Raw genomic sequence first — 57717 nt, 5'->3', positions numbered from 1 at the left:
TCGAAATTTAAAAAAAAACCGTTGGGCGATGCGCTCGGCGATCCGGACCCTGCAATGGCGCCGAGCGGATCGCCCAGCGCCCGTATATCACCTAGCGCTAGGCGATTTTTTTTTCGGAAAACCGCTAGGCGGTTGCAATGGTTCGCCTAGCGCCGGGGCTCGGCTAGGTGGTGCGCTAGGCGCCATTGTCGATGCTCTTAAGCTCACCTGACTCGAAAAGAGTCTGTTGGACTTGGGCCGACTGTATATATCCTAAATTGGGCTATCTCGGCCCAATAACATTTTTAGCCTAACCCATGGAAATAAATACAAACTCTACTTGTCATTAAATGCCCCATTAGGGAAATGATCATCACAAATTTTAAGAAATACGAATGTAAGTGAAAAAATTTAGTAGAATATGAATGTCATTTTTATATACTAATTTTATAAGAAATGTGAGTTAAGTGATGAAGTGGAATATACTCCTCCAAGTTCAGTGAAATACTAGCAAAATAATGGACGGATGAAGTATATAATTTGTTATTGATATAGTAGCACTGCTTGGAATTAACTTGTACTAGTATTGCTCGAGATTGAATTGGCTCGATAATTAGTGCATTATTTAAGATTAATTTGTCTCAATATTGCCTGGGATTGAATTGGCCAAGATTGATACTACTATTTATTTTTTTTCGTTTTTTTTATGAATAACATATTTCTCTTTTCTTTATTCAAAAGGACGGATCTTTGCAAACATGAAATCTAAGCGATTGATTTTGCCAAATGAAATACTCCAATACTGAAGTTGTACAGAACAATTGTCTGAAACAAAAATCTTGCGAAGGAGCATGGCGGCTTGTGCGAGAGCTCTGATTCCTCGCCTAACTCTGGTCAAACCGGGTAAAACTGCTCAAATCCCTCTCCCTTACCCAGATTTCAGCCACATAAATGACGTATATGATGCGGTTTCATTGTACCGTGAAATGATGAGCGTTAGTCCACACCCCTCCCATACTGTATTCAACAAATTGTTGTCTGTTACCGTCAAGATGAAACATTACTTGATTGCCCTCTCCATGTTCGATGAAACGCGTCAATCGAGCGTGGTGATAAATAACTACACGTTCAATATCGCAGTCAATTGCTATTGCCATCTCAAACGGGTTGATCTAGGTTTCGCTATGTTGGGCAGCTTATTGAAGCTAGGGCATGAGCCAAATGTGGCGACTTTTACCACTCTCTTGAAAGGGCTTTTTAGAGATGGTAATTCAGTTGAAGCAGAGATTTTGTTTAGAAAGGTGTTAGCTTGTGAACTTTGTGAGGTTAATGATGTTATGGTTGCGACTCTGATTAAAGGGCTTAGCGAAGGGGGGAACGCTGGTGCAGCGTGTTATCATCTTGAGGTGTTGGCGAAGACGGGCTACAAGGCTAGTGTCCATGCTTATAAAACTGTGCTTGATGCTTTGTGCAAGGGTGGGATGGTTGATGATGCGATGCAGCTATGGCCGAAAATGGTCGAGAGGGGCGTTTTACCCGATGCTGCCACGTATACTTCGATGATCTATAACTTGTGCGTTGCTGGGAGGTGGGAAGACATGAGGAAATTGATTTGCGATATGCGCGATGCTAAAATGCGTTTGAATGCGGCCGCTTTTAATATATTCATCAACATTCTTTGCAAGAAGGGGATGGTGAAGGAGGCGGAGGATATGGTGGGAATTATGTTGGAGCAGAGGGTTTCTCCGGATGCTTACACTTACACTACGTTGATAGATGGCTATTGTTCGCAAGGGGAAATGGATCGAGCGAAAGACTTGCTTGATTACCTAGCGGATAGAGGTATTGAGCCCAATATGATCGCGTATAGCAGCTTGATTGATGGATATTGCAAGAAACGAAGAGTAAATGAAGCTTGGGCCGTCTTTCTTGAAGTTTCCCGTAGAGGCTTACGCCACACAACTAGTACCTATAACGCCATGATACATGGATTGCTTAGTGTAGGCAAATGTGCCGATGCCTGGAGACTTTTCAATGATATGCAAGCTCAAAATGTGCATCCTGATGTGATTACGTGTAATATCTTGTTGGATGGCCTGCGCAAGGCTCGTCAAATGGATTATGCGTTGTCACTAGTGCACTCAATGGAAGAGCGAGGAGTTAATCCAGATATGATCACGTATAATATCCTTATCAGTGGATTGTGTAGAGAAGGAAAACTGGACCTCGCTAGAGATGTTTTCTACCTACTTCCTTCTAAAGGTTTAAGACCTGATGTTATGACATATACTGCTGTTATTGGCTTGCTATGTGGAAGAGGTCTGACGAGGGAGGCAATATGGTTGCTTAAAGAAATGGAGAGATGTGGCTGCCCGCCTGATGGCGTGACATATTATGTTGTGATCGAAGAGTTGCTGAAAAGAAATGATCTTCAGAAGGCAATTCCAGTCTTCGAGGAAATGAGCCGAAGGGGTTTCTCAGTCAATTCATCTATGGCTTCAAAGCTTCTTTGTGAAGTGCAAAAACAACGGAAATACAGTGTACTTGGGGAGATGATTAAGAGAGTTGTGCCGGAGAAAATGCGAACTTCATTTTATGTTAGCAGATAGGTATGGTCTTCGCTTTGCTTTGCTTTGAGAAATGGAGAAATGTGGCTGTGAACTCGATAGGGTGGTGAACAAAGGTTTGCTATAAGGCAATTCCAATCTTCTGGGAAAATGAGCCGAAGGGGTTTCTCAGTCTATCCATCGATGGTTTCTGTGCTACTTGATCAAGTGCAAGAACAAGAGAAAGATGATGTTGTGAAGGTGGTTGAGAATGTTTTAACAGATAAGGTGAGCTTCATTTTTAGATCATGTTTCTTTAGCCTGTATTGAAGTGGAAATATTTTTCTTGAATATAATGCTCCAATTCTTTTATTAGATCAATTTATTGTCAATTGAAGTTTTATAGATCTTATTTTCTTGTATTTGGAAGTGATATGTTTTAGAGTGAACATTGTCAATAGTTTCATTAATGATTTATGAATCTGATTAATGAGATGTTAGCCAACCACCCATTTTCAATGGATATATCTTTTGATGTAACCAACTCATAACTAGAGTTAGGTACATCAAAAGGCGTATTCAAAAGTTAGGTATATCAAAAGTTACCTAGCAGTTGGATAAATAAAAAATAGAGACTATTATTTTATCGATTTTTAACTCGACAAAATTTATATACAATATTTGCAAAGAAAATCTGACTTTTTTATAAAGCTAATTATAAGTTTTTAATTAATGGTAACTTTCATTTAATCCAACATAACTCAATAATTATTTTTCCTATATTATTATAATCATTACTCCCATTAGTAGATCAACCCAACATAACTTTATTTTCTTTTCAATGCTATACTTTTATTAATGAGCTATCCATAATCAAAAATTTATTTTATTTATACAATATATAAATATTATTAACTAATAAAGTTGTATAAAATATATATATTTTAAAACAATAATGATCGTAAGCTCATTAAAATATCTTTTTTATTACATCAAATTTTAACTCATACTTATTTTATTGCATATTGTGTATGTTAGTAAAGTGATTCATATCCAATAATTTTGATAAAGAAAAAATAAGTTTGAAACTCAAAACAGAAAGATTCAAAGCAAAGATAGGTTTTATAACAAGTTGACCCACTCTAATAAGAAACCACATGTTGGCCAACTACTCACTTGCATTTACGAACATAACTTGTACTAGTTAGATATATCAAAAATTATATTTAATAATTAAATATATTGTTGACTTTTGTTAATCCAACCTAAACTCTGTCCATGATTAGGAGTAACCATTTTTTACATGGACTTTACAAAATACTTCTAAAAGAAAATACAGAATTCAAAAAATTAGTGGAATTCAAAGTCTTGTATCTATGTGTACTATATAACGAATGAAATGCAACTGAAATAAGTAAGATAATAAAACTGCAAACAAAATGTTTGTGAAAACTAAAATTGCTAACCAACAATGGATGAATCATCATCTACCACTTTCCTCAGAAAATAAGTAGAGTAAAAATAAGTAACACACACAGACGTCGTCGTCGTCGCCGTCGTCGTCATCATCGTCTACAACTTACATAAGTGTACTACTGACTAAGTATGCAAACAAATGACAGTTACATATCAGATATATCAAATATGGTTCTATAAAATTTTGGAATGCAAAAAATGGGGAGATTGTTAAGAAGACAAAAAGCAAATGGCTCCTCCCACAGCTAGCTAAGAGATTATATGTTAGAGGAAGAAATTATCCAAGAACTTACACCTATATGATGCATGTCGGAATTTCATATACACGGGCTGATGACAAAAGGATAATCTCACCGAAGATTTTCTAATATCTAGAGTAGAGCGTGCAGCATTTGCTTCTCGGATATTTAGACGAATCCATCAAGCAGAGAGCAGCTGCATACTCGTATTTCTTTTACTATTTGTGCGCTGCAGGGATGTCAAAAACGCATCAAGGCACAAAACCAGCAGTAATCTCCAGGGCAGGAATCAGCAGCTACTACCTCCACAATCATCAGAAACGACCGCAAAAAGTATGTGAAGGAGTCTTCTACCCAGCATATATGTTTAATGCCTTGCCTGTATTGTCATATGTGTACCTACACAAGGAAATAGACTAAGCAACATAAAATTACAAGAGATATTTCCTAATAATAAATATTGCGTTAGATAAGGCAAAAGAATAAATCGAATGGCAGATAAGGCAAAAGAATAAATCGAATGGCAGATAATGCAAAAGAATAATTCTTTGTGGGAGATAAGATTGTTTTCTACATCTTTTTTACTCAAGACTAGATATAGCATGGCCTCTCCACAGTCTAGAATAAATGTGTGATAAAAATTTCTAACAATGGAAATTTTGATATCTTTGGTTATATGTCCTATGAGAATTAAAAGCAAATTATTTCACATTCTTGGTGGCTATGAAAGTCTATAACCCAAACTAGGATAAGCAAAGTATCCACCTTATATACTCCCTCCGTCCCATATTTGCATTTTACATTTTCGTCCGTCCCATTAAAATATGGGCATTTCCATTTATGGAAAGTTGTCCTCAACTCATTACTTATATAGTTCAATTTATTTATCATTTATACCAATGTGACCCACTATTACAACTCATTAAATACTAATAACAATGTGGGTCCCACTATCCACTAACACTACTTAACTATCATTCTTCTCCTCTCTCTTACTTTACCAATTGTACATTAATACCCTTGTCATTTCAAATGCTCATTTTTATGGGACGGAGTCGGTATTTTTTGACAAAATTAACCCATTCAATTCATTAAGTTCACTTGCCAGTATTCATTAAGAAATACATTAACGTTGTATAAGCATCATCTAAACCCTTTTACATGTAATCACGTAAAAGTTCATCAAGGGTATGTTGGAAAAATGAAACAAAACAAATGACATACATTTGTGTAAAGAGAGAACGTGACCACTATATAAGTTTCATGGGCTACTCTACTCATCACCAATTTTAAGATGAAATGTCATGAGCTACTATCATGATAGATAGAATGTCAGTAACTACTATCATGATATCAGTGCAGATATCAAAGCAAGTCGTCAACCATGGGTTCAAACTTTATACTCCCTTCGTCCCACCATAAGTGATCAACTTTACATTTTAGGTTGTCGCACTGTAGTCATTGATTTCCTTTTTTGGCAAAAGTAACACCCTTTCCATCTCTTACTTTATTCCCTCTCTCCTACTTTTTCTTCTCTCCTACTATATTCTCCTACTTTTTCTTCTCTCCTACTTTATTCTCTCCGCTTAATTCAATAAATATCATTTTCTTGAAAACTGTGCCCAAAAGAAACTCCTCATTTATAGTGGGACAGAGGGAGTATGACCCAACAATATACATGGACTAAAACAAAAAATGCTTGACACGACAATATATCTAGGCTTCGAATTTGTTCCAATTTGATGGAGGTCTGGTCCCACACAATTAGAAAAAAACCCAAACCCTACAAGATCACCACATTGGTCTGAAGAAAGAACTAGAACCGCTATATAAGTATATAAGTCTAATGGACTACTCCACTTATCACTAATAGATTTCAAGATGGAACCCATGAACTTCTATCGGCTTCATTAATGAGAATCTATATATTTGAATGAACAAAACTTTTCACAAAATTTGTTGTTTTCCATCGAAATGTCTTAAATTCTTAAAGATGTTGACGACTTGACACAAGCAAATCAAAAGAAAATATTTTCCCGTGGAAGGAAGCCAATACGAAGAAATTTTGGAAACTACAAAATAGGGTATTAGCATATTCCTAACAGCACTCTAGCACATTCTAAAGTCTAAACCTTAAAGATCCTCCATTTAATAAAATATGTAGAAGAGCATCATGTCTATATGGACTAACTCCATCTTATTAGCAGATTCTTCAATGGGGCTCCAGTCCCATATTGCCTCCAATAAATAGAAGTTGTTTGCTTAGTTCTCCAAGGTCAAATTTAATAAAGAAAATGGAAGGATTATTCATTGATTTGTTTTCTTGAAAGATATTTAGTCAACTTCTATGGAATGGTATTGTGGGAATCAAATAGATGTACGCTTGAGCAATAGCACTAAGATATTAGCCCAACCCAAGTTGACCACCATCCCATTTAGATTTTTGTGGAGCTTCTAGTAACACGGGAGTCAGAAGTAAGTCTTGTTGTGCTCTACTTATGTATTAAGCTCCAAAAGTTCTTATGTTTCATCTTTCTTTTCATTTTAGCTCGTCACAAAAACATTAATTTATTTAATTATCCCATCATAAATTCAGATACAATTACTAGACGTTTGATAATCAGACATTCAAACCTAGCCTTTATGATCATTGAACATATCATCCAAAGAACAGCATCACCGACTAGGCTACTACAAACAATCAAGTATAATTTTCTATTAACAATTCTAGCACAAGCATGTTGTTGTCAAGCAAAGAAGAGTAGAAGAGTCCAGAGCTACACTAGGTCCAAAGAAGTGATGAGTATGTCACGGTCACATATGGAAGCAAAAGCACAATAGAAAATAAACAATGTGTGTTTAAATATGAAAAAGGCACACACTGATCTTTTGTCCACATACAGAGATTTTTAACAACTTAAATTAACAACTCAAAGTCCGATAAATCAAAAGAAACTAATCGTTCAAAAAGATAGAAAGTAAAAGTTACCTTAGCAAAAGCTTCCTCCAGCATGTTTACCATCAATCCAACTTAACAAGAGAGGGATTAGTTGCAGATTGCAAGTTTTCCCATATTTGATTCATCAGCTACACCATAATCAAGAGACAGCTCTCTAAGGGGAGGTATATTCTCCATAGCAAATAGCATGACATGCGGGAAAGATAAGTTATTATGATCATACAATACAAACTGCACCATGACGTTCGAACTTGTACTATGGCTCAAATAGCATGCAATGTTCCTCATTCTAGAAACATCCATGGCAAAATCCAGAGGAGGGACTGATGGAGATTCTGGGCAAGCATAATCGGAGAATACTTCTGACAAATTTCCCCATTGTTTCCAGTTTCCGGTAAAACGGCTAGGGTAAACCAACCTATCACCATTCATTGTGAATATCTGTGCTTGCTCTCGAGTGAGAACAACTCCCGCAAACTCACAAATAAAAGAACCAGCCGGGATCAAGTCCAGTGACCTCACTCCCCAACCAGTCTCCTTCGACCTAAACACTTCAAATCTATTCCTAACCCCCTTCTGCGTCACACGATTACGACAAGTGGGAGGGCAACTACAATGTGGCCCACACTCAAATATCAAAGGCTTCCCCCTTACCAAAATCCCCTGCAAATCATACGCAAATTCACCCCCGTTTTTCATAGCACATAAGCAATCATCCAGACACCCCCCCGCACAATTACAACCATTACCCCTTCCAACATTATACACATATGGTGGAAAAACAGTAGTAACAAGATAGTCGCAATACATCGGACTATGATCCATATCAACATCATTGAAGAAAAAAACCGGAAAGTTCTCCTTCTTGTTCGACAAATCAAGCGAGATATAGCCTCTAGGCCGGGCACCCAACGGCTGCGTCCTCAAACTCACAGCAAACTTAAAGATACTACTCCCCATCTCCACCTGATTCTCTATCCTAATAAGCTTGAACTTGAAAACCCCAAACCCCGACTTCCCGACATCGAACCAAGTATCAACAATCTTATACAATCCATCATACACATAAACCTTACCATTAGCACTACCTTCATATTTAAAGCCGCGAATCACCCTCACCTCGACCCCATAATGCATGCTCCTCTCCAAAGCCAAATTCCCACATTCAAGCTTCTGGTGCATCACCTGCCTTCCATGGTTGTCCTGCCCTCCATGTCCAGTGTACACTATCACATCCCCTGAATCCTCATCATCTTCATATCCACCTGAAACAATAATGCTCGTCGCAATCGGCTCCCCATTCGAGCTCTGGCTGGACGGAACGTAATCAATCCCGGCCTGCGCCTGCCCGTGCAATCCAATCACACACAATTCCATCCTGAAAAAGAACGCATCCCCTACCAAAACCCCCGGCATACTCCCCACGATCCTCTTGTCACGGTTGATCCACAGCCCCCGCTCCCTCATTATCGCCGCCGCCTTCAAATCCCCCCTGGTGCGGCGGTTCGCGCCAAGAGTGTCCCGCCGCTTCTCGTCCTCCACGATTGCGAAGATGCGAAGCGACTCGAAGAGCATCCGCGTCTTCCTCACCGTGTCGCGGAAGTAGAGCTCGTCCTCCGCCTTGAGATCCGTGATCCGCACCATCTCGGCGGAGCGGTTCGGCAGCTTCCGCCCGCTTCCAGGTGGCGACAGAACGACGACGTCGGAGAGGTTCGGATTCGGGTCGGGTACGGGTACAAGCGCCAGTGAATCGGGGTGCGAATTCGGAAGAGCTGAAACGGCGCCGTTTGGCTGAATTCCCCCGGGAATTGTGGACTGGAATAAGCCGCAGAGACGATTGTATTCCGAGAAGAGGTCGAGAGCGGGTGGCGCCGCCGGCGGCAGCGGAGACGGTAGGGTTTCGTCTAGAGGCTCGAGCTTAGGTTCGATTTTGGGGACGATGAGAGGGGTGGGGGAGGTGGAGGAGGTGGAGGGAAGGTGGTTCAAATCCGGGAACGGGAGCAGCGAATTATAATCCATTTCTGGAGGAATTTGGTGGTCCGGCGGCGGAGGGAGTGGGGGAGGGTTTAGTGTGTGTGTTGTGTGTGTGAATTTGGGGGAGAAGTGGTTGAAGGAGGTGAGAAATGGAGGAAACAAGGAAGAAGAAAAAGGAGGTGAAAAAGTGGCTGTTTTAGTGCGTGTGTGTTTTTTGAGGAATCGTATTTAGTGTGAATGTATGATGGTAAGAAGAATATCAAGTTTAATTACGAAAGTTATTACTACATGTTTTACTTAATAAATAAGACGATTGTATTTATTTGATAATTAAGTGCTTTGATCGAAAATACTTTTACTATAACATACCAAAATATCGTTTAATATAAACTTTTCCTTTTATTTTATTGTTACTACATAGTTAACATGATTTGGAAAAAATATAATTTAACAAAATTTCAAAGCTATCATAATATCTAAAATTGCTTTAATGCTTTACTCTGAAATTATCATTATAAAACCTCACAATTAGAAATGGAAAAAATAATATTTATGCCGAAGCAAATAAACAAAATAAACAACAAAAAATAAGAAATTGAAACATAAAAAAATTACTCCCTCCGTCCCCTAATAGGAGTCGCTCTTTGACCGGGCACGAGTTTTAAGAAATGTAGAGAAAAGTTGGTTGAAAAAGTTAGTGGAATGTGGGACCCACATTTTTATATTGGTTTTATAATAAAATGTGAGTGGAGTGAGTTAGTAGAATGTGGGGCCAACTACCATTTATGGTAAAAATGAAGAGTGACTCTTAATGGGGGACGGCCCAAAATGGAAATTAGCGACTCTTATTCGGGGACGGAGGGAGTACTATATAATACAGTATAATTTAAAATCTTAAATGAACATAGCTTAGCTCATTAAAATTTCCCTGTTACCCATGCTATATCAAATTAAATCTTGTAAACATTTATATAAGAGGCATACTGTTATGTAGATATTGTTGTATTACTAAATTCAATAATTTTAAATAATTTGAAATTTGAAAATGAAAATGAAAATGAAAATAAAAGTGAAAGAGTCAAAAAGAAAAGCATACATTTTGAATCTTTTGAAATGGGCAGCTGTCATGGAGCCCACATGCTAGCTACCACCCACTTTTTATTGGCACGTCTTCCGATGCATCTAACTCGAATTAGAGTTAAATGCATTTAAAGACGTATTCAAAAGTCAAATATATCAAAAATGTCAAATACTAATTATATTAAATAGAAAAAGTTATTAATTTAAATTTAATTCAATATAACAAAAGAAAATTTTAAATCCAAATTTCTTAAAACTTATAACATTTTCTAATAAATTAATTATAGATTCAAATTAGTAATAACTATTAGCATAACTTTATAAATCATAAAGTAGACAAAGAAATTCAAAACAAGTGTGGGGCCTTTAACAGCGGTGTCCACAATCATAGAGACAAAGAAATCCACAATCATAGAGACACTCACTTCTCAATAAGCACATTTTTTGATATACCTAACTCAAAATTAAAGTTAAAAACATCAAAAGACGTACTTAAGAGTTGAATATATTAAAAGTCACATTTAATAATAAAATAGATCAAAAGATACTACCTTTCATTTAATTCAATATAACTCACTTAACATTTATATACAAAATTTTGAAAACTCATATTTTTCTACTATCTTCGTCTATAAAAAATAAAGTAGTTTTACAACTTTGGGTCGTCCTTCAAAATTAAACAAATTCTAAATCTGTAAAGTTTTAAACAACATACTTGATAAAGCTAATTTCATGCGTAGGTGTAGGGGGTAAATTCATACAATTATAAGGTTTAACACATGTTTTTAAGTCAGGTGTGTAGAAGAATTCACCAGGTCGAGGAACAAAGAAGGTGGATTCCAAGGACCATGCAATTATGGTGAATAAGTGAGCAAATTCGGAGGAAACAACTAGACGGAGGGATCGTGAAGCTGAAGGGCAGAATGGAGATTTCTGCGAAGGTTTCTAGAAGATCCTACCGCACCTATATAAGGAAGGAAGCATGCAATCTGGAGGGATCCTCTCGGTGGGGACCTCAGTAACAGATTTAGTTTGCAGCTCACTTCACTTCTACACACTTTTGGGTTTTGATGGGAAAATTGTAGGGTAGTTCTGGGTTACTGGTTACTAGTTAGTCGTCGGAGTAACACCGTCCTCGTGGAGGGCGAAGAAACAATTTAAATCGCTTTCATTTTAGTTTTCTGTCGTGAATTTCACCGAGCTTCGCCGTTCGGAGCTCGGCCCTATTTTCTGTCGAAATGCTTTAGTTTATGAAATTTCTGTTTTCCGCCATTAACGAGTTTCTGTTGATTTCGATTATGGGTGTTCATTATTTTGCGTTTGTTGTAGTTGCTGAGTTGGATGTTTGAGTTTTGTGTTGGTTGATGAATTTGGTGAAATTGCTGGAATCTGGTGTTGATCGAAGTAGATCTGGGTGAATCGGGAACTATGGAGTTGATTTTGGTTGCTGTTGGGTTCGGACTGCTTGGATCCGGAGTGGATTGAGTTTCCGACGTTGGATCTGAAGAGTGATTGAGATTTATGCCTAGCTTTCGTGTTTTCATTTCATTCCGCCTAGTATACGTAGATCTGTTTTATTTCCGGTTGTTTGCAAGTTTCCGACGTCCGAATTTTTACATTTTGTTTGAATCTCGGTATATGCTCTGTTTTCTCCATCTTCGTGTTTGATTTAGTTGATGTGATGCATGTCGTTGTCAGTTAGATGCTTTGTTAGTTAGTTGCAGCTTTAATTCCGTATTTGATATTTCTGGAAGTTGGTCCCCAATTTTTAGTTGTGTTCTGTTTAGCTATAGTTGGTAATCGTTTGCTCTATCTAGGAAGTAAGTTTAAAATTCCGTAGTTCTAAGGATGTTAAAGCACTGCATGTTGTTTACAGTTTACTAGGTCTAGTGTCTAATTTTGTGCCTAGGTCTAGAAGTAGAATACCTCAACCAAAGTTTGCGTGGCAGCAGCCGTTTTCTAACAAAAAATCTCTAGATGCTTTCTTGCGCGTCCATCTTCGTGGGATCGACCCATTGCTTCTCTATACTAGTCTATAGTATAACGTGTTGAGGGATCTTTGAAACACGAGAGTTTGTGTGTCCATAGCCAGAGTCTTCCGTGTCGCTTTGAGTTCCTAGACCTAGTGTTTAGTGGATTCAGTGGACTTGGTAGCTCGATCTAGGAATTTATTATACACACACTCACACGACAGACCACGTTTCAATACTCCTTCCGTCCCTAGAAAGTTTGAACATTTAGTTGAGCACGGATTTTAAGAGCATCCACAATGGGGCAGACGATAACGCGCCCGATGCATCGGGCGCCCTATCGTCCGCCACAGTGGGTGCGCGGACGACGGACGATGCGTCGTCCGCGCCCTAAGCTTAGTCCGCGGATCATCCGCCCACTGTGGGCGACGCGGACGATGCAACGCGTTTTAGTTTTTTTATAAAAAAATTCAAAATTTTTGTTTATATAAATACCCTATCCTCAGATTTCATTTGTAACTTTTCGATTCACTTTTCAACTCTCAAATTACGCTATAAAATGGATTCCGGTGGATACTCAAGTCCTGGTAGCCCGATATTTGGAGATGGCGCACGGTGGCCGGGTACACAACCTGGCGAATATCGGTCGTTCGACCACAACACGCAGTACGACCCCGACTTCAGTACGGATTCGTACGGTCTCTCTTACATGGAGCCATCTCAAACTCGCCCTGCCGCCCCTTCCCGTCGCGCCGCCGCCGCCCCCTCCGCCGACGAGCCCTCGGCCGCCGCCCCCGCCAGAAAGAAGCGGACCAAGCACCGCCCGTACAAGTTGCCACCTCTGGCAACGAATGAAGAGTACGCCCCCGGCCGTACAAACTACCAGCCGGATGAAACCCTCGTCTTGGCGAGGTGTTGGGTGGATATATTGGAGGACCCAATATTCACGAACAACCAAAAGCAGCTCGCGTACTGGGAGCGCATCGCAGAGCGCTACAATGAGGCGAAGTCGCCGAGCGCGTACAAGCGCCAAAGGGAGCAGCTCCGCAAGCACTGGGATCAGGTGAAGAAGCAAGTCAACCTGTTTGCGGCAGAGTACGAGAAGTGCTCGAGGGATCAGGGAAGCGGCGAGAGCTTGAGTGACGTGCGCGATAGAGCGCTGTTGTCGTAACAATCCATGTACGGCGACTTCAAGCATTTCAGCATCTGGCGCTCTTGAGGGACAAGCAGAAGTTCCAAGGCGGGATTCTGCACACCCGTGCGACAAAGAGGACGAAGACCACCGACACTGGTGGTTACACGACCAGCGAAAGCGGAACTCGTCCGGTGGACCTCAACCGGACGTGCACGGAGGAATAGAGTTCCGGCACACCGATGTCCTCCCGGCGGCGTCCTATAGGCGTCAAGGCTGCGAAGAACAAGGGGAAGACGAAGACGACATCCTCCACGGCCGTCGCCCCCCATCGCCGATCCCGACCCCGACCCCGGCAACAATTGCCTACATGGATTTGGCAACGGCCTCGATGGCGCGGACGTTGTTGGATACGCACAATGCTCTTATGAAGTGTACGGATCCGACCAGAGCCGAATTCCTCCAGGGGTTGATCGATGAGTTGCGCCGGAAGTTGGGGCTTTTGTAGAATAGTCAATTTTTTTTTATTTATAACCATTGTAACTTTTTTTAATCAATGTATTATTTGCCGTTTCTATTTAATCGTTGTGTTTTTTAATTAGTTTGCATTTATATATTTGAAAACATTTAAATTAATTAACAAAACAATAGTAAAACCTATAGGGCGCCCCACTGCAGGTGGAAGGGCAGGAGGATTAAATGCTGACGTAGCGGTGCATAGGGCGGGCTTTAGGGCGCCCCATTGTGGATGTCCTAATGCATAATTGGTAAAATAAAAGAGACGTGGAGAAAGAATTGTGGAAATAGTATTAGTGGAAAATGAGGTTCACATTATTAGCGGTGTATAGGGGTGTGCATTCGGGTTTCGGTTCGGTTTTTTGCCAAAACGAACCAAAACCGAAAAACCGAATTTAGTTCAAAATCCAAACCGAACCGAACCCAAAAAACTGAAAAACCGAAACCGAAAAACCAAAAACCGAACTTAAAAAACCGAAAAACCCGAACAAAACCGAAAAACTCGAAAAAAAAAACCGAAAAACCGAAAAACCTGAAAAAAATAAATATAAAATATAAATATATATTTATATATGTGGATTTTATTTTATTTTATATATACTAATAGAATATTTATATATAATATAAAATTAATAATACATATAATATATATTATATAGTAGAATATATTAAAAGAATATATATATTATATATAATATAATATATTAAATTAATAGAATATATATAATTCGGTTTTTCAGTTTTTTTCTTCGCCCGAACCGAACCGAAAAATTGAAAATTTTTAATTTTTAAAACCGAACCAAACCGAAAAACCGAAAAAACCGAACCGAATTTCAAAATTTCGATTTGGTTCGGTTCGGATATTCGGTTTCCGGTTTTTTTGCTCACCCCTATCGGTGTAGTAGGATTTCTAAAATTAAAAAGTTCATACTTTTCAGAGACGGACTAAAAAAAATAATTCGTAATCCTTTTCAGGGATGGGGGAATATTAACCACACATCATTTTATAATATGAACCTCACAATCCACTAATGCTATTTTAACATTATTTTTCCTCTTTCTCATACTTTACCATTTGCTTATTAAATTTTTTGTCATTTACAATTTTGTCTATTTTTTTTTGGACTGGAGTAGTTTTAAGTTAATTATATATTTGAATTAGTATTAGCTCTCATTTATTTCAACATACCTCAATAAACTAAGATTCAAACAAAAAGAAAAAAACAAAGAGTATGGATCTTTTAACCGATAAGACCACTATAATAAGCACATCTTTTGATATACATGACTCCTAGTCAGAGTTATATACATCAAAAGTCGTATTTAATGGTTAGATACATTGAAACTTTGTGAATTCATTTAATTTAATTATCTCAATAAACATTTATATACTAGTGTAACACTTCACACCTATTATTAATTTATTTTGAGGCTCCTTAGTTGTAGCAGATGGATTTGATATATGAAAGCCTTTGTCAACAATATGCAATAAAAATGACAAATTCTGAAAAGCGTGTGAATTTAATTCTAAATACTGAAGGACGTACGAATTTAATCTCAACTTTTAAAATCTTTCATTTTTTACATAATGAATGCAAAAACTTTTTTACATTAATATGTAACGGGTCTGATGGCAATTATAAATTATGCATTGAAATCAAAATGTAACGGTTAGAATGACAATTATGTTAATTTATTCAAAACTCGCCTTTTATATACTTATATCCTATAGATTTAAATTAGTTGTACTTCCATTCTACGTCAACCTTCCATGTAAATATAATAATTTATACCCCTCCCCCACCCCCCATATGTAGCCGCGCGTTGAGCACATAGCAAACTATTCTTTCGCCTTTTATTAAAAAAAATAATTTACCCCCATTACCATTAGTGAATCAACACAACATAACATGCATTTTATCTATGATACTCCCTCCGTCTCCAAAGAGTATGACGCGGGTTTTTTGCATTATTGGTAAAGTAAAAGAGATAGATAGAGAAAGTTTTTTTAAGTATTGCTAGTGGAGAATGAGTTTCATCTCATTAGAGAAAAGAGAGTTTCCAAAATTGAAATGTTCATGCTCTTTGGTGACATACGAAAAAGGAAATAGTGAATACTCTTCAGGGACAGAGAATATGTTTTTTAATTATTTTTTCATCCATAAATACTCATTCTATTTTGACTCAGCTTAAATTTTAAAAAGTGTAAAATATAGTGAATGGAAAAAGTTATTAAGAAATTTACTTTTATATTTAAATTTTATGATAAAATATGAGTGAAATGAGCTGGTTAAATATGTGATTCATGTAACAAAATTGTTAAATATAATTGGGACATATAACGGTGAAGGAAGCTAAGAAGAAAATTTAGAACATGTATTTGTGGACAAAGGAACTACATAAAATAAGAAAAATATATAAAGAGAAAAATATAATTGTTAAACACTGTATATTACCATTAGGTTTTCATTAGCATTAGTATTTTCTTACTATGATAAGTTTCTTTTGTTTAAGATGCATATGGTGCAAGTTAAATTCAACAAATTCAAACAAATTGAAAATAAAAGAAATGCAAAAGGTATGGATCTATTAAAAGGTGGATCCACACTCATGGTGAGAACATGTTGGCAACCATTAACATCTTATCTTACCCACCTTTTGATGTAACTAACTCATAATTTAAGTTAGTTATATCAAAATTCGTATTCACGAGTTAGATATATAAAAATATATATAGTACTATACCATTATAATTTTCATTTAATATATCTAATCTACTTTAATAAATATTTATGTACAATATTTAAAAAATATATAACTTTTTATAAATTTTAATTATATGTTTAAATTAGTGGTAACTTTCGTTCAATCCAACATTACTCAGTAGACTATTAATTTCTCTAACATGTGCATCAACCTTCAATGCGAATAATTTATACATCCATCATTGAATTAACCCAATAAATATTTTTTATATATATATTTTTATTTAATGTGTCTTGTCTATAATAAGTTTTATAGCATTTGAATGGTATAATTGGTAAAGTAAGTAAGATTGATAATGATAAAATTTGTAATAAAGATAAGATAGATATAGTATAGAGAAAGAAAAATATACTCTATGGTAGTATATTTTAAAATTATAAATGCACATAACTTGCTCATTAAAATTTACATGTTACTTCATCCGTTCAATAATAATAGAGTCATTTTGCTATTTTAGTACGTTTCATAGTCATTTCCTTTTTAATTAAAAAAAATAAAACATTTGTTGTCTCTTTATTTCTATGTCAATTGTTAAAAAAGTAAGAAATGAAAGTAAAGTGTGGATCTATTAAGCGTGACTTACTTTCTCTACGCACATGCCTTTTGATGGAGTACAAGTTAAGAGTTAGATACACTTAACACTATATGTATCAAAGGTTGGTGACTTTCGTTCTATTCATGCCTTTTGATGGAGTACAAGTTAAGAGTTAGATACACTTAACACTAATATGTATCAAAGGTTTGAGACTTTCGTTCTATTCAACTTAACTTAATAAAAGATTTAGATACATTATTTCAGAAAATTTGATTTTTCTGAGGCCACCCGCAACGTGTCCCGCGGGTGGCTCGTATCTCGTCCCGCCGAGGCGAGACGGCAGCGAGACGCGTTGCAGCGCCCCGTCTCGTCCCGGTCTCGCCGAGACACCCTTCCCACTGAGACGTCTCACGGGCTGGCTCGCCACGCGTGACGCCCACTCGCCGGCCCGCGAGTGGCTTCGTCACGCTGACGCAATAAATCATTTTTAAAAAAAAATCAAATTTAATATTAAAAAAAATTTAAAAAATGAAAACGGTAATATTACCGTTTTTTTTCGACCGTTTTTTTTATTTTTTATTTTTTACTCTATAAATACTCATATTTCATCCTCATTACACACAAACACACATCTATTATTCCCAAATCATCTTCATCTCCTCTCCAATTTTCATCTAACCTCTCCAATTTTCATCACAAAATGTCCGGCGACGGAAACGAGGGTTGCTCCGGCGGGTTTGACATCAACGCGTTTGGAGACTGGGGGCATGTACAATATCTTGGGTGATTCCGGCTCCGGTTTTGGTTCGTCGACGCTGGGCACCCAGGGCTCGTCGACGCCAGCGGGGTACCAACCACCCCATTTTGATGTTGATGCATACGCTCGTCCCTCCGCTCCGAGGTATTCGCATGGATTATCCCAAATTCAGGAGGATTATCCAGATGAACCCACTCCGGAAGGAGGACAAGGCGGTGGAAGCTCTAGGGCATTCGACGCCGTGGAGGAAGAGGTGGAGGCGGCCGAGGAGGAGGAGGATGTAGGCCGGCATCCGTACAGCCGCAAGGACACGATGGCTGTGTACAACGCCTGGATCAGCATCTCGTACGATCCCATCGTCGGGAATCAACAAACCCGAAAGTGCTTCTGGGAAAAGGTCACCGAAGCCTACAACGAGATTAAGCCGAAGGGGTTCCGCCGCCGCACATTGAAGATGCTCCGCGCTCACTTTGACCGAGTCGACAAAGAGGTCAAAAAATTCTGGAGCATCTACAAGACAGAAGCGGCTCATTACCAAAGCGGAGCTACGGGAGCCAACATTCTGAGATCGGCTTTGCGAGTCTATTTCGACGACACCGGCAAAGAATTCAGACATGTCAATGTTTGGGAGTCCGTCAAAGACGAGGCAAGGTGGGCCGGCGGTGTCCAGTCCAGCACGTGGCTCGACCTCGAAGCGCACGAAGCACACGGCGAGTGGCCAATAATCGTATAGTGGGGGCGGTTCAGGAAGCGCCACACAAGAGGTTGCCTCGCAGGAGGTTGAGGGCACGACGGATGATGCAGGGGGTCCTCCCGTGGGCGCCGTCGGCCGCAAGGGACCAAGGCAGCGAAGGCGGCTAGAGGGAGGAGGGGCCGAGGTGAATCAAGCCAGGCGGGCTCCCAAGGGGCCGCCCTCCTCCTTAATGTCCATGTACTTTACCGCCACGATGGCGAATACTTCCCGCATGACGCCTGCCCAATTTCAAGCCCATCATGCCGGCATTGTGTATTTGGCGGCACAACTTGGTATTCCGCCTCCAACGCCTCCCTCGGAAAATGATTCGCCGGCGGAGTAGTTTTTATAATTTCTATAAAATTGTATATTAAATTTTGTATTTTTTTATTTATTTTGCCACGAATTTAATTATGTATTTTTTTAGGATTTTAAGTTGTAATTTTATTTTATTTAATGAAGTGTGTTTTTATTAATTGAATTTGTTGGAAATAAAAAGAAAAAATGAAATTGAATGAATAGTTAAAGGATGAGATGGTTAAGAGACGGATAAGAGATGAAGGGTTGCAGGTTCTGTCTCTTAGTTAAGAGATGGAGTGAAAAGTATAGTGGGGCCCATGAATAGTTAAGAGATGAGACGGTTAAGAGATGGATAAGAGACAGCTAGGGATGTCAATGCAGCCCGCAACCCGTGGGCTGACCCGAATAACCCGTCAAATTTATAGGGTTAGGGTTGAAAAATTCTAGCCCGATAAAATTACAACCCGATTAGCCCGCACCCAATTAACCCGCAATCCGTTAGGGCCAGACCCGAAAACTCGATGGGCTGGCCCGAAAACCCGATAAAATTTCTATTGTTCTATTTGTTTGACTCCTAATTGGACAATTTCATTGATTATTTTTGTAATATAGATAACTAAAAAAATAACATTCAATTTTATATTAGATATATAAATTATATATTACACTTTTATTAATATAATAATAAATAAATAAATTAGAAACTTCTAATTCATTAATAAATATTTAAATTTGTAAAACATGTTTTAAAACATGCTTTAAAATATTTAAATTTATGTTTTATTTGACACAAATCTCAAATATTAGTATTTGATCATGTTTGTGTTTGAGTTTAAGTATATATCACAAATATATCATAATTAAATATTTATATTTTATAAATATAACTAATTTTCGTCATTATTTATTGGATTGATCGCATGTCAATTTTATCGGTAGCAACCCGATTAACCCGCTGGGCCAGCCCGAAACCCGAGCTTTTAGGGTTAGGGTTGAACTTTTATAACCTGAAAAAATCTCAACCCGATTAGCCCGCACCCGATTGACCCGTAACCCGAGTAGGGTTGGCCCGAAACCCGGTGGGCCAGCCCGATTGACATCCCTAGAGACAGCGTTGCGGATGGTCTGATGGATTTAGTTATAAGTTTAAACTAATGACTAGTTTAATTTAATTTAACTTAACTTTATAAACTACCCCATTTGTCCCAACTAAGTTGAGTCATATTCTTTTTTGGAATGTCCCACCTAAGTTGAGTCATTTCCTTTCTTGACTAAAAACAAAACATCTCATCACTCTTACTTTTTTCCATCACATATTTTACTCTCTCTTTATCTTTCCTACTTTATAAGTTACTCTATATGGTGAATCAACCAAACTTAAAAAGTGGGTCCATTGGTTTGGAGAACACGTGAAATAGTTGTGAATATCAAAAGTAGTATTCAAGAGTTAGTATATCTAAAGTTAGTTAGATGAGGTCATTATTATGAAGGCCACTGTATAAGTGATATTAGAGTGTCCACTATAAGGCGGACATCCCCAATAGCCTTGCCCCATTTTTTGTTCACAGCTCCAATTTTTTTGTCCGCGCCTAAAAAAAAAGTTTCCGCCACTATAGGCGGACACTTCCAATAGCCCCAAAATTTTATAACCAATTTTCATTTTAATTTTTTCCTTTAGTTTCAATCAATTATAGTTAAAATCATCGAAATTTAGATAATTAGAAAACGAGGTAATTGGGACCGAATATTCACTGTATTGGAAACGGTAAAATTATACAACGAACATTTAAAACAAAATACAAATAAAAATGCCGCCACCGCCTAATCGGTGGCGGAGTCGGATTCCTCCTCTTCTTCTCCGTCTCCCTCGCTGCCACTGGCCGCCCTTGCCCCAGGAGCCTCATCAGCCAAGCTTAGACGGCGCTGGATCCGACTTATGAGTTTCAAGTATATATCCTTGATGAACGGGTCGGTTGCGACCTCGTATTTGTTACAGACGTCCTGCAGTTGTTGCATCAACTGCACATCTAGGTTCTCCCTCAAGACCTCGCGGGAACCAGGGACCATGTGCGGCGGTGCTGGGGCGGGCTGCGTGGTGCGCGATCTAGACGCGGCCGACGATCGGCGGGAGAAAATTCCAGCCTCTCTAGCGCGTCGGATAGAGGCTTGCTGTCCCGGATGACGTGCGCGCCTAGAGTGTATAGCGGAGGGCTCTTCCGCTTGCTCGTCGTTCAGGTCGAATGATTGCGAGCCGCTGCCGCTGCTGTAGTCCCGGCTATGTTATGTCTAGTACGCTTCGGCCCAGGAGCTCCAGCCTACTCTTGAGCACAGATGGCCATGAATTTCAGACAAGGCTCGAGAACTTGATACTTCTCCCACATTGTGAACTTCGGCCAGCCCTCCGTGTTGTATTGGCCCATAGACAGTGCCTTCACGTCGGCTTCGCTCCGGCCACTCTCAGCATTGAGCAGGTTGTTCTGGTATATGCCCGCGAACCTCTTGGTGGCCGGCAGAATCCTAGATCACTTTTTGCAGAGCTGTTCTCCGTCACGCGGTCTGGCGTCTCGAGGTTTGAACTCGTTGTATGCCAACAGGATGCGCTTCCAAAAGCTCCCCTCGGTCTGATCGGTGCCCACTATGCGTCCGATGTGACGGCATCCCACGCCCTCGCCACAGCAATGGACTCCGCTTTGTGTAGTGCGTGCCCCGTTTGTGTCCGGCTTCCGGTGCCGCTGCCCGAGCCGCCACTGCGTCCGCCGCGTCTTCCGCCGCCGCCACCGCCACTGCTTCCACCCGCCCCTTTGGTCCCGTCGAGTCTCGTCAGAACGGGCGTATCCGGTACGCCAGAATTGAGCAGACCCATCATCGTATCCAGGGCGTCTTGATCTGCATCGTGAAATGAGATTGGTTGGATTGGAAAGAGGTCTCCGGACGAGAATAGTTAAGCGCGTCGAGGTTGGGTCTGTAATCTCCAAACGCCGAGCGACTCAGGTTCCGCTGAAAAGGTTGGGGCATGGGAGAAGACCTCCACGACTGAGATGGAGGAGGAGTTGGACTCGATGCCCACGGAGGGGGAGATTGACTCCAACTCCACGGCTGGGATGGAGAGCCGCCATATCCCGACGGCTGAGAAGGATATCTGCCATGTCCCGTCGGCTGGAAAGGATTGTCACCATATCCCGACGGTTGAGAAGTATAGCCGTCATATCCCGACGGCTGGGAAGGATTGCCGCCATATCTCGATTCGTCCGAGCTAGGTGAGTCGTCGTGTCCACCGTGCATTTTTAGAGAGTAAAAGTGTAGATAGTGAATGAGTGGAGAGTGTGTGAAATGGGTGTAAAATGGGGGGTGGAGGAGTGGTATTTATAGGTATAATTTTCGAATTTTTTTTGGAAGGGGGCGGCCGACGCGCTGATCGCATATGCACTATAGGCCGGCGCGTCCTCGCACATTTCTCGCCGAAGCCTCGTCCGCCCCAGAAATTTCGTCCACCTCGGGCGAACGTCCTCCACACTATAGCGAGGCGGGGCGGCGCCGAGAAGGGGCCGGCCGACGCGCCGCACCTATAGTGGACACTCTTATGGCAGCTATTCATTTACTTAATGACCGGAAATCGGATTTTAGTGCTTTATCGCCTGCTAGAAGTATAAAAGTTATCTTACAAAGAGAGTGGAATGTGAAGATTGCTCAAGTGTTTAGAGAAAACATTCAAGTTGTTGATTTATGGCAAATTTGGGTGTGAACAAGCAGTCTTGGTAGTGGTGTTTTGACAAGGCACCGAATGAGACAAAGAATTTATTATTTAATAACTAGCTGAGGATAACCCATGAGTCCGTGATTGTATATACCCAATGTAGGAGCAATGTGAAAACTATAAGGCGATACCCTCTTCTTGTAAAAAAAGGTTATGTGTAATATTTATATAGATGCAAACACAATGACTACCATTTTATCTAGTATTACTATAACTTAATAAACAAAATATGTGTAAAAATATTTTTTTATTAAGTTAATTATAAATTTACTTTAGTGGTAACTTTCATTCAATCCAATAAATTGTTAATTTCTCTATCACTCACGTCAACTTTCAATGTTATAATGACATTTATACTACCATTAGTAGATCAATCCAACATAAACATAATTTATATTTTCTTTTTTAATATTCCTTTCTATATCATCTTAAGTGGAGTATTTCTTTTATGCAATTTTATTTTGAAATTTGGATATAGTGAATAAAGTATATATAATAATGTCTCAATTTTAGAATATGTGTAAATTAGTAGATCAATCCAACATAATTTATATTTTCTTTTTAATATTCCTTTCTATATCATCTTTAAGTGGAGTATTTCTTTTATGCAATTTTATTTTGAAATTTGGATATAGTGAATAAAGTATATATAATAATGTCTCAATTTTAGAATGTGTAAAATTAGAGTGTGATATCCAAAAAAGAAAAATATGCTATCATTTTAGAGTGTAACGAACAAAGTATATGTTTAGTAATTTATTATTCATAATAATTTTATTGTATTTAAACGGTATATAAATATTATAAACAAATAAAATTATATATGAAATATATATAATAATGTAAAACAACATTGATCATAAGGCCATCTCCAAAGATACACTAAAACCTAAATGGGATTGATAATTAGCTTTAGTGGTACTAAAAAACCAATCTCATTTTTGGTTTTTGAGTAAAAAATATTTCCTCTATCCCGTTAAAAATGAAACGTTTTCCTTTTTTGGTTGTCCTATTAAAAATGCAACGTTTCCTACAATGGAAACAACATTATCTCTACTTTTTCCTCTCTCTTACTTTACTCTCTCCATTAACTCACAAAACAACTCTGCATAAAATCTCGTGCCGGAAACCAAATGTTTCATATTTATTGGGATGAAACTTATCTTTAGGTTTTACACTAAACCAAAATCAAAATCTTTTTCAAATTTTGTGAGTAAAAAAATAATGTTGAAAATATTATTTTAAGCTTGAGTTTAGTGTAAATGGTTGGAGTAAAATCATATTTGATGCGACATTTACACTAAAATAAGTTTGAGTTTAGTGTAATTGGTTGGAGATGCTCTAAGCTCATTAAAATTGTTTTATCATTATCTTCATTCTTTTTTGTTAATTGAGTCAATTCTTTTTGACATATAAATTAAAAAATATATACTAGTGTGTTAAGTGAAGGGAATAATAAAGTAGAAGAAATGAAGAAAGAATAAAGTAAAATATCATTACTTTTGCTAAATTTGGAAATAGATCCTATAATTTCAAAGTCAACGCAATTTTCTTTGCTTATAACGAAACACTACCGACTCCAACATGATTATATAGAATTTTTGGGAGTAACACTTCAATTGAATTCGAGTTCAATCTCTAACTTTTGGTACTTGCTATAAATTATTCTTGGATCATTTGTCACTTCCTTCGAGCTACCTACAAATTAGCATGAGCGAAAATCATTTGTTACCCTTGATCTATCAATTAAAATTGGATTTAGTAAAATAAGTTGGGTTCAAAATATTAATTTGATTGTATGTAAATTTTTATGACCAGATTTTAATTTGACCATTTTTTCATGTTATGTCAACATTATGATACCGAAAATTGAATCATGTACTAATAAATTTGATAAAAAGTTTAAAAATTAAATAAAATTAATACGGAGTACTATAAGATTTGAAAACATTGTAGTGAGTACTGTACAATTTACTTTTATTTTAAAATAATCAGATTATATATTTTATAAATAATGAGTAATAATTTCGAAAATAAGGACAAACTAGGGTTCAGTAGTTCAGCACCTGCGCGGCGGCGTCTTTATAAATTCCAAACCCTACATTTTTACTCTTATCTCCTCACGCCTCTGCCTCCGCCTCCGCCTCCGCCGACGCCGGTTTAGCAGGTAAGGTGTTCAAGTTTCTATAGTGGCTTCGTTTTACAGCATTTCCACCATTGATTTTGTTTCTTCGCTTCGTTGCTTATGCATCGGAACAATCGAAGATTTACCGGCATATTTGGGGATAAAGAAATTGATTGCGATTTATAACTCTATGTAGTACAAATTCAGCTGTGAGAGAGAGAGATGCTTGAAAGTTCTCAGACTTTATATGATTGATTTATATGTATAATTTATTATTCTGTCGAAGATTTTGATACTGCTTCTTGTGTTGATGTATTGCGGAATTAGCCAATTCATGTTGTATATTTTGCTGTTCATCGTTTTGTTTGTTTTAGTCTATTTTATGAATATATTTTTTTTGTGATTCATTTGTATTATTCAACATACTTAATCAAATTCAGCTTTTTTCATTATTCAGTTGGTTTGATACTTGATGGATTTAATCTTACTGAGCTGTATATTATCTGATACTTAATTTTTATTTTTAATCAGCTCAACTTGTAAAATGGTGAGAGTCAGTGTCTTGAATGATGCCTTGAAGAGCATGTATAATGCTGAGAAAAGGGGGAAACGGCAGGTCATGATCAGGCCTTCGTCGAAAGTGATTGTCAAGTTTCTTCTGGTTATGCAGAAGCACGGTTCGTTCATCCCCTTATTTAAATGCCAGTGTTTTTGTTTTCCCAATATTTCCCAACTGGTTTCTCATGTGGATTGATGTAAACAGGATACATTGGTGAGTTTGAATTTGTCGATGACCACAGATCTGGCAAAATCGTTGTTGAGCTGAATGGAAGGCTCAACAAGTGCGGTGTCATCAGTCCCCGTTTTGATGTTGGCGTCAAGGAAATTGAGCCCTGGACTGCTAGACTTCTTCCATCTAGACAGGTAGCCTAGCTTCCATTGAAAATGTTTGCCACATAATTGTAGATTATGATGTCTTGTGTATTAAAATCTTGGGAAATGTTGTTTGCAGTTTGGTTACATCGTGCTGACGACATCTGCTGGAATCATGGATCACGAAGAGGCCCGCAGGAAGAACGTTGGAGGAAAGGTTCTTGGGTTCTTTTACTAGAGATGTGATGCTTTTTGGTTCATTTTCATTTTAGTGGATGAGAATTTTCTGTTAAAGTTTCATCAGGCGTGACTGTTATCTTCTTCAAGTTGTTGATGTAATGACATGAAGATTATATTTGTTAGGAATGCTAGAGATGCATCTTTGTTATGGACAAATTCCTTTGTTTTGACAGAAGAAAGAGACCAAATTATGTCAAGCTTTTTTGTTTGACCATCTCTTTTACAAGACATGATAATATAATGTCTTCGAATTAGCCTTTGTTTGAGCTGTAATTCGTGGTGATGCACCAGTTTCAGCTCAGCAAGTATATGCAACATTTTAAATCGTCATTTTCATGATTCATTAATTTTGGGTGTATTTCTATAACCTGTTATTTCAAATTAAATGTAACAGTCAATAAGGGTGGTTGTGATGCAACTTCACACCCTAAATCTAAGTGCCTGCAAAGGAAATAATGTGATCATTCATGAAAATGATGTCAATCCTAACATCAAGGAAGGACACAGACCCTGTAGCAACAACACTCCAATTCAATCTAGTTAACATTGATTTGGGATAGTTCAGAGTTATTCAAAGCATATACAATTGGAATTAGCATATCATAATGTTTATCAATTGGTCAATGAAGTGGCATCATTTGCATATATCCCATAACTCTAAACAAGGTTTTCATAAGGTTGCAAAGGTGCATGCTTCAAACTTCAAAGTATGGATCATAATGGCCACAAAGCTACGAAATCACTTGAATCAAAAAAAGATTCATCTAAAATAGCAAATCATCTCAATTGACTTGAAAGTTTCACATTTGGTAGAAGAGTGCATTGTTTATACGCATGAAAATAATGCAGTGAGTAAAAGAAAAAGGCAGAAACACTATGAAATCACAAACACGCACGACCAAATTACAATAAATCTCATAAGAAACTAGGGTTCAAAAGATTATTAAGATTTAGCTCAAATATTCATCTATCATCATCGAGGTCGTTTTTCACCTTCATCTCCTTCTACGCCATCTTCTACCATATTCTTCGCTTATGCAATCACTCACCTCACGCCGCTGGTGAACCCGACGTCAAGATCGTGAAATGCAGGAGGTCATCACATAGCAACATTCTTTGGGTGGCGATGGAGAAGTTGGTGACCGATTAGGTAAATTAACATCGACAGCAACCTACCGCGTAATAAGAATTTAGAAAATAGAAATTTATTTTAGGAAAAAACAAAAAAAAAAAAGGTATCCTAATTTTCGGCATTTTCATTCCGATTGTACCTTCTTTGAGGAAAAACCCCATCTCTCAAAACCCACAAACATCAAACCCATGAGTTTCTTTGAACCCAAAGAAGGCCGGCAGCCGCCGTCGCCCCAGCTGCTCTTCCAGCAGGCCGTCACATCGCTACAGACTCAGTTCTCGACCTTCGTTAACAATATGCAGAACAATCCCCCTCACAGAAACCCTTTCTTTGCCAAAATTTCCGACGACAGCAACACGCTTCAGAGCAAATTCAATCCCACTAACAGTAGCAGTAACCTAACTCCTAAGAATTGCGCAATGTCACAGGAAGCCATCGAGGAGCGGCTCGCTGGAGTGCCAGTGTACGCCCTGAGCAACGGCTCTGAGGAATTTGTCTTGGTTTCGGGCGCTCAATCGCGCAAAGATCTCGGTTTGTTCTTTTTCACCGAAGCCGACGCCGAAGCTCTCCTTAAACACATGAAGTCTGTTGATTCCTCTATGAGTTCTGGCTCACAAGTTGTTCCTGTTGCTCTAAGCAAGGTATAAATCGCCCGCTCTTTCATTTATGTGACGAAATACTCGTTTAGGCATTTCATCGAGCATGTAGTAGGCTTAGAATAATGCATTGCAGATTTTAGTACCTTGTTTCATAGAGGTTCAAGTATGTAAAATTGGTGGCTTAGTTATACACGATTCATGCTTTTAACTGACTAATTCATTGTTAATGTACAATTTTGATACCTGCCACTATGTGAACTTCAACAATTTGCATTCATTATTTGTGTTTACAGTGAATAATAGAAAATGGTGGTTTCAGGTTTTTGATCTTAAAGTTAATGGGGTGGCTTTGAGATTGTTACCCGAGGCTTCTCAGATAAAGAATGCATTGCAGGTTAGTCTTGGCAGTATGGTTATATGATATTTTCGTTAGAGGATCACAAGTTATATACACTTAGCTTTGTACACCTTTTATATTAAGCTATTAGTAATTGTTTCGAATGTTGACTATTTGTATGGACGGAATGATTCAAAAGAAACTTGACAGTATTGCTTTGAATCTTGATTTTAAGCTGATTCTTTTTTCACATTTAGCTCTGCCATATCATCTTCAGCTTTTCCTCTGTCTGTGATTTTTGTTTAGTACATTGATCGAAGTTGCTGTTCGTTCTAATAAGATATTGCTTGCTCAAGATGGTGATATTTACAAATGGAAGATAGGATTTTCATGTTTATTTACTTTCCATGACTGAATCGATCTTTGCGCTCACTGTATGTAGGAGAGGAAAAGGGTTGGTGTGGATGAGGAATGCTTCCGTGGGGTCCCAGTTTTCCAGGTTCATTCAACTTCAAGCTTGTTTCTACTTTATGAAACTATTATAATCCTCATTTCTGCAATTATGTCCTGTTTACCGGGTCATTTTACTTGCCGAAAACTTCAAACTAAGATTTCGTTTTTATAATTTTGTAAGAATCAATAATGATCCCTATTTACATTAGAGAGCCTCTCGTACTAGACATGCCCAACCATCTAAGCACTACTCTGGTCATGTTCTCGACCCCTCATTTGGTAAATCATTTGGATTCTTCAATGTCTATGTACTGCATATGCTAATAATTTTTACATCTTGTATTTCTATCTTGTCTGTGCTTGCCCCAATCTTTCCTGTCTTTAACATGGTGTTAATTTGAATATCATTCTGTGCTCGTTGAGGTTTGCTCTTGACTGGAATATTGATCTAAGGTGCAGGGCAAGGCTGCAAGAGTGTGAACCCTTACAGTCCCTTCTTTATTAATACAGATTATATGTAAATTGCAGTCAGTTATATACCTTGCCTGCCCGATTTTCAGGCATTTCCTGTCAATGGATGTACTTTTTTTTATCTTGCTCTACACAATTATTTTGGAAATACTTTCTTGTATTTGTAATGGTTTCTTACCAGATTCATAACCAGCTAGAGTCTCATTACTCTTCACCTTGTGAAATTTTTTGCCATTTCTGTGCTGAAATTGCATTCGGAAGTTATTAAGCATTCTAACACCATATTGCTTAATCCCCTTGTTTATGAAGCTTTCACTAAATAACTATGCAAGTAAACATCTTAAGAGGCTTATCTGTTGCTAGGATGACAAGTAGTTTTGTTGCCCCGCCTCTTATGTCGCTTGATCTTGAGAAATATGTGAACTTATCCTGTTTAATGCTGTAAACTAGTCTAACTAGAATATTATTTTCATTCTGGAACTTGTCAATGGATTGAAGATAAGTTGTTCGCAATCAGCTAATGGGTACTTTGCTTTGCTTGAAATGAACTGCTGATCTTGAAACATATTTTGCTCGGTTAAGACAACCAGTACTATGTTGTGTATTGTGTTATTTGTTGGGTATTACTTGAAGGCTGCTGGGGGGGGGGGGGGTTCTTGTTCTGTTTTCCTTGCATCTCTAATGTCAAACTTTCCAAATGTGATGGATCATTTTAATCTTATGAGCTTATATCTCTCCGTCTGCTGTCATCTGATCCACACTTATATTATCTATTGCAGTCGAAGAGCTTGATTTTGAGGAGCGAAAATAAGACATATCGTCCTGTCTTCTTCAGGAAGGTTGAAATTGAAAACGACTCAGCCACTCATCTGTCTCTTTACATTTTGATTACATTTATCATTCTTCTGTTTTATGAAATGTTCAGGAGGATCTAGAAAAGTCACTTTCGAGAGCTTCACGTGATCAGAAGCAGGTGAATCCCAGCTTGAGGCGAGGGGACATACAGGTTTCAGTATCCAAATTACGTTTTCTCTGAATACCTGCATTATCAAAACTTTTAGCCAGTAGTAGCTTGTTCTCATTCGTTGGTTTATGCCATAGGTTGCTGTTCTTGAGGATATAATTCATGGAATGAAGGTGAGGAGTTCACCCCGTACCTTATCTCATATCCTTCTCATCATTATTCAATGTTATGGTCGATTATGGATGCCTCTTATAATCAAAGTGAATTTCTTTTCAGGCTACCACAGTGTCCTCATGGGACGATGTTGTTTTCATTCCTCCAGGTTTCGAGGTTTCAAGTACTCCATCTCGACAAAATTGATCGTCAGTTCATATGCAAAATACCATCTGTCTAGAGCTTTTATGTTGGGTGGTTGCCAAATTTGCTAGGTACTTTGTTACTGGAAGTGGTAAGTTTTATTTGCTAGTTCGAAATGCATGTTTTAGGAGGATGATCTTTTTGCCATTTTAGGGCTTTTGAGTTCATTTCATTGTTAAATGCATCCGATTCTAAGAAAATGGCGTTTTAAATCGGACTAGGCTCGCCCGTAAAATGTGTTTCTCACGTCGTAGCATCATTTTTTCGATATCCCAATTTCGATAAACATGTTTATGTGTGTGATCATAGTCAAATTTTTGGTGCTAGAACAAGTCTATAACCAAACAATTTTTAAGTTCATTATCGTTTTAAAATACATTAAAGAAAGGTTACAGATCTATAACTACCCCTAATATTATTAGGTTTAGCCCACAAATGCATGAACTTGCATATATTTGACATAATTAACCAACCCCTAATATTACTAGGTGATTTATGTTGGTTGCCCGGAACTTGTCATGGCATGCTTCACCGAATTAATACACAAAGTCAAATGTTGTTTGAAAGTAAAATCGAAATGATAAATGTTGTATTAATTGACTCGAACGTATACAAAATATCCTGACGAAATGGTTTTAATAGTTAATTATTAGCTGAACAAGATTATGGTTAGGATATTAATCCTTGTCGAAAGAAGAAAATAATTAACAAATTCATCACTGTGAGAGTGTTTGGCTAAAGCCTAAAGTTGAAATGTATTTTCTGTTCAATTGAGTTCAAATAGATTGATTTTATTTTGTTTGACAAATATGACCGACGATTGAGGAGTACAATAATATTTGATCATGTCTATCCTTTAGAGACAAGGATAAGTATGAAGCTAAATATTTTAATATGAAAAATAGCGATTTTTTAAATACAGCTAGTCATTTTAGGGGAATAAAGATCACATGGTGCTAGTTTTTGTTGGAAGCTTCTACACTCTAATGTGTGAATGGAACTTCTAATTCGAACCTTCTGTTTTCATATAGAGCTAACTTCTATTACCAACTTTTTATTCTAAAACTGAAACATTTCATTTTAAAAAGACTACATTATAGATTTGGAATATAAGGCCATAATTTAGAATGTAAAATTATATAATCTTTGCATTAAATCCAATGATGCTAATCTACTCTAAAATTAAAATAATGAAAGCCCACCTCAAAAATATTATGCATTGTTATGTTAATACCGATCCAAAATGTGAAGTTAAAAAAAATTAAATTAATGATTTGTTCCTCTTATTATCGATTAATTTTGGAATTATACCTCTTATTTTATTATTTAAAAATGAACAAACACGTACTTTTGAGGGACTATAGACTATAGTTTAAGAGTATTAAGAGAAAAGAATGGTAGGTTGTTGGAATTTTGATGTTTTGAACATTGAAGAGGATTTATTGTTAGAGTGGATAAAAAGTTGGAAATACATGAGCATCACTTCAATGAAAACGGTTCATTTTAATAAATATGTGATCCCAAAATATGTACATAGTCTGGTTGGCATCCAATAGAAGAGAATCGTAGGTGGAATCTCCCTTTTTACTCTTCACATGCATTCTTAGTTATTATTTAAGTACAATTTGGTGGAATTTTAAATTCAAAGTACCCGTGATCACAACATATGAATAGTGTAATAAGAGATGTTGCAAACTACCAATTTCTTCATATTTTATTTTTGTAATGTCGACATTGCTTTATATTTAGTCACTACTACTAAGTTGATGCTACCGAAGGTCATATTGTTGAAAATTATATTCTTTCCATGCTATGTTTTGATTTATATTCAATCTTCGCTATGTTGATGCTATGAAGGCCAATTTGCTAGAAGTTGTAGGGCTAAGAAGAGAGTTGAATATGCATAAAGGAAAGAACAAACAAACTTCGCTGCGAAAGACGAGTTTCAGAGAAAAATAAAATGTTGAGAGTACTTAATGAGAGTTGCAACCATCATATTTTCTTGTGTTCGTCCAAAAGTTACAAATTCAAAAGCTCTCGGAGATTCGAACATAAAACTCCCAATTTTCCTATCTCATCCAAAGATAGACGAAGAGGGTAGGTCGGGCGGGGTCGTCCGCCAACAACATCTAAATTATTCTAATAAATTCAGCCTCTTCGAGCTAACATCGTCTCCATGTACAGTACCTCCAATCCCGCAAGTTCCGTTTTCTAAATCCGTAGGTGATATCTTCTCATACATAACTCAAATTCAAAAATGATAAGAATTAAAAGCGCAAGTGGCCAAATATTTTTGAAAGTAGGCAACCAAATGAAAAAAAAAGTGAAAGTAGAACCTCCAGCTTTCATTATTAAAAGCTGGGACCAGCTTCACCTCTCCTCCCATCCCTTCCCATCCTATCTCCCACTCACAAGTATTCCACTCTTTCCATTATGAACAGACCCCCACCCCTCACCCCTATATATATACACCCCACTTTGAAATTCAAACTCATCACACTCATAAATCATAATCAAGTAAAGAAAAGAAAGAAGCATGGCCTCTAACATCCTCAACACTTTAGTGCTGTTGATTATTCTTGTTTGCAGAGTAGCAAATGCAGGAAACTTCTTCCAAGATTTCGACTTGGCCTGGGGCAGTGGCCGCGCCAAGATCTATGGCCGAGGGCAGCTTCTGTCGCTGTCGCTCGACAAGATCTCTGGCTCCGGATTTCAGTCCAAGAAGGAGTATTTGTTTGGAAGGATTGATATGCAGCTCAAGCTTGTCGCTGGCAACTCTGCTGGCACTGTTACTGCTTATTACGTACGTTCATTTCCCAGTTTCATTCAGAGTGACACGTTTTCCTTTTTTAGAATTTCTCACGCTCGAAGTGACACTTTTGCCATGCATCACGAGCATCCTACTTTTGCCCTCCGTGACAATTTATCAAGTTTTGATTAAGAGAATATACTCCACAGCTTTTCTATACATATTCTCATAGTCTCCTATCCCCACATATCAACTTAGGAATTTATTTTTTTGACAAAGTGGCTTATATTCTTCGCATCCTATCACTTAAAGTAAACGCCCTCTGAGAAATATACTTTCGTGGTTACAGTTATCTTCTCAAGGGCCGACTCACGACGAAATCGACTTCGAGTTTTTGGGAAACTCAACGGGTGAACCATACACCCTCCACACCAATGTCTTCACACAAGGCAAAGGAAACAGAGAGCAACAGTTCCATCTCTGGTTCGATCCAACTAAAAACTTCCACACCTATTCCATCATATGGAATATCCAGCATATTGTGTAAGCACATTATTTATATTCACACTAATTAATTTCAAGAAAATAATTGAATCTATTGATCAAATCTTCCTATATCAGATTCCTGGTGGACAATACTCCAATAAGGGTGTTCAAGAACAGTGAGTCGAAAGGCGTTCCTTACCCAAAGAACCAGCCGATGAGGATCTACTCGAGCCTGTGGAATGCGGATGACTGGGCAACGAGGGGTGGGCTGGTGAAGACGGATTGGTCAAGAGCGCCCTTCACAGCCTACTACCGTAACTTCAATGCGCAGACCAGCGGCTCCAAAGGGGCGTGGCAGAATAATGAGCTCGACGCCTACAGCTGGAGAAGGCTAAGATGGGTTCAGAAGAATTTCATGATCTATAACTATTGCACTGACTATAGAAGATTCCCTCATGGCTTCCCTGCAGAGTGCAGGCAATGATCAAACATCTTCGACAAGGCTATGGACTTTATAACTGTGTATTTCAGATTTTTTCTTCTCTAATCTTTCTGTTCCTATCCTATGTATTAGAATTGCATGTTATTGTTAGACAGATGAAATAAAAATGGCAATCTGTTTGTTACCTTGCTACATATGAGGGAGGAATCAATGCTACTCCTAAACAAGATAGGCATATAGAGATTGAAGTTCAGACGAAAATGAGCAGTAACGCAAAAAATTACTCACTTTTCATTATATAGAACGTGTAACATATGCATACAACTCATCTAGAATTTAACGGGATGCTAAGATCACACCAATACTCAATTGGATACATAAATCAAAGGTTGCAAATATGCAGACTACTCTATAGTAAATTGTAAAGAGAAGGGCACGTCTGAGCAAACACGACCACTCTGAATCATGATGCAGAAACCAATAGCTTATACTCCCTCCGTCCAGCAATAGGAGTCCCGTTTTTCCGTTTTGGGACGTCCGGGAATAGCAGTCCCAGTTCTACTTACCATATTTGGACAATTTAATTACCCTCCCCGTTCTCACTAATTTACACAATTTCCATAAAAAAAACACCCCACCCAACTTTAATTTCACTCTCTCACCCTCACTCTCGGTCACTCTCCTCCTCCTCTCCCAATTGCCGTTGTCTCAATTACACTCACCCCAACCCCAATTTTTCTCGCCACTCTCTCAATTACACCACCCCAATGTGTTAGAGCTCCCCTTCCACTCCGACGCCGACGTCTCGATCGAGGACACGCCGCTGTCGATCCGATTCACCGCTGCCACCGACGACATCAGCGGCGACGTGTCCGCCGCCTACGAGGACCACCGCTTCTCTCTCTCAACTCTCGCCGGGATTTACAGATTTCGATTTTGTTGGTTCCACTTTTGGAGTTTTTTGTTTTTAGATGTTTTCTTCTTCTGTTTCTATTTGTTTGGTTTGTTGGTTTTGGAGTTGAAATTGAAGAAGTTCTGGGTTCAATTTACAGATAAATTTGATGAGTCATTTTCGAAAGTTCTGGGTTCAATTTGATGAGTTGAAATTTGATGAATTGAAATTGAAGAAGTTATGGGTTCAATTTACAGATAAATTGAATAAGTTTGTGAGTTATTTTCGTGTTTTAATTTGATGATAAATTTCGATTTTGATTTTGTCTCATTTTGTTTGGTTTGCAGAGGTTCTCCCATTTTTGTTGGGTTTAAAAAAAACAATTTATGTGGATCCAAATTCCACTACCACTACCACTACCACTACCACTACCACATACCATTTATTACACACTCCAAAATTTTCTTAAAATCCGTGCCATGGAGAAATGGGACTGCTATTGCCGGACGGAGGGAGTATACAGCTACCAACACTTGAGAGTTCTGTTACCGATACTTGATGGATGTAATTGTGCTCTATATTTTCCTAAACTGATTGCTATGGCCAAAAGATACCTTGGGCTGCAGCAAGTCCTGTACATGATAAATAAGCAAAAGTTACATTGGGCCTAACCTTCCTCGGATTCGACGACGGTTTCAAGCTTGGCGACGACGCCCATAAATTAAAGGAAGCGATGCGAAGCAACGGCTCCACCGCCGCCGCAGCGGAGGAGGGCCGCCTCGTCACGTGCCTAGTCCACGTGCTCCTCCCCTGGCGATGAAGGTGGCGCGTGAGCTCCACATCCCCAGCGCGATCCTCTGGCTCCAACCGGCCACCGTCTTGAGCATATACTACCACTATTTCAACGGATTTGCCGAAGAAATCACCCAAAAATCCGATAATCCAGGCTGGAAAATCCAAATCCCCGGAGCTCTGCCGCTCTCCAAACCCGACATTCCCTCCGTCCTCCTCCCTTCCTCTTTAGAATTGGATAATTTTGCGCTTGCGGCGTTTAAGGAGCAGTTCGACTTGCTCGACGCCGAGCCAGGCAAGCGAAGGTGCTCGTCAACACCTTCGACTCGCTCGAGGCGGAAGCGCTCGGCGCGATCGACCGCTACAAACTGATCGTAGTCGGACCGTTGATCCCCTCCGCCTTCATCGGGGGAGAGGATCCGTCGGAGAAAAAGTCATTCGCGGCGACCTATACGAGAGATCCAACGGCTGCATCGAGTGGCTGAACTCGAAACCGCAGTCGTCGGTGGTATACGTGTCGTTCGGGAGCATGCTGAGGCTCCCGAAGGCGCAGAAGGAGGATATCGCAGGCGGCCTCCTGCGCTCTGGAAGTAGAGATGCACACCGGTTCCGGTTCCGGTTCCGAACCGGAACCGTGGCGATTTCCTCGAACCGGAACCGTCGCAATTCGGGTCGCGGTCCGGTTCAGGTTCAAGATTTTTTGAACCGGAACCGTCACCGAACCGCCGGTTCGGGACGGTTCAGAACCGCCGGTTCGGGCGCGGAAACCAAGGCATCGGGGAGGGCCGGTTCCGGCAGTTTTTGGACCGGAAACCGGCGGTTAACCGCCGGTTAACCGTGAAATCCGGTGGTTAACAGGCGGTTCCGGCGGTTTTCCGCCAAAAACCGCTAATTTTTCCGAAAATTCAAATTTTTTTTCAGATTTCAAATTCGAATTCTTCCATTTTCCCCCCATTTTTATCTATAAATACCCCAATCTATCCTCATTTACATTCACCCCACTCATGTGTTAATAAGAGTTTCTCTCTTCAATCTCTCAATTCTCTCTCTTTGTCTCAAATTTATCATTTGTGCTATTGTGCTTCCATTTAATTACTCAAGTGCTACTCTTATTACGCATGTTATACACTTATACTTGTTCCCGTAGTTCTATAAGTTGTCTTTCTTTCTCAATTGCTTAAACAAAAAAATATATATTGTTCCATATTTCTACATTTCTATTATATAATGTTGTATACTTGTATATGTATTGTAAATTGTAATGTATCGTTGTCCGTTACAACTCAAATTCAATAAAATTGATATCATTTTCATCTTATTCGTCTTATTTCAATTTAAATTATCCATTGTCTTGTTCCAATTTATGGTACAAGTCCAAATTTCAAATTTATATTACATTATTGTATCTTGTATACTTGTATATGTATTGTAAATTATAATGTATCGTTGTCCGTTACAACTCAAATTCAATAAAATTGATATCATTTTCATCTTATTCGTCTTATTTCAATTTAAATTATCCATTGTCTTGTTCCAATTTATGGTATAAGTCCAAATTTCAAATTTATATTACATTATTGTATGTTGTATACTTGAATATGTATTGTAAATTGTAATGTATCGTTGTCCGTTGCAACTCAAATTCAATAAAACTAATATCATTTTCATCTTATTTCAACTTAAATTATCCATTGTCTTGTTCCAATTTATTGTATAAGTCTAAATTTTAAATATATATTACATTATTGTATGTTGTATACTTGTATAAATATTGTAAATTGCAATGTATCGTTGTCCGTTACAACTCAAATTCAATAAAATTGATATCATTTTCATCTTATTCGTCTTATTTCAATTTAAATTATCCATTGTCTTGTTCCAATTTATTGTATAAGTCCAAATTTCTAATTTTTAAAAAAATCGAACCGCGAAACCGCCGGTTTTCGAACCGGAACCGTGTAAACCGCCGGAAAACCGGCGGTTCCGAACCGGAACCGGAACCGGTGGTTTTCGAACCGGAACCGGAACCGTGAAATAGCCTCACGGTCCGGTTCCGGTTCCGACTTCGACCAAACCGGAACCGGCGGTTCCGAACCAGAACCGCCGGTTTTGGAACCGTGGGCAACACTATCTGGAAGGCCGTTTCTGTGAGTAATGCGAGACTCAGGAGGAGGAGAAACTAGCTGCTTGGAAGTGATAGAAATCAATGGGTTCCATCCTAAAACCAATTGGTGATAAGAAGAAAGACCCATGAGACTTATATAGTGGATTAAGCTCTTTGTGTACACCGATGTGAGATATTTTTATATTCATTTTATTATATTCATTTTATGTTTCAATGGCCAACACCCTCCCTCAAACCCTTCAAGGTAAATCTTGGAGGGGTTGGACTTTTTTATGATCGATTGGACAATCGACCCATTTTTTTTTGATCGGTTGGACCATTGGCCAAAATTTTCAGCCCAGTTAGGGGCAGTCATTTTTTTTCAGTTTCAGCCCAGATATACTGCTAGGTCAGTTAAATATGACCCAAAGACGGAAATAATGACGAAAAAAGGTTTAGAGAAGAAGGATTGTATATTTCTTGTATGTTTAATGATTTACATAGCCCCTCAATTTATAGTGAAGTCTTCTTCCTATCTATGGTAAATACCATAAATTGTAATTAATCTATTCTAGGGAATTATACAATTGAATCAATCACTGATTTTCTGCAATCTTCTCTATTTGCGGGGATATCCCTTGTGATATGCTTCAACACCCCTTCAAGTTGAGAAACGGTATCTCTGATGCTCACTTGCCCAAAATCTCTTTGAAAGCTTTCGGATGAACTGCTTTGGTCAAGATGTCTGCTAGTTGTTCTTCCGAACGTACAAATGGGAACTCAATGGTACCTGCCTCGAGGTTTTCTTTAATGAAGTGTCGGTCAACTTCCACATGTTTAGTTCTGTCGTGCTGCACCGGATTCTCTGAGATACTGATTGCTGCCTTATTGTCACAGAATAATTGACTTTTCCGCGTAGGTGGGTAGCCAATTTTTGTTAACAGCCTCCTTAACCACATGATTTCCATAAGTCCACTCTTGATTCCTCTGAACTCGACTTCTGCACTAGACAAGGCCACCACCTTTTGTTTCTTGCTTCTCCAAGTAACAAGGTTGCCTCCAACAAAGATAAAATAGCCTTCGGTAGACGTCCTATCGACGGGATTACTTGCCCAATCGGCATCGGTGTACCCGTCGATTTCTAGAGCTTCTCTTTTAGCTAGAAACACTCCATAGCCCACCATGCCTTTCAGATATCGAACGATCCTCAAGGTGGCTTCCATGTGGTCGACCTGTGGTCGGTGCATGAACTGACTAACTATGCCAACTGCATACGTAATAAATGGCCAAGTGTGAGATAAGTAGATTAGCTTCCCTACTAGTCGCTGATACCGTTCGCGATCTGCAAGTACAAATCCTTCTTCTATCTTTAAGCCGTGGTTCGGGATCATGGGAGTTTCTGCAGGCTTGCACTCCAATAGGCCTGTCTCTGCCAATAAATCTAGGACATACTTCTTTTGCCTTAGGAATATTCCATGTCTAGATCTCAACACTTCAATTCCAAGGAAGTACTTCAATGCTCCTAGATCTTTCGTTTCGAATTCCTTGAACAGATTCTCTCGCAGGCTTTGAATTTCCTCACTATCATCCCCAGTGATGATCATGTCGTCCACGTAGATAATTAGACAAGTAATCTTGTATCCCCTTTTCTTCGTGAAGAATGTATGATCCGACTGACTCTGTTTGAACCCTTGTTTGGACATTGCCTGGCAAAATCTTCCAAACCAGACTCTTGGGGATTGCTTCAGTCCGTACAATGTCTTTCTCAGACGACATACTTGGCCTTTTCCGAATTCTGTCGAGCAACCTGGTGGCACTTCCATATAGACTTCCTTATTTTCTTCTAATTCTCCATGGAGAAAAGCATTGGTGACATCAAACTGGCGTAGGGGCCAATCTTTGCATGCTGCTACGGATAGTAAAGCTCGAACAATGTTAAGTTTGGAAACTGGGGAGAAAGTTTCTTCATAATCTATCCCATACACTTGCGTGTATCCTTTCGCCACAAGCCTCGCCTTGTATCTCTCGATCGAACCATCTGCTCTTCTTTTAATGGTGAAAATTCATCTGCATCCAACTGGCTTCTTCCCATTAGGAAGGCGCACTTCTCCCATGTTTCATTTTTGATAAGAGCATCTATGTCTTTCTTCATAGCTTCTCTCCAGTGCCTGTGTTTTGATACCTCTTCAAACGATTGGGGGATTTTCTCTTCTTCGTATAGAGCTGCTTCGAATGCTCGGGCCATTTCTGATAATTGTCCATGTGTGGTATTCGCTATAACATATCTGCCCCTTTTTCCCTTCCAGTCTGGTGAGTATCTTTGAGGTGGGACTCCTCTTGTACTTCTTGGAGGTAGCTCATATGCTTGTTCCGTCTCTCCATCCCCGCCATTAGTTTAACACTCGACTCTAGTGTTCCTATCAATATTAGTATTCTCTGAAGATATACTGTCATCAATATTTGAACTTTGTACCTCAGGAATCGAAGTCGGGGTTGATTGCTGGTCGATGTCACTTTGCACCTCATTCTGTATTACCGGCTGTAGTGGCCTGGCGGTGCCGTTAACCTCCTCTGTTTGACCAACATCTGTGACAGGATTTGACTGTGGCTCCCCCGAATGGTTTTCCATTGTAACAATGTTGGGTGTGGGTGTAGACAGCCAATTTTGTGTGTACGTAGCGGGTGTTTGGGTCATAGCATCTATATCCTTTCTAATTTTTCCCATAACCCAAAAAAACACATTTAAGAGCACATGGAGAAAATTTGGTACGTTCGTGTTTAGGGATATGAACGAAGACAGTGTACCCGAACACCCTAGGTTCTACAGATAAGGATGATGGGAGCTCGAAGTGGTTAGAAAAAATGTCTAAGGGAGATTTGAAGTTTAGAATCCCTGTGGGCAAACGGCTCATAAGGTAAACTGCCGTAGCTACAGCTTCGGGCCAAAAAGGTTTGGGAATTTTGGATTCAAGTAGAAGGGCTCGAGTGATTTCAAGGATATATCGGGTTTTTCTTTCTGCGACTCCATTTTGCTCGGGAGTATAGGCACAAGACGTTTGGTGAACTAATCCATTTTCCCTGAAAAAATCTTGCATTTTTGTATTGACAAATTTCCCCCCGTTATCAAACCTAAGGATTTGAATTTTTCGGTGATATTGGGTTTGAATTAGGGTATAGAATTCAATGAATTTGTCAAAAACGTCGGACTTATGTTTCAAAAAATAAATCCAAGTCATGCGAGATAATCATCAATGAATAGCACAAAATAACGAAAACCTTGTCCCCTAGTAATAAGAGCAGGGCCCCCAAATGTCTGAATGTATCAAAGCAAAAGGAGTTTTCATTCTCGTGTTGTTCAATTTAAAAGTATGTCTATGGATTTTGGCTAACAAACAAGTTTCACCATGAAAGGAATTCATAGAAGTTACTAACTTAGGAAAAAACATGCGAAAATATCCTATGGATGGATGTCCTAACCGACGATGCCAAAGCTAAGCCTGCATGTCAGTCGGTCAGTGAGTCATCATTGCACCACTCTGTTGGGCTATCTCATCCACATAGTACAATCCATTGCGCTCAGTGCCACGCCCAACTATCGTCCCCGTCTTGATATCCTATAACATGCAAAATTGAGGTTGCATAAGTAATTTGCAATTGAGCTCCTTTGTCACATGACTAATAGAAATGAGCTTATGTGATAATGATGGTACAAAAAGACAGTTAGATAGGCGTAAAGTGGATGAAATATTGATTGTGCCCGCCCCTTGGACCCAGGCTAGGTCCCCACTGGCCGTCTGGACATAGGACTTAGTGGATTTTGAGATAGTCAGAAAATCCGAAGCATCAAACGACATTGTGTCAGTCGCTCCGCAATCAAAAATCCAATGGGTATCTTTAGGGCCTATTTGGGACATGGAGGAACAAGCTAAGGCATCAAAGGAATTTTTACACTGTATAGTGGGTAGGTTTTCGAATTTTTCAGAACTTTGGGGTGCAATCTGTAAGGTCTTTTCTATGTGGGGTTCAGAATGGAATTTTCGCAATTTCCGGGGGTGAATATCAGGTGGTTCTAGGATTCTGGGGTGGTTGTGTAATAAATGGGTTTTAATGGGTAGGATCTGGGAGGTCTTTTTGGCTCGGGGTCAGAGTGAGATTTCGGAGAGTGTGGGGGTGCCGGGTGGGAGACAGTTTTGGCTCGGGGGTCAAATTGGAGTTTCTGGGTTGTAGCGGGGTCGATGTTGGATTTTTGAGACTTGGGGGTTTTTAAGGGAGAATTTCCATCTTTCTCTCCAGGAACCCTAGCCGCCGTTGACCCCTTCCCAGTGGGGACCTCGACCCTAGTCGCCATCTGCCTCTCGCCTGGGATGACTCCTCTCGTCACTTTACCTTCTGACCATACTCGCGCAACCAAGGCCACTGCTTTCTCCTCCAGTACTGCCTTGTCTCGGTCGCCGCCTCCACTCATCTCGGTTGAACCGACGCCGCCCGCCGAGGAATCGGCGTAGGTGGCTCGGTCTCCGGTTGTTACGGCTGCCGCTGCTCTTCCACTGCTGCCGTTCCGGTTTGTGCCCCGATTCTGACGAGCTTTCTTCATCTCCTCCCACCACTCTGGGAATCCATGAAGATGAAAACACGTTTCTTTCGTGTGTTTCTTACCTCCACGATGGGTGCATACCATTTTGCTTTTATCTTCTTCCCGTCGGTACGGTTTGGCAGACGGTGGCGGTGGTGGATTAGGGTTTCAGCTTCGGTCGAATACTCCAAGTCCGACGCCGATTCCCGGATCCTTTGATGTGGGATTCATCAGTCGCTCGTTGACACATTCTCGCCTGACCAGCTCATACGCATTCCTTGCTGTTGGTATTGGGTCCATGTTTAGGATCTCCCTTTTAATTTTGTCATATCGATCATCTAGCGCCCATACAAACTGGTATAACCTGTGTCGTTGAATGTGTTGGTTATATTTTTCAATGCTGGATAGTGTATCCATTGGATTTGGATCCCGAGTGTCGATGGAGATCCATAAATCTTGAAGTTTCTGCCATAGATTTTCTAATGACAGATTTCCCTGTTTCAGGCTGTAGGCTTGCCGGTGTAGATCGGAGATTTGGAATTGGTCAGCGCCGCTCCCGTATGTAGTGGCCATGCTTTCCCATAAGTCGTGAGTCGTTGCGTACTGGGATACCACATTCACGAGGCTGGCGTCGATATTGCTGATTATCCAATTGAAGCAGCAATCGTCTCGTTGCTGCCATCGGTTGTAATTTGGGTCGGTTGGTCGTGGTGGGTCTGAAACTCCAGAGATGTAAGACGCCTGACCTTTCCCACCGATGGCCAGTCTCATCAGCTTTGTCCATAAGGGGTAGTTGTCCCCATCGAGCTTGGTGGCGATGTGTACTTCGCCTAGTGATTCTAGATGAGATGAAGGCTCCGGGTTTAATGGTTTTTGAGACCCATTCAGTCTCAAGAATACAGTAAATTGTTCTGCTGAGAGGATTATTGATCGATTGTTGTTTGAAGGGGTTTCAGAATCACGGTCTGACATTTTGTTGGTTGTTTTGTTTGCAGGTTTCAAAAGGCCGGGAAAGGTACCGAGAATGTGATGATATTTTTCTGAGTCTCGATCCCGGGATAAACCTGCTCTGATACCATCTTAGAAATCCATGGGTTCCATCCTAAAACCAATTGGTGATAGGAGGAAAGACCCATGAGACTTATATAGTGGATTAGGCTCTTTGTGTACACCAATGTGGGATATTTTTATATTCATTTTATGTTTCAATTGTCAACAAGAAGATTTGGATAAGATTGGAAAGATGGTGACATGGTGCTCCCAGCTCGAGGTTCTGACACACCCCTCGCTGGGATGCTTTGTCACGCACTGTGGATGGAACTCGACTCTGGAGAGCCTGTCGTGTGGGGTCCCTGTCGTGGTGTTCCCTTGATTGGACCGACCAGGGGATGAATGCGAAGATGATAGAGGATGTGTGGAGGATTGAGGTTAGGGTTAGAGGTAATGAGAATGGGATTGTGGAGAGTGGAGAGATTTGGAGATGTATTGAGGAAGTGATGGATGGTGGAGTTAAGAGTGTTGAATTCAAAGAAAATGCTAATAAATGGAAGAGATTGGTTAGAGAAGCTGCGGCGGAAAATGAATCTTCCACCATGAATTTGAAGGCGTTTTTGGACCATGCATCTTGAAGTTTATCCTTGTCGTTGTTTGGAAAAGGAGGGATGGGACACCATGGTTGGAGGGCAGGTGTGTGGGGCGGACGGGTGAGGTGCCTAAGAGTGTCCACTATAGGCGGACAACCCCAATAGCTCCGCCCCCTTTTTTTGTCCACAACCCCAGTTTATTTGTACGCGCCCACAAAAAAAATTGTCCGCAGCTATAAGGCGCACACTTCCAATAGTCCCAAAATTTTTAGCCACTTATCATTTAATTTTTTTTCATCTATATTAAATCAATTAAAATTATCAGAATGTAAATAATTAGAAAAAAATGACTATAAGTGAAGAAATTAAAATTAAAAAAAATAAAAAAATTCGTCCGCCCCCACTATAGGTCGGCCCACCTATAGCCTCGGGGCGGTCGTCCGGCGTGTTGACAAGTCGTATTCTAGGCCTCGGTTACTGGTCAGTATGATGTGCATAATTGGATTATATCTGCAAAACAGTTGCTTAAGTGTGCAGGCTGAGTGTTCTAGCCAGTAAGCAAAGCTTCGGATACTTCAGGCGAAAAGGGCCACAGGAGGGTGCAATACTGACCAGTATGCATGCCAAAAAGGCTCGAGATGGAGAAGAAGGATAGCTGGAAAGATCAGCCGCAAGCAAGAGGGCAACAGAGTCATTTCATGTTTGAAGTCTACCCTAAAAATCAAGGGAGGCCTCCCTGTAAAATGAAGCCACTTGGAGAGAGAATATAACCAATTAGTTAGTTAACTCCTACGCTTAGTTAGCAATCTCTCTTCGGTAGATCACTCCTTCAGCATTATCCTTCGTAATTCTCATTCCTCGCCATAGCCATGATCACCTGAGTTCTAGAAACCTCCGGAGTTCCAGACGTTCTCTTTCCAGTCAGCACGATCGTAGTTAGCAGTTCCATCGCCCGGAGTGGCAAAAACAATCTTTATTGCTTTCTTAGTTAATCGCATTCTGTTTTCTTAAGATTAGATTTGTTGCACTTTAAATATTTGCTTACTTTGAAGTATTAGTTGTGATCCAAACGTTTTATTGAGTATAAAGTTGTTTTCCAGCATCGGTTCATGTTTGTTTTCGCTTCTTTCTGCCTAGATAGCTTAGATCTAGCTGTTACGGTAATTTCCAGGGTGGAATCGCATGTTTTAACTTCTGTAGTTAATTTCTCTGAGTTTGCAAATCTAGATAGCTGTTAGATTTTAGATCTGAATTAGTTAAGTGCGAAACCCAATTTACGTGATTTTTGCCACCCTGCATTTTGACCAGTAAGCATAATTGCAGTTTCAGTATTCGATCTTTTGATTTGAAGTTTTAATTGTAGATCTGTGTTCTTGAAGTTGTTAATTTGTGTTTTTATGGTGATGAATCTGGTTTTGCTGATCTGATTTGATTTATGTTGAAGAAGACAACATCTCCATCCAAGCTTGGGACCACTTTTGCTTTTTAACAACTTTTTACTTGTGACCTTACTTTTCAGCTGTTACCTTTCAGATCTGCAGGTCTAGTCACCTAACCACCTTTTTTCCTCTGATATTCCGTTTAGCCTTTTATAGTAAACTCGTACCTTCTACATTTATTTCTGAACATCATGTTCCCCACTCACATGTAAACAACCATCTGTTTAACATCTCTCCCGCCTCCTAGTCAGTAGAGTACCATCTTACTTTCCCATCTAGGTAGAAACTCAAACCAAGCGTGGTAGCTAACCAAACCTTCCAGAATATCATCACAATTCCCAAAACGCATTCATCTCTGTGGGATTCGACCCTTACGTCCGCTATACTAGCCAGTAGAAGTGGGTTGAGGATTATTGATACCAGGTTCAGGATTAGCAGGGACTTCCATACTGATCAGTAGGATACACCCTTTGCTTGAAACGACACCTGACGCAAACCTGCTCTTTCAAATGGCGCCCTTGCCGGGGATGAATGGCGTTATTAATTGTTATTGTGGGTGATACTTTGGCGTATATACTGTGCATAATTTTTCTCTTTTCCTTTCATTTCAGTTTATGAGCAGCAGCTCGGCTCCTGACCATCGGGGACCGGAGATACTCCAGCGAGGGACTATACTCGTGACCACTCGTTCTGGCCTGTCAACAACTTTGTCTGACTTAGGTTCGAGTAGTGACGAGGAGCAATACACCATAGAAGGACCAATATCAGAAGAGATACCAATAATAGAGGGAAACTCGAGAAGGATGGCCGCTCAAGGAGAAGAAGATCCTGAGATCGGGACGCTGAATGCACATACCGAGGGAGAACCACCTCAAGCCATAGTTGTGACCCCAGGGCAAACTGCCTGTGATGTGAAGCCTAATGTGATCACAATTCTGCCTACATACTACGGGAAGAGTTACGAAGGGCCGTATGAGTTCCTTCATGAGTTTTGTAAAATTTGTAGGGCACAGAGAAGGCCAGCAGGAGCGACTGAGGATGATTATAGACTGAAGGCCTTGCCGTTCGTGCTGAAAGGGGAGGCTAACACCTGGTTCATGCGCCTGCCCCCCGACTCCATCGAGAGTTGGGCTGATTTCAAGTCAGTATTCCTAGGCGAGTTTTTCCCGTCATCCAAGACAAGCGCGCTGAAAAGAGAAATAACTAGTGTGAAGCAAGGGTACGATGAACCTTTGAGCGATTATTGGGCGAGGTATATGGGCCTTTTAGATGCATGTCCCAATCATCGCATGGCGGACATTGAGATACATCATACCTTCTATGAAGGGATGAACATAACAACCAAGGACCTGGCCAATTCGTCATCGGGAGGAAGCTTCACGCAGCTACGGGTCAGCGAAGCGAAGAGGATCCTAAGGGAACTACTGAGTGCGAAGAAGGAGTATGACCATTCAAGGGATGGATACAACCGAGAAAGGGTTGCAAGTGCCTCGTCTACTGACCAGGAGCAGATGCTTGAATAGAGGATGGATTTGAAGATGGATGAGCTGAAGAAGTCACTCCTGAGCGCAATCGAGAAGAATACATCGCCCACTTCCCCAGTTGGGAACTACAAGGGTGCAAAACAGGAAACCACTGAGCTATGATCAGCCAAACGACTCGGTCAGTATGGAGCAGGCTAATGCTGCTGGGTATTTTAACTCAAATGGGAATTGGATCCAGGGGAGACAACGGGACCCACCATGGAGGGATCACCCATATTTTCGATGGGGAGATGGGAACCAAAATCAAAACCAAGGTCAAGGTCAGAACCAATATAACCCCCATTCGAACTAAAACCCTAACCGTGGGCACGCAAACCCGGACCACCAGTTCAACTGGTCAGGAAGGAACCAACAACACCAAAACCCAAACCCTGTCTACATACCACCCCACCAGAGAAACTTCCAAAATTACCAGAATCAGCCGAATCAAGTACCCCAACACCATCAGAACCAAAATTATTTCCAAAACCAGAACCAGAACCAATATCACCAAGACCAGTATAACCCTCCTGGCCAGTATAACCAATACCCACCTAATCAGAACCAGCAAAACTTCCAACATTTCCAGCCCAACCAAAGTTCCCAGTATAACCAGCACCAGGGCCCAAATCAGTCACAATATTCCAACAGGACCAGACGATCTATGGAGGACATGATGGGAGAATTGCTCGCTTTGCAGCAAGGTATCAAGGGCAAGTTGCAATCACACAACGAAGTAGTGCAGGGGATGCAAAATGCCCAGAAGGAACATAAAGCGAACATGGATATGATGAATAGGCAGTTGGCCAAGCTGGCCAGTTCGGTGGGCGATTTGAAAGGAAATGCGGGGAAACTCCCGTCTACAGTCCAAATACCCGAAAAGGCGAATGTGAGTAAGGTTACATTGAGGTCAGTAACTACTTCTGGTGGACCTCGACCGAAACAACCAAGTGGAGAGCCGAGTGGAACGAAGATAGGGGCCGACACCATCTCAGTGGAAGAGCTTAATAGATCCATACCTCGGATGCAGGACCCATTTTTCTTGGGAAACACGCCATGTGGAGGAGGTGAACCCGAGAACGTACTGGTCAGGAAGGAACCCCATCAAGAGGTAGAATCCAGAACGGGGGCTCAGTTCCAAAATTTGCCCAAGGAAGATTCCAAGGAGGTTGCTGAGGGACCGGTAGAGGAGAGAAAGGGGGAGAAACCATTCCCTTTCTGCTTTGTTACGAAAAGAAAGAAGGAGAACCCGGTGGATTACTTGTCGATTTTTGGGAAATTGGATGTCACCATACCATTCCTCCAAGCCGTGAAGCTACCCCCTCTTGGGAAATTCATTAAGGAGTTCATAGCCGGGAAAGCCCAGGAGGATGGGAAGATCATGGTGGAAGGGATAGCGTCGGCGATTGTGCAGGAAAAACTACCACTCAAGAGAGCCGACCCAGGTATGTCCACTCTACCCATAACTGTAGGAGATGTAAAAGTCGAGCATGCAATGTGTGACCTGGGGGCATCTATAAATGTTATGCCATTGTCAATCTATAACCGATTGAATGGAGTTAGATTGTCGAGTACTAGGGTGTTGATCCAACTGGCTGATAGGTCATGCATAAGTCCTGAGGGTGTTTTAGAGAATGTGTTGGTTAGAGTGCATGATTTTACCTACCCTGCTGACTTTTATGTGATTAAAATGAGTGAGTCCGAGGCTAGGGAATCTAGTGGCATATTGTTAGGGAGACCATTCTTGAGAACGGCCAAGACAATAGTAGACATGGTTGAGGGGACAATTTGCATTGATTTCCATGGGGAGAAATTTACTTTTGTTATCAATGAGGCCATGAAGAAGCCTATTGATTCAGAAAACTTATGCTATGTTGATGTGATTGACCCCTTAGTCCAAGATTTTCTTGAGACCGAACTATTGCAGGAGAAACTTCAAGCTTTAGATGTGTATGAGCAGGCTGACGTAGAAGCTGCTGCATGGTGCGATCTGATCAGTAGCCAAGGGTTGACTGATGAAGAAATAGAAGGAGCGATCAAGGAATTTTGCCAGAAATCAGAGTTCATTGGAGCCGCAGGGGCTCAGCTACCAGCTAGTATAGAGGAACCCCCAGGGGGAGAATTAGAAAAAGAAGGAGAAGCTGAAAGAAACCCTCTACCCGAAGACACACTTCCACCCCAAGTCGAGCTGAAGAAACTGCCATCGAATCTGAAGTATGCTTTCCTCGGAGAGGAGAACTCATATCCATTGATCATCAGCAGCAGCCTTACAAAGGAACAAGAGGCGAGGCTACTGACTGTGCTGAGCAAGAACAAGAAAGCGGTTGGATGGAGTCTTACATATTTGGTGGGGATAAGCCCCGACGTCTGCATGCACCATATTAGGCTGGAGGAAGGAGCAAAAGTGCATCGAGATGCTCAAAGGAAGGTAAACCCTAACATGCGAGAAGAAATATTGAAGGAAATCTTGAAATTGTTATCGCTAGGGATTATCTATTCACTGCCGGACAGTGAGTGGGTCAGCCCGATCCACATGGTCCCAAAGAAGTCGGGAATCCAAGTCGTTCAAAATGAGATGAATGAGCTGATCCCAACAAGGCTAGTCACGGGTTGGCGAATGTGCATCGATTACCGAAAGCTAAACAATGCAACGAGGAAGGACCATTTCCCTTTACCTTTCATCGACCAAATGTTAGAGAGACTAGCTGGTATGAAGTACTTTTGCTTTTTGGATGGATACAGCGGATATTTCTAAATTTACGTGGATCCTGAGGACCAGGATAAGACTACATTCACTTGCTCATTCGGAACCTATGCATACAGACGCATGCCTTTCGGCCTATGCAACGCTCCAGGTACGTTTCAAAGATGTATGATGAGCATATTCTCCGATCTAATTGAGGACTGTATAGAGATATTTATGGATGACTTTACGGTCTACGGAGATTCTTTCGATTCATGCCTTCATCACTTAGACATAGTTCTCGAAAGGTGTCAAGCAAAGAGTTTTGTTTTGAACTTTGAGAAGTGCCATTTTATGGTCACCGAGGGGATTGTTCTAGGACACATGGTCTCAGAGAGAGGAATCCAGGTGGATCGAGCCAAGGTGGACGTTATATCCAAATTGCCGTTTCCTACTGATCAGAAGGGGATAAGGGGCTTCCTGGGGCACGCCGGATTTTATCGAAGATTTATCAAGGATTTCTCCAAGATCGCCCAACCCCTTACCCGACTTCTTTAGAATGAAGTGGAGTTCGTTTTTGATGAGCAATGCAAGGCTGCTTTCAACCTTCTCAAGGAAAAGCTGATATCCGCACCTATCATACAGGCTCCTGACTGGGACTATCCTTTCGAAGTAATGTGTGACGCCAACGACTATATAGTGGGAGCCGTACTGGGTCAGAAGATCGATGGGAAGAGGTACGTAATTTTTTATGCATCTAAGACTCTGAATCAAGCCCAGTGGAATTACGATACCACTGAAAAGGATATGCTGGCAGTGGTGTATTATTTCGAGAAGTTCCGGCCATACTTGTTGGGATCCAAGGTCATCGTATATAATGACCATGCAGCGATTAAGTATCTGATTGCCAAGAAAGAATCCAAACCACGTTTGATCCGATGGGTACTCTTGTTACAAGAATTTGATTGGGAAGTGGAAGATAAGAAAAGAGTCGAGAACAAGGTGGCGGACCATTTGAGTAGAATAGTGCAAGATGGAAACAGCGAAGAGGTGCACGACAAGTTTCCAGAGGAGCATTTATGTGAGGTGAGTTTTGAGGTCAGGAAAATTGACTGGGAAGAAGTGACGAAGCTTACTCGCCAGTACGATACAACATGAGGGAAAGAAAAGGTAGGGCAAGAACCATGGTATGCAGACCTAGCCAACTACCTAGTGACTGGAGAGCTTCCAGAAGTGCCGAGTATTACCAAGGCCCAAAGAATGAAGATTAAGAGTGAAGAAAATACTACTTTTGGGACGACCCCTATCTGTGGAGAGTGGGATCTGATCAAGTGATAAGGAGGTGCATTCCTGACTGGGAGCAGCGGGATGTATTGATCCATTGCAATTCGTTAGCGTGTGGAGGACATTTTGGGTCCAAGAAGACGGCAAGGAAGATTCTGGATAGCGGTTTTTATTGGCCAACCCTCAACAAGGATGCATACGAATTCTGCAGAAGCTGTGAACGTTGTCAACTGACCGGAGGAATATCTGCCCAGGATGAAATGCCGCAGGTACCCATCATCGTTTGTGAGCTGTTCGACATATGGGGAATGGATTTCATGGGGCCTTTTCCTTCATCCTATGGCAATCTGTATATCTTAGTCGCGGTGGATTACGTTTCCAAATGAGTAGAAGCAAAGGCCACGAGCACGTGTGAAGCAAATGAGGTGACCAAGTTTTTAAAGAGTCAGATCTTCAGCCGGTTCGGAGTTCCGAGGGCGATCATATCTGATCAAGGTACACACTTTTGTAACCGTACAATTAAAGCTGTAATGAAAAAGTACGGTGTGCACCATAGACTTTCGAGCCTCTATCATCCGCAAGCTAATGGTCAAGCGGAGATTTCTAACCGAGAGATAAAGAAGATTCTAGAGAAGACTGTAAATCCTTCTAGGAAGGATTGGAGTGTGAGGTTAGAGGATGCTCTATGGGCCTATCGTACAGCCTACAAGACCCCATAGGAATGTCCCCGTACCGGATCGTTTTTGGGAAGATGTGCCATTTACCGGTTGGAATTGAACACCGGGCATACTGGGCAGTACAGAAAGTGAATATGGATGCTACAGCCTGTGAAGAGGAAAAGAAGTTGCAGCTGCAGGAGTTGGAGGAATTCAGATTGGAATCGTTCGACTCAGCCATGTGGTATAAGGAGCGAACCAAATTGTGGCACGACATGAATCTGAGGACCAAGGATCTCCATGTTGGGCAGAAAGTACTACTTTTCCAGTCAAGACTGAAGCTCATGCCTGGGAAACTCAAGTCGAAATGGACAGGGCATTATGTCATCACCTCACTCCGTTCCAATGGAGCAGTAGAAATTTCAGGGAGTCCTTCTAACTCTGAACCTTTTGTTGTGAATGGGCATAGGCTAAAAGTATTTAGGGAGAATAGTGAGGTGGGTGTAGTGGATGAGATTCCACTACAACCACATACTCTAGCCGCATACTAACCAGTAGGATAGGAATTTGGAATTCCACTGGGCCAATTCTTTTGAAAGTCTACATATACTGACAAAGTAGAGTTCCAAATTGCCTAAGAGAAATGTAAATATTGTAAATACACAGTTAATTTTCATTTGCAAAATAAATTTTAGAAAATCCAAAAATATTTTAGGGCCTTAATTATTTTGGAGTATGCATTGACCACGAGATTACTTACCTGGTGCAACTTCAATTTTATTTAAGTGCCTATTTTAACTATTTTCCGTATTAGGTAAGAATAGGGGGAAATTTGAATTTGAGGACTTTTTGCAGCTTTTGCAGGGTGGCAGCGGCTGGAAGGGGCGCGTGAGCAGAGAGAGTAGACATGCCAAACAATCGGGAGTCATATTCTCAACCGCCTCTCCCTCGAAACAACGCGGTTTAGAACCGCCTATAACCGGTTGCAAACCCACAACTGTCCTATTTCAACCCATAACCAGCCTTCTCCCCCATTTTTCACTTCACAATTTCACTCTGAAATTTTTCTCTCTGCAAAATTTCCACCATCACTCCACAAACACCAACCCCCACTTTATACCCAGAATTTCACAGATCTAAGCCATGGGAAGGAAAGCATTCGCAACAAAAATCAAACCCCCTTCAAACCGCAGGGAAGAAAAACCAGAATCACCACCGCCGCGGAAGAACGGCCGCCGAGCCCACAACCGCAACCGCAACCATCGGAGCCGACTCCTCAAGCGCCAACAATGGTCTCCTTGGAAGCAATGGCGGCGTTTCTTCGACAGCAGGACCCTAATAGGGATTGGTCGGTGGCGCTGGCCGGTTTTGGTCAAATCGGGGGACAAGAGAGAGTAATCGGAGAAAATCCTTCGGAACTGATTGTTCCATCTACAGCAACACTCCCCACCTCCATTGCGAGTTCCTCCGAAATTCCACCAGAAAGAGAAGCTCCATCGACTACCGCACCATCTAAGTCCTCGGAACCCTCAGAAACTCCACAACACAGTGAATCAATGGAGATTGACCCCATTTATGCTCATTACGATTCCGACTCAGAAGAACGTGAAGCGAGGAAAGGTTAGGAACATGGGAGCCTACAGGGAGAAGTTGAATCAGAGAAAACGCTGACGGCGGAAGTCGTTCCCCGAAAAGTGGCGAGGGAGGAGATAGATCTGAACGAATCAGCCAAGAAGCAGGGCCTAATGACCGATGAGGAATTTCAGGCTATTTTAGATGATGTCAGTCGGATGGAAGATGACACTGCCGTGGTGGCTGAGGGGCTAGACCTTGCATCACGGGCAGTAGGAGAGAGTGAAGAGACAGGGATAGAACGGGTACCAGAAGGCCCAGCCTACCAGCCTGGAGACCGAGCAGACGACAGCCAAGCTAGGGAAGAAGAGATAATGCCGGAATCACCCCAGCCAGAAGCAGAGATGGGTGATACATCTATTGAAGAACAGGAAACGGAAGCAAAGGAAGCAGAGCCGGAAATTGATGTACCCGTCCCAGTAGCGCCACCAGTAGTAAAACCGAAGGCCGTCAAGAAGAAGTTGGTATTGAAGGGCGAACCTAAGGCTAGTCGGCCAAAGCCGCAAAGGGTGTCACAACGATGCTTGGGGAGGTGGGCAGCAAGTAAAGCCAAAGCAAACACGGCAGAGAATCCGGAGGAAATTGTAAGCGAAGAGCAAAAGGACACTCCCAAAAGGACTGGGGATGAGCCTATACATGCTACTGGCTTAGAAGATACCGCGGTTTCTCCAGCACAGAGCGAGCAAGGCAAAGAAACTGAAAGGGTGGTTGAGGGTCTGGACCTTGCACCCGAGTCAGTAGGGCCTGATGGATCTAAGAAAATCGATGCTCGTGTCCACGGAGAGACCACTTCTACTGCCCAAGATGAGTCTCTACTTCAAGCGGAGGAGGAAGCCAGATACCAACAAGCCAGAAAGAGGAAAGGGAAGGCCCCGATTCAAAGAAAGTCGATAACCAAGAAGTCCAGAGTGGTGAACACTGGAATAGTCATCACTGAAGCTGCTCGGAGAACACCACCGAGCCGACAGGAATTGAGCGACAGTGAGTATGCGGTCAGCGAGGAATCAGCCTCCGACAGCGATATCTCTTTGGAGGATGAAGAGCCGAGGAACAACTACTTCTGGACGATCATCGCGAACTTGTACATCCCCCAATAGAGAGGTTAAGATACCGGCGGTGGACAGTGGACTTCACTGATGAGATAGCAGAGGAGATGAAGCTTTTTGAAACCAAGAAACTGCAGGATACTTTTGACAGCATGGATGATGGGAATAAGGACGTCAAGTGCGGGAAGGTAGTGCATTACCCCTCTTTGGATGAGTTGGGTGTTCGAGAGCAGTTTCGAGCCTATTTGCATGTACTAGGGTTTGAGTGGTTGCTGCCGAATGGAAGCCAAGATTTTTGTGTTAGGCTTGCGAAAGAATTCTTCACTACATTCAGGTTCAGGGTAACTACAGATTTAGATGAGGTGTCTATAAGTTTTAGGTTATTTGGAGGAGAGATCAGTATGAGTCTGATCGAGTGGACGGTACGATTGGGGATGTGCAGTCTTGAGGAGGCCATAGGGCCAGATTGGAGAAATAGAGAACGAGGAATCCCCCGCAGACATGTCGATTTTGACCCACAGGAGGCTTGGGCAGAGTTAACTCATCCAGATGCTGGAGAGTTTGTTTCAACCATCTCTCGCTCAACCCATTTCAATAACCCCATTTTACGTCTAGTGCAACTCCATCTAGATTTCAACTTGTTCGACCAGTCAAACTCAGTCGTCCGTACCTCAATGACGGAATTGTATCCGCTGTGGTGTGCAAAACATGGACGGAGATTGCATCTAGGTTTCTGGACTGCGTACCAATGCCATTGGATCGCCACCCATCCTGCCCGAAATCTCACCCTATGCCATATTCTGGGAATATTTGTCGGGAACAACATTGTCATCACTGAGGCTGAGGATTTGTCCCCGCTGACCATGGTACGCCCTCCTGGGTTGTTTGACATACCATTCTTCGTCCGCACAAATGTCGTGTACATGAGGGAAGGTGTTCCGCATTTCTACGCAATGGGACAAGAGGCTATACCAGCTGGTAGAGCTTCTGCGGGACAGGGGATGCAAGCTCAGAGGCAAGCGGCTTTGGAGAGGACCGTGGCAGAGATGGGAGAGGAAAATCGACAAATGAGATCGGAGATGACCCGCTTAGCGTCAGTGATGGAAGGAATTTTAATGGAGTTAGCTCAGAGAAGGCAAGAGGAAGCGACTGGACCGAGTGGCCATGGAGGCCAAAGTGATAAACCACAGGTACCCGAAACAGAAGTTGCAGAGACAGAGGAAGGAAAGGCCGAGGTGCCGGCGGATGCCGAGGAGCCGGCGAAGTCTGATGAGAACCAATCTGGAACTGAGAAGGAACAACCGGAGGAACCACCTGCACCACCTGCGCCGCGAAGGAGCAGGCGACACCAATAGACCCCCCCTGACGAGTTAGTTTTCTTTTTAGTTTTTAGTTTTTAGTTTTTCGTATTTTAATTGTGTTTTGCTTTGTTTAGGTAGTATAATTTGTGTACGTGCGCAAACCCCTTTCATAACACTTAGCCTACGCAATAGTCTAAGTGTGAGAAGTAAAGGGTTTGCTATTTTTTGGCGCATGTGTGTTTTCTGTTTTCTTTTTCGTATGCATGTCAACTCACACTTAGCCTATTATGTAGTCTAAGTGTGAGGAGTTTGTTGTATATATATGTTTAGGTTTGTTGGTTTCTGTTTAGGTTTTACATTCTCCCACTTAACCTATTCTATAGTCTAAGTGTGAGAAGTTTTCAGTTTTAGTATGTCGTTGTGCTTGTTTTGTCTGTGTGTCAACATACTGACCATTACCTTTTCCACTTCACAGCCTTATCTGAGGGCAGACACTTGTGAAGTGGGATGGGGGACGCAATGGCCAGTATGATGTATGTGTATATGTGTGGTTTGTGTTTGTGCTTGTGTTAGTGTCTTGTTAGGTCTAGTTTTTTTTTTCTTTTTTTTGTGTGTTGATTGGGCTTAAAAGTCAACTGTCCTGAGTTGACGGTGAGGGGAATTGAGGGAGATACGACATGCTGGAAAACAGAAACCACCCCCCTTAGTACCTCCTAGCCAGGATAGATGATGCGAGTATGAAAGAAAAGCCCATCCTCAGAGCCAAACACGAAAGCCCTCTTTAAATGTGAGTTAAAAGCCTAAAGTGGAACCACTTTCCACTAATTCTGAAAAGAAAAGAGTGGCTGACACAAGGTGCCTAGGGTGAAGTGACTGCGTGTAGCAACACTGAAGGCAGTAGGAAAACCCCCCCCCCAAAAAAAACCACATTTAGAACCCCTTTTTCCTAACTTTTTTTACCCAGATATACACCCCTAGCCACTGGGACTGTGTGCGTGCAAGGCATACGACGAGTAAAGCTCACTGGCCAGAAAGGTGTACAAGAAAGCAGAATCCAACTGGGCAAGAGTGATTGAAGGCTCAAGGAAGAAAATCGACCAGGGAGTCATCCCAGGTCCAAAAAAAGAAGGAATAAGGGTGGCAAAGCCACAAGGGAAAAAGAAAAAGAAGAATATGAAGAAAAATGGTCAGAAAAACTTGACCACAAAAAAAGAAAGAGAAGGAATAAGGGTGGCGGAGCCACAAGACGCTACTGACCAGTTGGGAAGTAACTTCAGAAAAAGTCCAGCCAAGCCGAGGTGACAGCCAAGAGCCTGAGCGCACACAGTTCCTCGCATCAGAATAAATGAATGTTTTTTGAACCTTAGAGCCTTAGGAACAACCAACCCAAACACTATAAACCAATAGCCCCGTTACAAGCCTAAAAGACCTTTAGTAGCCGCACGTGAGATCTAAGTCCGAAGCATCTGTGGTCCAGCGCTATGAGAGAATACAGTCCTAACATCCCAGGTGAGGAATGAGAGACTGAGAACCTAGTGTTTGGCCGAAAGTTTGGGCGATCTTGACGAGCGGATATACTGACTGGGAGAGAAAAGGGGGGCGACTGAAGTTCAAGGCTGTCTAAGGCCGGATTGCACCTGATCCCGAGGGGAGGGATGGTTGAAAATATAGCCCAATTACTGTGTTAATGTGTCTAAGTGTTTTAGTTTTATTTTATGTGTTTGTCTTTGTTATGTGTTTTTCTTTGCGTCGTAGTTAGAGTCTAGGGTAGGATTGAGTCGGTCAGGGGAGTAACCAGGCTAGAATTCGACTTATTTCTTTTTGTTTGTTCTTCACGCTTGAGGACAAGCATGTGGTAAGTGTGAGCAGTTTGATAAGTCGTATTCTAGGCCTCGGTTACTGGTCAGTATGATGTGCATAATTGGATTATATCTGCAAAACAGTTGCTTAAGTGTGCAGGTTGAGTGTTCTAACTAGTAGGCAAAGCTTCGGATACTTCAGGCGAAAAGGGCGCCAGGAGGGTGCAATACTGACCAGTATACATGCCAAAAAGGCTCGAGATGGAGAAGAAGGATAGCTGGGAAGATCAGCCGCAAGCAAGGGGGCAACAGAGTCATTTCATGTTTGAAGTCTACCCTAAAAATCAAGGGAGACCTTCCTATAAAAGGAAGCCACTTGGAGAGAGAATATAATCAATTAGTTAGTTAACTCCTACGCTTAGTTAGCAATCTCTCTTTGGTAGATCACTCCTTCAGCATTATCCTT

At 40.8% G+C, this 57717-nt stretch overlaps 6 protein-coding genes and 1 pseudogene across 7 annotated transcripts; 6 read left to right on the top strand and 1 right to left on the bottom strand.

The window, feature by feature from the left end:
- Positions 1-580: 580 nt before the first annotated feature.
- Positions 581-2906, top strand: LOC121775747 (putative pentatricopeptide repeat-containing protein At1g12700, mitochondrial). The gene has a single exon (XM_042172784.1). The coding sequence runs from the start codon at positions 831-833 to the stop codon at positions 2586-2588; it is 1758 nt and encodes a 585-aa protein (XP_042028718.1). The 5' UTR covers positions 581-830; the 3' UTR covers positions 2589-2906.
- A 1061-nt stretch (positions 2907-3967) lies between these two features.
- LOC121777332 (histone-lysine N-methyltransferase family member SUVH9-like) lies at positions 3968-9387 on the bottom strand. 2 transcript variants are annotated; one of them, XM_042174556.1, is made up of 2 exons: positions 7230-9387; positions 3968-4656 (listed from the first exon to the last, which is right to left on the bottom strand). In XM_042174556.1, the coding sequence occupies exon 1, from the start codon at positions 9216-9218 to the stop codon at positions 7287-7289; it is 1932 nt and encodes a 643-aa protein (XP_042030490.1). In that variant the 5' UTR covers positions 9219-9387; the 3' UTR covers positions 3968-4656; positions 7230-7286. The 2 variants fall into 2 exon arrangements, with proteins under 2 accessions (XP_042030490.1, XP_042030489.1); XM_042174555.1 differs by having other exon boundaries at positions 3968-4639.
- Positions 9388-24749: 15362 nt separating this feature from the next.
- Positions 24750-26151, top strand: LOC121777010 (40S ribosomal protein S15a-like). The gene is made up of 4 exons (XM_042174144.1): positions 24750-24883; positions 25373-25518; positions 25605-25765; positions 25854-26151. Exons 2-4 carry the CDS (start codon positions 25386-25388, stop codon positions 25950-25952), a joined length of 393 nt encoding a protein of 130 aa, XP_042030078.1. The 5' UTR covers positions 24750-24883; positions 25373-25385; the 3' UTR covers positions 25953-26151.
- A 1033-nt stretch (positions 26152-27184) lies between these two features.
- LOC121777008 (protein TIC 22-like, chloroplastic) lies at positions 27185-30447 on the top strand. Its single transcript, XM_042174142.1, has 7 exons — positions 27185-27727; positions 28005-28079; positions 28465-28521; positions 29726-29785; positions 29872-29952; positions 30048-30083; positions 30187-30447. Exons 1-7 carry the CDS (start codon positions 27275-27277, stop codon positions 30268-30270), a joined length of 846 nt encoding a protein of 281 aa, XP_042030076.1. The 5' UTR covers positions 27185-27274; the 3' UTR covers positions 30271-30447.
- Positions 30448-30595: 148 nt separating this feature from the next.
- Positions 30596-34136, top strand: LOC121777009 (xyloglucan endotransglucosylase/hydrolase 2-like). Its single transcript, XM_042174143.1, has 3 exons — positions 30596-33070; positions 33366-33559; positions 33638-34136. Exons 1-3 carry the CDS (start codon positions 32804-32806, stop codon positions 33984-33986), a joined length of 810 nt encoding a protein of 269 aa, XP_042030077.1. The 5' UTR covers positions 30596-32803; the 3' UTR covers positions 33987-34136.
- Positions 34137-35569: 1433 nt separating this feature from the next.
- Positions 35570-43933, top strand: LOC121776942 (annotated as a pseudogene).
- Positions 43934-53263: 9330 nt separating this feature from the next.
- Positions 53264-54202, top strand: LOC121776941 (titin-like). Its single transcript, XM_042174084.1, has one exon. The coding sequence runs from the start codon at positions 53264-53266 to the stop codon at positions 54200-54202; it is 939 nt and encodes a 312-aa protein (XP_042030018.1).
- Positions 54203-57717: the final 3515 nt, after the last annotated feature.

Source organism: Salvia splendens, chromosome 18, assembly GCF_004379255.2.
Source record: "Salvia splendens isolate huo1 chromosome 18, SspV2, whole genome shotgun sequence".
Classification (NCBI taxonomy): Eukaryota; Viridiplantae; Streptophyta; class Magnoliopsida; order Lamiales; family Lamiaceae; genus Salvia; species Salvia splendens.
This window is presented reverse-complemented; position numbering and strand designations above follow the sequence as displayed.

Coding starts and splice junctions, on each gene's coding strand:
- LOC121775747 (XM_042172784.1), top strand. CDS start 831: ATGGCGGCTTGTGCGAGAGCTCTGATTCCTCGCCTAACTCTGGTCAAA.
- LOC121777332 (XM_042174556.1), bottom strand. CDS start 9,218: ATGGATTATAATTCGCTGCTCCCGTTCCCGGATTTGAACCACCTTCCC.
- LOC121777010 (XM_042174144.1), top strand. CDS start 25,386: ATGGTGAGAGTCAGTGTCTTGAATGATGCCTTGAAGAGCATGTATAAT. Junction 25,519..25,604: donor TCTGGTTATGCAGAAGCACG/GTTCGTTCATCC, acceptor TGATGTAAACAG/GATACATTGGTGAGTTTGAA. Junction 25,766..25,853: donor GACTTCTTCCATCTAGACAG/GTAGCCTAGCTT, acceptor TGTTGTTTGCAG/TTTGGTTACATCGTGCTGAC.
- LOC121777008 (XM_042174142.1), top strand. CDS start 27,275: ATGAGTTTCTTTGAACCCAAAGAAGGCCGGCAGCCGCCGTCGCCCCAG. Junction 28,522..29,725: donor GTGGGGTCCCAGTTTTCCAG/GTTCATTCAACT, acceptor TATCTATTGCAG/TCGAAGAGCTTGATTTTGAG. Junction 30,084..30,186: donor ATATAATTCATGGAATGAAG/GTGAGGAGTTCA, acceptor ATTTCTTTTCAG/GCTACCACAGTGTCCTCATG.
- LOC121777009 (XM_042174143.1), top strand. CDS start 32,804: ATGGCCTCTAACATCCTCAACACTTTAGTGCTGTTGATTATTCTTGTT. Junction 33,071..33,365: donor GCACTGTTACTGCTTATTAC/GTACGTTCATTT, acceptor TCGTGGTTACAG/TTATCTTCTCAAGGGCCGAC. Junction 33,560..33,637: donor TGGAATATCCAGCATATTGT/GTAAGCACATTA, acceptor TTCCTATATCAG/ATTCCTGGTGGACAATACTC.
- LOC121776941 (XM_042174084.1), top strand. CDS start 53,264: ATGGAAGATGACACTGCCGTGGTGGCTGAGGGGCTAGACCTTGCATCA.